This window comes from Pinus tabuliformis, chromosome X, assembly GCF_031772625.1.
Source record: "Pinus tabuliformis cultivar Carrire ecotype Pingquan chromosome X, CPIR1, whole genome shotgun sequence".
Taxonomy (NCBI): Eukaryota; Viridiplantae; Streptophyta; class Pinopsida; order Pinales; family Pinaceae; genus Pinus; species Pinus tabuliformis.
The window spans coordinates 3671219-3743307 of NC_142308.1; the positions used below are offsets into that span (position 1 = coordinate 3671219).

A 72089-nucleotide genomic window follows, 5' to 3' on the forward strand; every position below is an offset into this window, starting at 1 on the left:
TGTTGCATCACGTTCAACAGTACTTCTGGAGGGCACCCTTGCGAAGCTTGGGGGCTTGCACCAGCAAAGGCTGTTGTCTGGAGGTCAGCATAACTACCTCTGATACCTTCGCTAGTAGACCTGGGGCGTAATTACTGTCTAGTCAATTTAATGTCTTAAATTGCTCTACATAACTTATCAATCCGGGTATCGTAAACTGATGAAGTGTGGTGCACCATATGTGCTTAGTTAACCTTTTTCTTACTTCGTTGTTTCATAGTTTATATTGTTTTGGGGGTTTTGTTCTTGTTGGTTTCCTAAAGTGTCTAATGCAAATAAAAATCCTATTCTAAGGTCTTAAGAATACTTTTAAAGGACAAGTATGGATAGAGATTTCAAGACAAGGCCTAAGGCCTAAGTCCCTAATGGTAACTTCCAAAACTTTAGCACTTCAAAAGATCTCAAAACATGTTATTGGTGGAATTAGTACTTGAACAAAAGTGTAAATATGCAGCTACTTCAATCAAAATGGAATGCAACAACCAATCAATGAGCTAGTGACTATGAAACCCAGTATCCTTGCTGCTGTATGAAAAAGAAAGTAAAAACTGAACTTAAAGCAACTCAAAGACTGAAAGCAAAGCAACTAATTCATCACACTACTTCAACTCTTCTGATCCTTTACCCTTCAGCTCAATCTATCTTATGGGAAGCAATCATGAACAAGTTAAGCAATATGATATCTAAATTGCAAGAAATTAAATTGCATAAAGGAAACTAATCACACTACTTCAACTCTTCTGGTCCTTTACCCTTCAGCTCAATCTACCTTATGGGAAGCAATCATGAACAAGTTAAGCAATATGATATCTAAATTGCAAGAAATTAAACTACATAAAGGAAACTAATCACACTACTTCAACTCTTCTGATCCTTTACCCTTCAGCTCAATCTACCTTATGGGAAGCAATCATGAACAAGTTGAGTAATATGATATCTAAATTGCAGGAAAGTAAATGAGCAAAACAAAACTAATTGAAATAACAATGCTGGAATTAGAACTCAAAAAAAATAAATCAGCAGAAGGACAAGATGATTCCGTCATGTCATTAGTCATTAAAAAGCTATGTGCATTACTAACCTATAATCAACTGGTTGAACGCACTTGCATGAATTAAAATTGCATGAATGAAAAATATAATCTATCAAACTTGAAAGAAATCAAATGACATAATGAAATCAAAGCAAAATTTACAAAATGAAATCTACTCTACCTTACATTCTAATAAGCTCCATGACATCTACTTCACATCTCCTTCCATGTTGAGAACATCAAAGCTTTATTCAAATTCTTCAAGATTACAAAGTACAAAAAGCTCTCCAAAGCTTTCAAAAGCCATCAAGGAAGAACTACAAACTCCAAGCTAAAGAACTCACAAGCTAAAAGACTACTAAGCTAAGCTCCCAAATGAAGGAGAGAGATCTCCTATGTATACCAAAAAGATGAGAAACCATCTCATTAATGAGAATCCATGAATCTCTCCCTCTACCTCTAGAGTTCTAATTAAAATAGGAACTGATAAGACACATGTCTTCTTCGAGTTACAATACAATTAGGAAATGTGACACATATCCTCATGATCCCATGATTCTTTCCAACCAAATTCGAATTTGGCCTTAGAGTGCCACATAAGGGTCTTCTAGAAGTCTCCTTTCAACCTACACATGTCAACAACCTCAACCCATTTGTTAGGTATAAGCATATGCTCATTATTTTCTAATTTTTAACCACAAATTCACTTAAAAGGCTTAGAATTAATAAAGATTGGAAAAACATAAATGTGGCCCAATGGTAATGAAAGTGGGATGAATGTGGTGACATAGTAGTGAAATGGAGGTGATATAATGGAAATAATATTGAAAGTGTAATGGAAATGAATGACATTTTCAAGACTCAACATACCCCCCAACTGAAGCTATTGCATGTCCTCATGCAATATATATTACATTAACTCTTTTGATCCTTGAGCTTTGGCTTAACTTTGCATGATATCATTTGATAACTTCATATTTCTGCAAAGTGTTTCACTTGAATTGCAACATGGTTGGTTCTTGCATTACAACCATTTTTTTTTTGTTGCCTTCTATTTTGATCTTTGAACTTTGCATAATGATATTTTGATTATTGTTGCAAAGTATATATTTATTGGATTGCATGATGGTTGGTTCTTGTGTGACAACCATGATTTTGTTTGTATCCAATTTATCCTTTAAGCACTTTTTTTCAAAAGCCATTGTATGCTCATAATAACAATGTAATAATTAATATATGTTGGAAGTATGTGAGCTCCTGAGTATGATATGGACATGGCAAGATATGAATATGAATGTATCCGCCCCCCCAACTGATGGTATTGGCAATTTTATGAAATGAGGAAGAGAAATGTTTTTCCAACAATTATCATTCTAGCTTTTTATGGAATTCTATGGTCAAAAGTTAGAAAATGACGTACCTTCACTTACCCTTGGAATGGATGAGTTGTATGTGTAGTGGCTGAAAATTTCTGATCATATTCTTCGTCAAGTGGCTGAACAAGAGGAGTCATGGATAAAGAGATATGATGACTTTTTATTGCTTCTACTATAACTTGCTGAATCTGCTCCAAAATGCTGAAAATAATAGTCTTCATGTCTTCAAAACTCACTTGCACAATTCCTACTATGTGAAAAGATGTTTTGATGTCGAACAAAGTAGGAAATTGTTGGCTTAGTGGCCATTAATGGATGCCACTAGTCAACACGAGAACTCTCACCATTGATGACAATGAGAGTCAAGATGCCCAAACACATCTTGTTAGGTACGAATGAATTTGCTGAAGTCGAGTCACCTAGAAGATCTGACGAACAAGGGACATTAATGTATTCCCATTGTTTGTTAGCATGAGAACTTGCCATTAAGACATGCAAGCATCAAGGTGTTTTTACAAAGAACTTAGACTCAAAGGACTATGGACTCAATAATTTGCATTGAAGCAGGGCTTATTTGCGGAATGAGAATGACAGGAAATGGAAGATGAAAATGGAAGATGGCAATGGAGAACAGAAATGGCAATGGGCAATAAGCATGTGAATGAGCCTCTTGCTTTTATTTGTGGGTTATGAATGGACAAAAAGAGATGGAAAGTGTATGTGAATGTAAATGGAAAATATGGAGTGAAATGAGGTGAATGGTTTATTATGAAGTATGGATGTGATGGATGAATGTGATGGAGACAATAGTATCTGAAATTTTTTCAAGTGTTTGGATCTGATTTTGCATCAACATATTTCCTCTTTGTTGCTGATCATCATTTTATGAAACAAATTGGTCTCTTAGAGAGACACCATTCTCTTGTAGTCATTTGTCCTTCCTCCTGGAACCTGCAAAAAAAACTAATACCTCTTCTGCAATGGAATGTAAGATTATCAAAGGAGAGAGGTGATCAATCTCTCTAGTTATGATATTTACACACAAAACTAAGAATTTGTATTAATGAAACAAGTTCTCAAAGGAAAAATCAAAAGAATTTATACCTGCTTTGGAATTGGTGCCCCAAGTTGAATGTTGCTTCCTTTCAGCAATTTATTTCATTATTTTCCATTTCAAACTCTAATGATGGTTTTCTCATTGTGTAGATCTTGTTGAGATCTTTCCAACGATACTTAAATCATCAAAATATGATTTTGTATGAGAAAGATAGGCTGATTTGAACAATGAGGTTTTTCTGGCTGCGGAATTAGACTTTAGCTGCGGAATGTGCACGGTTCTATAGCTAAAAATCTTGGATACAGAATTAGCCATTCATTTTTCATCATCGATCCAAAATTAATCAATACCTTTAGAAAATAACTTATTCATTTCATTGATTCAAAATTATTATTTTTTTCTTGACATGCATCGACTCAGTGAAAACACTCAACTTGACTTCCCTTTGACCGGGGTCTTTTTCATCAAATTTGACCGAATGAATAGGACACCATCCATGTACTGACATTCCCCCAACTACCCATGTGGCTTGTTTTGCTTGATGACACCTGCAACCTAGAGTTTAACAAAACAACTGCGGAAAGTTAAGCCAGTTGCGGAAAGTTGAGCCAGCTGCGGAAAGTTAAGCCAGCTGCGGAAAGTTGAATCAGCTGCGGAAAGTGGCTTGTTTCCGCAGCTAATGAAAACAGAGTGTAGAAAGTACTGTGAAATGGAGTGGCTGTGTGCGTGGAAGAGAAAAAAAATGTGGAGGAGTGAAGGCTTATGTGAGCATGGTGGCAATGAAGTCGTAGTCAAATTAACCACGATCCATAATCACAAATAGAGTGTGAGAATATTTCCAACCTTGAGCTAAACGTGGAGGAAAGAGGATTCATGTATTCCACCCAAAGTGATGCATGCCTTCCACCCAAGTACAACACATGGAAAGTTGAATGCAATAACCACTCCGACTATGCCAAGAGGATTCCAAACCTCCATCATCATATGATTGGACCGTTCTGAAGGTATGATGGAGTCATTAGCATTCCAAAACTTGTGATGACTTTGCCTATTCTATAAATATCTACACCAAGAATTGCCAACATATGAGCCGATTGAGTGTATGGAAAGAACATTTTATTGATAGCAAAGTCGGTGCAATTTCCCACCACTCTAGGGACTTTCTTTATATTCTTTCCAACATTTATAAGGTCAACAATAATCTGCGGTGAAGCTTTCTCTGTTCGAACAATTTCAAGGAGTGGCATCACATGCGCAGGACTGAAAAATGTGCCCCTACTATACGGTCTTGAACATGTGTTTTTGCACTAATGAGATTGAGATCAATCGTAGACGTATTAGAGGCCAAGATGTTGTGAAGAGCGGATAGAAAAACAATGCAGAGTTTTTGGCTGAAAATATGATCAAACTGCCAAGCACGTCATAATAAAATTAAACACGTACACAAAACATGTTAATGAAGACAAGATCCATGAGTATTAGCACTGTGCCGATATTTTAGCAAGTAAAACGCCGAGTCATAGGAATAGCTGTTGGAGAAGTGCCGTATTTGATTATCTTACTGTTAAATGGGCAGACGGGTGGCGGAAGACGTGTTCAAACTATTTCCTATTCATTTAATAAAAATATTTTCCTCTCACACATTCAGTGACACGGTGGATGACCTGGCAGCCAAGGAAATCAGATCTGAGCGGATTTCTCAAAGAAATTGAAATATGGCTGCAACTGTTAAAAAAACACTGTTTTTTTCACACGCGGAAGGCAAAAAGAGGCTCCAAAGAACCAAGGATTTCTCCTAGAATGCCACGAATCTCTTCAAACGGTTTCTGGGTTATCTAACTAACTCAGCTGGCAAAAAAACCCATGTTTTATTTTCTTCAAATTCGCCTCCGTTTGGGAAAATCGAGCATTTGAAATTAGACATTTTTATGATGTTTACGTTTTTCTGAGTTAACTGTTCTGCATTCGGCCTGTAGAATTTTTGAATTAGTGGTAAGACAGTACGCCTTTGTTTAACAGTGGTAGTTTGCACACTATTGATCCTTATTGGAAATCTATGTGGGAGACTGTCTGATGAGTCAGAAGGAGAAGGCCAGGAGGAGCAGGAGCAGGCTTTATCTCCGCAACAGTCTCATAGGTCACCCAATCACTTGCCCTCACAATTGGTATATGAATAATGAAATCCTTCTGAGATGAACGTAGTTGCTGATTTGGAGGCATTCATTGAAGAGAGAGGGCAACTATAGAAATTTCCAATCCAACAACAAGAAAGGCACACTAATGAAGAATGCACTATTTGAAGAATCATGAAACCATTTCATAAAGAAAAGTGGGAGTGCAGTCATCTATAAGTTGAACCCAAAAAAATAATCATAAGACCATTTAGGGAGTAAATGTATGGTTTATGGAGTAAGGTCATGTAATGGTAGTGGAGCTATCGAAATAATCAATGCACATGGTGAGCTTTAATGGTTCAATAACTATGCAAAATTGTGCCTTTAATTGCTATTCGAAAGAAATTTTTGCCCATACCTTTAGAATCCTTGTCTTTGTTTGTCCATTAGCCCTTACTCAATTGCTCCTTATTGATGTCTGTAGATGCTCCATGTACATGTCTTCATAGCATATGCTTAGTCATACCTGCATTTTCATTTTATTGCACTAACATCTTGACCGTAAATTTGAAAAACAGAGTGGTGGCTACGGAAACTGCTTCTGGCTGCGGAAACTGCTTCCAACTGCGGAAACTTGGCACAGAAACCACTTAGCTAAATAGAGATAGTTATGCAATCTGAATGGAAATGATCATGGGGAAAAAATCTTTTATTGATGAAATGGATGGCATGGAGTGAAAATGGAAATGAAATGAAGTTTATTTTGTCTCTTCTTTTTTTTTTTCTTTTTTTTTGAATCAATTGAAATGATGAAGTTTATTTTGTCTCCTATTTTTTTTTTTAGTGATCTGAATTTGAAACTATTTGAAATTTGTTTGCAAGGTATTCAATTCAGAAATAAACATGTTTAAAAGACTTCCATGTCTTGCAGAAAGGAAACACATGAAATTTTCAGCTGTTTATGACCCATCTAAGCATAACAGAATTATTTCCTTTTACTGTTTAACACATTAAAACGAATTTGTTCTGCAAAATAAACCAACCACAGATGCAAAAGAAGTTGATAAAGCAGTTCACCCCTCCTGGGCTACGTCTGCTGAGTCCAAAGCCCCCAAATGGGCTTGTCCTTGTTTTTATAAAATGCTAAAATTGAAAATATAGCTGAATAGAAGCATCTACAGGAGAAATAGATGGTAGAAATGGATTCAGAACACTTGAATCCTTCAGGATTGACTATTGGATCACCTCCAATGGATACCTGCAACCCTGTACAGTCTTCCCAATACTGGCCCCTGGTGGCTCCTAGAACTTTCACGGCTTCAAAACGTATGCAAATGACCTCTGATGGCTGTAATACCTACACCAATGGCTTCAGAAGGTCGAAAATACCCAAAATCAAAAAAAAGTTCGTCCAAAACTGACTTTCCTAGCCAAAGTTATGGCCATTTACTCCTGACTGCCAGTTTGGCCTAACAAAACCCCAGTTACATTTAGTGACGGCCAGTTAAGCCCGCCAAATATGGCGGGACCGCCAAATATGGCGGGACCGCCAAATTTGGCGCTCCGCCAATTAATCCGCCAACTGAACTGCTGTTAAATTTAATGCCTGCCTCAGATTCCGTGCTGACCGTTGGCGGGCTGGCGGTTTGCATAAGCTCCTGGTTCCGGTGTCACGGTCACATGGTATGGGGGCTGGCCCCCTTTGTTTTCCCGCCTTAACCAATTTTAAACCTTATCAACAGTTTGTTCCGCCATTTCAACAACGAATTGGGCTGTGGGCTAACGGTAAGCCTTTGGAGTGTTAAGGGGGAGGTCGCGGGTTCAAACCCGGCCATCCCAAACAAATTTTTATAACGCGCCCACAATGCTCCGCTGACGTCATTTGGGGCCACGTGGCGCCCTCCGGACCTGCCACGTGGTGGCTTGTGATTGGTTGCCGAAAGGAAATATTCCCTGGAATATTCCAAGGAATATTCTGCGGAATATTCTTTTTTTTATTTTTTTATTTTTTAAATTCAAATTTTCTAATGTTTTGGGCAAAATATTCTTTTGGCCATATCTTCCTCGTACGGCGACCGTTTTTTGAACCGTTTACGGCGCCAGAATCGGGAGGATGAGCAATTTCCAGTCATTCAGCTTTGAACCAGTTATGAGCACTTTGAATTTTGAGCATTTTTACGACACTTAGGACATGAACACCTGATCACGCGTCCCCATTGGGAAGCTTTTGGACCCCAAAAGCCTTCAACTACCTGTTAAAGAGGTGAGGGTACAACTCCCTCACTCTGTCCACCTCCATCCACTTTGCCTTGTTCGGTTTGCTGCCTTTGAAACCAACCCGAACATAATCTACACTGCCCCTCCTTGAAGTGCGTGTCCTTCTGTCAAGGATTGTATCTTCTTTCAGCTCATCTAAGAATTCTGGCGAGAAATCTTCTATAGATGGCAGCTGAACAACACTTTCATGATCAACAATCAAAGGAGGTTCATACAAACGTAAGTTCTCCACATTGACAACAGAATACATTTTCATGTAGGAAGGCAAATCTAATTGAAAAGCATTATTTCCAACCTTCTTGAGGATTTTGAATGGACCATAACGAATAGGCTTAAGCTTTTTACCTTCTCCTTGCATCCTTTCCTTACTAATGTACAGCCATACCTCATCCCCTTCTTGAAACTTGTGATCGACTCTATGCTTGTCGTGTCTTTCCTTGTACTTGCCTTGACTCTTCTCAAGCTGTTCTTGAATTTGCTGATGTATTTGCTGAATTCTTTCAATGAATGAACGAGCTTTGTCAATATCACTATGTCCCTCAATGGCAACATCTTTCTCAAGAATGAAATCAAGAGGTGATTTTGGCAAGTAACCAAAACAAGCTTCAAACGATGAGGTGTTTGTGGAAGAGTGCTTGGCACAGTTGTAAGCATGTTGTATGTAGTGCAAATGTTCATCCCAAAGCTTGGGATGCTTGCTGCAATAACCTCTCAAGAGGTGCACAATGGTTCTGTTCACAACTTCGGTTTGTCCATCTGTTTGCGGATGGAATGCAGTGCTTTTCTTCAACTTGGTGTCCATCATCTCCCATAGGTTGGACCAAAAATTCCCCACAAATCTGGAATCCCTGTCACTAATAATGGAATTAGGCAAACCAAAGTGAATCCATACATGATGAAAAAATAATTCAGCAGTTTGTTCAGCAGTTATAGTTTTCTTACAAGGCATAAGTATACACATTTTGCTGAAACGATCAACTACTACATATAAATAATCATGTTGCTTTCTAGATTTTGGCAAACCTCCTACAAAATCCATAGAGATGCTCTCCCATGGTCTAGAAGGTACCGGCAAAGGAGTATACAAACCAAGCTTCCTATTGCTAGGCTTGCTTGTAGCACATAATGAACAACCTCTTATGAACCTTGAAACAGAATCTACCATGCGAGGCCAATAGCAATACCTCTGTAGATGTGCAACTGTTTTGCTCACACCAAAATGGCCAACAATAAGAGAAGAATGAGCTTCTCTTATGACATTTATCCTCTCCCCCTGTGGTATACACAACTTGCCCAAATGAAACAGCAAATTGTTATGCATGTGATAATCATTTTCCTCTACATGATTCCCTTTACTCAAGTTAGCATACACATCTTTAAAGTCATCATCAGATGCATATTGTTCTATGTAACTATCATGTACAATGGAATCATTCTTAAGTAAAGTAACAACACCAATAATAGGCCTTGAAAGCATATCAACAACCTTATTCAAAGTACCTTTCTTGTACGTTATTACCAAATGGAACTGTTGCAAGAAGCCCATCCATCTGAAGTGTCGTGACTGTTGTAACTTGCTTTGTGATTGCAAGTACTGTAAGGGCTGATGGTCGGTATGTATAACAGTTTCTTTGCCCATCAAATAGTGTTTCCACTTTTTGACGCTTTGTACCAACGCATACAACTCCTTATCATATGTAGGATAATTTACAACAACACCATTAAAAGTTTCAGAATGAAAAGCAATAGGCTTACCATGCTGTAGAAGAACTGCACCCATAGCATAATCACTAGCATCAGTTTGTATCTCAAATGGCTGTCTCAAATCCGGTAATGCAAGGACTGGAGCTGAACTAATCTTCTCTTTCAAAGATTCGAAAGCTTTTTGCTGCTTGCCTCCCCATTGGAAAGCATGCTTCACACTTGTCACTGCATGCATAGGAGCTGCTATAGAAGAGAAGTTAGAGATGAACTTCCTCCAATATTGAGCTGCACCCAAAAAACTTCTTACCTCTGTTATGGATTTGGGAGTAGGCCACTTCACAATAGCCTCAATCTTAGCAGGATCAATTCTCAAAGCACCTCCTCCTACTATGTGTCCCAAATAAACCAAAGAAGTCTTTCCAAATTCACACTTTGACATTTTAAGAAATAACTGATTCTTCTTCAAAACATCAAGTACTTTTCTAACATGCATGACATGATCTTCTCTAGACTTGCTGAAAATTAAGATGTCATCTAAGTAGACAATAACGAAATCATCAAGAAAAGGACGCAAGACATTATCCATTACCCGCATGAAAGTTGGAGGTGCATTGCACAAACCAAATGGCATCACAAGCCACTCAAAGAGTCCTTGTTTGGTTTTAAAGGTTGTCTTCCATATGTCACTTTCTTCAATTCTTACTTGATGATATCCACTACGCAAGTCTAACTTAGTGAAATATCGAGCATCTTTCAGCTGGTCTAGCAAATCATCTATCCTTGGGAGTGGGTAACGATTCTTTACCGTTATCTTGTTCAAGGCCCTGAAATCAACACACATACGCCAAGTGCCATCTTTCTTTGGAATCAATACAATCGGTGACCCACATGGCGAAGTACTTGGCCTTATGAAACCCTTGTCCAACAAGTCCTTGATTTGCTTCTTGATTTCAGCATTCTCCATAATAGACATGCGGTACATGCCTATGTTTGGAAGAGGACAATCTGGATGCAAATGGATTTCATGCTGAATCTCCCTCTTAGGAGGCAAACCTGTTGGCTCCTGAAACATCTCATGATATGTATCAACTACATCATATAGATCTGATTTAAGTTGTGGATCACAATTTTCAAATGACTCATGATTCACATCAACCTTGGGCTTAATCATAAGAAGAACAAAATTCTTACTTGAATTGACCAGCCTTTTTACCTGTCCTGCATTCACCATCGTTATATTTGTCTTCTTGCGATGAGCTCTAACAATGAACTCCTTGCCATCTTTGAAAATATGATATTTGTTTTCATGGCGATGAAAGATAGCTTTCCTGTCAAACAAGTAGGGACTTCCCAAAACAATTCCTGCTATATCAAAAGGTACCACATCAAGTTCAACTGTGTCAATAAAATGTGCAGTAATTGCAAAGCGCAATGTGCACTTTCTTGAAACTTGTAAATTTGCATCCTTGCAAATCCATCCAAGTGGATATGGCTTCGGATGTGGAACGGTCTCAAGTTTAAGCTGCTTGACCAAGTCCTCTGATATAAGGTTTGCTTGTGACCCACTATAAAAAAGTGTGTCAATCTTAGTATGTTTTGAAATCACCCTCACATGAAACAGTTCAATTCTTTCTTCCTCGTTAGGAGCTTGTACATGGCAGTTTGAGGTACTAGTGCTGGCTTGAGTTTCAATTTCTTTTCCCTTCAAGTTTTTCAAACCCATGGCTGCAATTTTGGTTTCATCACCTGAATCTTCCCCTAAATCTTGTGGTGTAGATGTAGCAGCAGCAGTTTTCTGTTTCCCTTTGGATTTGTTAGATTGAGGTCTTTTTTCAGGATGTAATTTCCAACAGTTCTTCTCCTCATGGCCTGGTTTAGAACAGTGTTTACATATCACTTTCTCACTCTCCTGTTTGACAGACGCATTCTTTTTTCCTTTTCCCTTGGAGGTTTTCTCTTTGCTTTTCCCCTTGGGGGGCTTGTTTCTACCTTCTTCAAATGTGTTTTTTCCCCTTGCCTCTAAATGGGTAGCTTGGACACAAACCTCGTCCAGGCTAGTAGGGTTAAACATCAAGATGGTGTGTCTAAGGTAGCTATGCAAGCCTCCAATATATTTCAGCAAGGTTTCTTGGGTTTGTAAATCTACCCCTAACAAGAGAGCTCTTCTCCTGAATTCTTGGGTGTAGTCTTGGACACTCTGACCCTTAAGTTGTCTGAAATTTTGCCAGTTCATAATGGCTTTCTGCATGTGAGCAAGAGGATAAAATTGTTTTTTAATGGCTAACAGAAATTCAGGCCATGTTAAGGTAACCTTACCAAATTTCTTGATCTCCTCTTTAGTCTTGGCCTCCCACCAGACCAAGGCTGCTCCATCCATTCTCAAAGAAGCCAATTGAATCTTTGTGGCATCATCATGCATATTCTGGATCCTCAAGTAAACTTCCAACTGCCTAATCCAGTTGTCAAGCTTTTCTGCATTCACTTCACCATTAAACATAGGTAATTCGAATTTTACATCAAGCTTCAAAAAAGGACTTTTTCCAGAGAATCTATGCTTATGAACAGAAGAAGTCGAGGATGAAGAGGAAGAAGGTCAAGATGGGGGTGGTGGATCACCATTACCTCCATGTCCTTTCTTGGAATGATCATCATCCTTCTTACCTCCTGAAGAGCCCTCTCCTTCATGTGGATGTTTGGACCCTTCTCCAGCCAATTTCTCATTTCTTTCTTGGTACAATATCCTCACCATTTCAGTGAGATCTAAGAAAGCCTTTCTGAAGACTTTTTCTTCTTCTCTTGGATCTGTCTCTATAGGAATTTCTCCTTCATGTTCAGACATCCTTGAAGCTTCTGTTGAGACTCTTGAGGGTGAAATTGAAGGTGGAGGTGATGGCTCTCTGGCCTTCCTTGACTGAGGATTCTCTCGTTCTCTAGTCAACTGTCCTTCCCCTCTTTTAAGTTTCAACCTGGTAAGCATCAATACTTGCAAGACAATTAGAAGATCTTTGCACAAAAACAATCAAAAGACAACTACACCAGAGATTGACTGAAAGAGCTTTTATGTACTTTGCAATTGTATAACAAGAGCATTTCGAAGGCTTCCTGGCTCATTTCAGGCTCTGTCTATAGCTTATTTGACTGATTTTGATACAAAGAAGCAACAACCTAGCTCTGATACCAACTTGATCTGAATTTGAAACTACTTGAAATTTGTTTGCAAGGTATTCAATTCAGAAATAAACATGTTTAAAAGACTTCCATGTCTTGCAGAAAGGAAACACATGAAATTTTCATCTGTTTATGACCCATCTAAGCATAACAGAATTATTTCCTTTTGCTGTTTAACACATTAAAATGAATTTGTTCTGCAAAATAAACCAACCAAAGATGCAAAAGAAGTTGATAAAGCAGTTCACCCCTCCTGGGCTACGTCTGCTGGGTCCAAAGCCCCCAAATGGGCTTGTCCTTGTTTTTATAAAATGCTCAAATTGAAAATACAGCTGAATAGAAGCATCTACAGGAGAAATAGATGGTAGAAATGGATTCAGAACACTTGAATCCTTCAGGATTGACTATTGGATCACCTCCAATGGATACCTGCAACCCTGTACAGTCTTCCCAATACTGGCCCCTGGTGGCTCCTAGAACTTTCACGGCTTCAAAATGTATGCAAATGACCTCTGATGGCTATAAGACCTGCACCAATGGCTTCAGAAGGTCGAAAATACCCAAAATCAAAAAAAAATTCGTCCAAAACCGACTTTCCTAGCCAAAGTTATGGCCATTTACTCCTGACTGCCAGTTTGGCCTAACAAAACCCCAGTTACATTTAGTGACGGCCAGTTAAGCCCGCCAAATATGGCGGGACCGCCAAATTTGGCGCTTCGCCAATTAATCCGCCAACTAAAATGCTGTTAAATTTAATGTCTGCCTCGGATTCCGTGCTGACCGTTGGCGGGCTGGCGGTTTGCATAAGCTCCTGGTTCCGGTGTCACGGTCACATGGTATGGGGGCTGGCCCTTAGGGGCTGGCCCCCTTTGTTTTCCTGCCTTAACCAATTTTAAACCTTATCAACAGTTTGTTCCGCCATTTCAACAACGAATTGGGCTGTGGGCTAATGGTAAGTGTTTGGAGTGTTAAGGGCGAGGTCACGAGTTCAAACCCGACCATCCCAAACAAATTTTTATAACGCGCCCACAATGCTCCGCTGATGTCATCTGGGGCCACGTGGCGCCCTCCAGGCCTGCCACGTGGCGGCCTGTGATTGGCTGCCGAAAGGGAATATTTCCTAGAATATTCCAAGGAATATTCTACGGAATATTCCTTTTTAATTTTTTTTAAAAAAATTCAAATTTTCTAATGTTTTGGGCAAAATATTCTTTTGGCCATATCTTCCTCATACGGCGACCGTTTTTCGAACCGTTTGCGGCGCCGGAATCGGGAGGACGAGCACTTTCCAGTCATTCAGCTTTGAACCAGTTATGAGCACTTTGAATTTTGAGCATTTTTACGACACTTAGGACATGAACACCTGATCATTTAGGCATAACAATCCTTTTTCTGATCCTCCAGATCACACAAAGTGCAGGAGGAGAGCATACTCAAGAATTATTAATTCTTTTTACTTAACAATCCTTTTTCTGATCCTCTAGATCACACGAAGTGCAGGAGGAGAGCATACTCAAGAATTATTAATTTTATTTATTTATTTATTTTTTTTCCAGATGTAAGAAATAAGGTCTCCTAATTACACTTCCCCGGAAACGGCGCCAAAATGTCTAGTCAATTTAATATCTTAAATTTCTCTACATAAATTATCAATCCGGGTATCGTAAACTGATGAAGTGTGGTGCACCATATGTGCTTAGTTAACCTTTTTCTTACTTCGTTGTTTCATAGTTTATATTGTTTTGGGGGTTTTGTTCTTGTTGGTTTCCTAAAGTGTCTAATGAAAATAAAAATCCTATTCTAAGGTCTTAAGAATACTTTTAAAAGACAAGTATGGATAGAGATTTCAAGACAAGGCCTAAGGCCTAAGTCCCTAATGGTAACTTCCAAAACTTTAGCACTTCAAAAGATCTCAAAACATGTTATTGGTGGAATTAGTACTTGAACAAAAGTGTAAATATGCAGCTACTTCAATCAAAATGGAATGCAACAACCAATCAATGAGCTAGTGACTATGAAACCCAATATCCTTGCTGCTGTATGAAAAAGAAAGTAAAAACTGAACTTAAAGCAACTCAAAGACTGAAAGCAAAGCAACTAATTCATCACACTACTTCAACTCTTCTGATCCTTTACCCTTCAGCTCAATCTACCTTATGGGAAGCAATCATGAACAAGTTAAGCAATATGATATCTAAATTGCAAGAAATTAAATTGCATAAATGAAACTAATCACACTACTTCAACTCTTCTGATCCTTTACCCTTCAACTCAATCTACCTTATGGGAAGCAATCATGAACAAGTTAAGCAATATGATATCTAAATTGCAAGAAATTAAACTGCATAAAGGAAACTAATCACACTACTTCAATTCTTCTGATCCTTTACCCTTCAGCTCAATCTACCTTATGGGAAGCAATCATGAACAAGTTGAGTAATATGATATCTAAATTGCAGGAAAGTAAATGAGCAAAACAAAACTAACTGAAATAACAATGCTGGAATTAGAACTCAAAAAAAATAAATCAGCAGAAGGACAAGATGATTCCGTCATGTCATTAGTCATTAAAAAGCTATGTGCATTACTAACCTATAATCAACCGGTTGAACACACTTGCATGAATTAAAATTGCATGAATGAAAAATCTAATCTATCAAACTTGAAAGCAATCAAATGACATAATGAAATCAAAGCAAAATTTACAAAATGAAATCTACTCTACCATACATTCTAATAAGCTCCATGACATCTACTTCACATCTCCTTCCATGTTGAGAACATCAAAGCTTTATTCAAATTCTTCAAAATTACAAAGTACAAAAAAGCTCTCCAAAGCTTTCAAAAGCCATCAAGGAAGAACTACAAACTCCAAGCTAAAGAACTCACAAGCTAAAAGACTACTAAGCTAAGCTCCCAAATGAAAGAGAGAGATCTCCTATTTATACCAAAAAGATGAGAAGCCTTCTCATTAATGAGAATCCATGAATCTCTCCCTCTACCTCTAGAGTTCTAATTAAAATAGGAACAGATAAGACACATGTCTTCTTAGAGTTACAATACAATTAGGAGATGTGACACATATCCTCATGATCCCATGATTCTTTCCAACCAAATTCGAATTTGGCCTTAGAGTGCCACATAAGGGTCTTCTAGAAGTCTCCTTTCAACCTACACATGTCAACAACCTCAACCCATTTGTTAGGTATAAGCATATGCACATTATTTTCTAATTTTTAACAACAAATTCACTTAAAAGGCTTAGAATTAATAAAGATTGGAGAAACATAAATGTGGCCCAATGATAATGAAAGTGGGATGTGTTAGCGCTTGGAATTCACCTAGGCTGAGATAGACAAACTCTCAAGGCTACATCAAACCATTTCACCTCGTAGCTAGCCCTACGAGGTATGAGAAGGCTCTCTCGGGTCAGATTTGATAGATCTTATAATATAATTAGGCTGACCAATTAGGATCAAAGATATTAGGCTAGTAAATTGATAGAGGGGGGGTTGATTTAAAGATTTTTGGGGTTTTTTAATGGAATGAAGGGGCTTTTCTGGGCTACATGGGCAAAATCACAGCTTCAAACAAAAAAATATAATGACTACACAGGTTATCAACTGAGGCAAGGTAGGCATGCAATTTAACACCAAATCTGGTTTCAAATGGGATGGCAAGACTGGTGAGGAGCTAAGGAGGGCAGATAATAACTCTGAATCCTCCTTAAACAGTAGAAAACATCGAATGCGAACAAACTTATAGGAGGAGCATATAATACTATGAATTCCTACCTAATCACTTCATTTGTTCAGCTTGAAAGGGTCATGAAATGAAATGGAACATAACTGATTACATATGAGACAAAGGGAAAAACTTATGCTAAATCAACATACCACATGAATCTCAGCAAACAGAGCTTTGAAATTCCATTAAATTCTCTGCAGAAAACTGTACAATACAAAGCTCTCTGCTTCTCCAGCAGCTCCCAGCGCTCAGAAAAACTCCCTCTTCTCTAACTCTCTCTCTCTCTTTTACAAATGAATTTTTAATACAATAAGTACCTCTGCTGCCCAAAACAGGGGCACCGTTTTTCTCACATTACCAAAAATGAAATAAAAACCAGCTGGGGGAAAACAGATCGACCCCAAGACCCGGCATTTATTTTATCATTATTAATAAAAATAAACTAAAAAAAAAACAAAAACAATAACCACTAAGCGCTGCTGAAGATGGAATCACATATCCTTTTCACAAGTGCGTTCACAAGTGTCGATCTGAAGATATGGGCAATCTAATGGTGTGCAACTGCTTCCCAAATCTGGAGATTCGCTCTGCTGTTTTACTAAAATACGTGTCAAACTGCCACATAACCAAAGGCGCGCATATCGCAATGACTGCCACCTAAGAAATGACCTCTGTATCGGTTGGAGTTGAGAGAACTCTGCGGCAATTTGTAATTGGCACTGAGGAGAGCAACGCAGAAAAGCATGTGCCAAGAGGTATCTGGCAATCTGTCCTGCACGCAGAAACAACTTAGTGAAGCCAACTTGATACATCTCAGCTGAGATATTAAATCGATGTAGAATTGCGATACAGACACTAAGTTTGTCTTGATCTGCAACACTTTGTAACAGAAGAAATCCATATCTTTTTGCAAACTGCTCATGTGACATTCGAGTTAGATAGCCAGATCTAGATATGCGCACAACTTCCGAGGTGTATGTAATACAGAACTGCGCAAGTCTCCATAGCTTTTCGCACTGCTATTTCCTCTCGAAGCTTTGCCAATTTTTCTCTCTTTGCAACCTGATCAGTAAGATTCATCCAAAATTGTGGCTTTTCATTGTAGTATTTGAAAGCACGTTCCAAAGCCCCATTTAAGGATCCTTCATCTATGTTTTGTGTATATGGTTACATAAATCTTCCACTGTACAACCACCTCTGTCCGTAGACAGGACAAAAGGTTCAGCAAAATCAGGTTGCTGCCCCTGAGGTTTGGTGTAGACTCTTACTAACCCCATTTCATCCCACATTCTTGCAAGTAACCGATCAAGATTGAGCTTCAAATTGCAACTAATGACAATAGAATTTGGCTGCCGGAATAGCTGGTCAACATCATCAATACCGACAACATCAATTTTATTATAAACATAAACACATTTGATATATTTCCGGTTCCCTTCAATGACATCGATGAGATCATCAACAGTGGCATCTTCCCTGAATAATACCTCAGCATTGTGGATCTTGTACTCATGTAATATTTGATAACAAAGTTTTTCGTCAACATGTGTTAATGCCATTGTGCTGTTGAAGGAAATGCCACCAGTCTTTTTCCTCTTGAAATATATCTGAGGAGGCCTCTTGTTTAAGCGCAAGCCCACTGCTTCCAATTCCCTTGTTAAAATTTGTCGATGACCCTCACTTTTAGATGCATCAAGAACCATTAACACTAGATCTGAAGACTTTGCAACCGCAATCACCTGTCGACCACGACCCTTGCCTTCAGAAGCACCTTCAATGATTCCAGGAAGATCAAGAAGTTGTATCTTAGCATCATTGTAGTGTATGACACCAGGAATACAAGTAAGTGTTGTGAACCCATATGATGCTGCTTCTGAGAGAGTTCCAGTGAGTAAAGTAAGAAGTGTTGATTTCCCCACACTCGGGAATCCTATCAGAGCAACACGACCATGACCATATTTTGTGACTTCGAAACCATCACCAGCACCACTAGAACCCTTCGGTGGCTCCAATAGCTGTGTCCTCAGCTTCGCTATCTTAGCTTTAAGTTGCCCGAGATGGTATTCTGTAGCTTTATTCTTTTGTGTCCGTGCCATCTCGAATTCTATCTCCTTTATCTTCTCTATGATACCCATTGTGCCTGATCTTTCCTGTTCAGACTAAGAAGCTGAAAATTCAGAGATCCCAGTGTACAATACGCATATCCTCTGTCTTTAACGCCAATATTGAGCCCATCTATGAATTGTCTCCACCATTTGGGGGAATAAGGCGCTGACACTCTCGTTGATAAGGGTCTGGAAGAACTGTATTGCATCCTCATCATCCAAATCCAAACAGAACTTTTCTTGAAGCTTAAGAATCCCTTTCTCCGGATCAGATGCAATAGCAGGAATGCTTGCTCCAGCCATTAAATGGAACAAATTCAGGATGAGGTTACTGGATTTTCTCAGGATGTTGTAGGCCTCGCAGCAATAAGATTTGAATCTCCCATAGTATTGGCTTTCTGCTCCACCCATTGCTTCTACCATTTCCTTGCATAGTTTCATTGGTGGTGGAAACGGTTTAGGATCTTTACCCAGAATGTAGCCAAAGTCAACATGAAAGAGTCTTCCATCATCCCTCAAAAGAAGATTATCAAGATGCCTTCAACCGCTGATACGAAATTAAACTATGATAAAGAACTCACATACCACCCTCAGAAATGAAACTATCCAATTAGCAACCAATCAATCCAATGTCCCAATTCAAAATCTTCAGTTCAGATCATGGCAGTGACTTGGAACAAATTGGATCACAGAAATTCTAATTTAGAGCCAATAGAACGTTGAATGCGATATGGACTATCCTTTAACACAGCTGGATGGGAGCAATCAATATGACATGATACAGCCATATTTGACCATTAACCCACCTACCAAAATCTAATGTGCACACCAATATAATAAATATCAGCATCCACAGCACAACCATACAATACCCACCACAGTCCCGTCAAAATAAATAGCCTTAGCTCCCCAGATCTCAACCCAACTTCGCCCAAATATTGCAGAACTTTGTAAATAGCTGCAGTCCTGTAAAATTAGCGCGCATTTGAATTCAATGTTGGCTTCGAGGTTTTATCCCACTAACTTGAACACATGCGCATGTCAGATTTGGAACCCAAGAAGCCGACCCAACAATATTACATGAAATGTTTACAGTTTCAATTTGGTCATCACCTTTGCTGTGGTTTCCAACAAACTCGGATATATTATGTTGACCATGGTATCTAAGATCTTGCTAGGATGAAGAACCACCAGAAACAATACTTTCGTTATTTCTCAGAGTAAAGTGTAAGCAAGGCGCTTCAAAACTAAGGCCTTTGCAGCACTGTGAGAAATTGAACTGGATTTAATGGAGGCCTTTCAAGAGAGGATAACAACAAGAAGGGCAGCATAATATACATAAATAAATTGCCAGACTTTGGTTGCTGATAATGTCAAATTGCGTTTGCAGAGATAGGAGTTTGAAGTTTGCTGCTGCCTTAAGAAGAGTTGAAGATAAATTACATAATCTGAAAAGCAACATTAATGATTTCTTCTTCAAAACCCGGTTTTGAAGAAGAATCAATCTCTGATATAAGACAGAGTCTAACATCGGCTCCATTTGGGATGGCAGCTGCAGCTTCCTGGAGGTGCCAAGAACCGCAGAACTTTGGGAGAGCAGACCAGTGCTTTATTCATTGGGCAATGGAGTCATCTTTCCAACAAATCAACACAGCTGAAGACTTATTTTCACACTGAAACTTAACTCAATCAAACTAAAAGCCAACTGAAACAAGACGCTGCCCTTATGGCTGCTTATTTATTTACACAACCTACTCTAATCTGCTGTACAAACAATAGATCAGGTAATGCTAAAATGCCATATTAACCATTCAATTAAACCTGACAATGAAGCCGCTTGAGAATGCTGCCACGAAGTCACAGATGCAATTGCTGGCAGCCCTTCATGCACATACTGAGCCCGGTCACGGAAAAGACAGCCTGATCTGTCCATCAGAGTGAAAAATATGTCCATATATGCCGCAATAGGATCACGGACACCGGCCTCTGTTGGCTGCCCCAACTCTGCAATACATACTTCCAGCTGCACATTGTCAATGTATACCTCTATAGGCAAATCTGTTATTTCTTGTTTCGATGGAGGAAGGATTTCCAAGAACTTTTTAGGGTCTTGGAAATCATAAGAGTGGATCTGCTCATCGAGATATTGAATCTCATTTTCAACTCTTTCAACCACTAACTCATAAAATCTAGTTTTGCCTTCAAAAAGAAGCTTCGGAGATTTCACACATTGAAGGAAAAAACTTAAAACTTCTTCATTAATTTCAATATCCACTAAGCTTTCTCTAAATTCGTTTAGAGCTTCACACAGTGCAGGGTTTGCCACATACCCTACCATTGCATGAACATATCAACAGGCACTGGAATGTCTGGATCGAGTTTGGAGTCGCCAGGTGAATGATTCAGCCTGCATAAGTGTCTGACTGCTGTCCACCATCAGCATCAGATCTGAATTTGATACATGTACTGGGGTAAAATACAATCGAAGTGCTATGTTCACAAATCCCACGGAGATAGACTGAAGCAGCGTTTATCTACTAACGCTGATGTAAAACAAGAGCGTTTTCGAAGGCTTCTGGCGTAACTTCAGGCTCCGTCTAAGACTTATGAAACAAACACATCAACCCACAAACAAGTTTGTTCTTCCCCAGTATGGTCGCCAATATGTTAGCGCTTGGAATTCACCTAGGCTGAGATAGACAAACTCTCAAGGCTACATCAAACCATTTCACCTCGTAGCTAGCCCTACGAGGTATGAGAAGGCTCTCTCGGGTCAGATTTGATAGATCTTATAATATAATTAGGCTGACCAATTAGGATCAAAGATATTAGGCTAGTAAATTGATAGAGGGGGGTTGATTTAAAGATTTTTGGGGTTTTTTAATGGAATGACGGGGCTTTTCTGGGCTACATGGGCAAAATCACAGCTTCAAACAGAAAAATATAATGACTACACAGGTTATCAACTGAGGCAAGGTAGGCATGCAATTTAACACCAAATCTGGTTTCAAATGGGATGGCAAGACTGGTGAGGAGCTAAGGAGGGCAGACAATAACTCTGAATCCTCCTTAAACAGTAGAAAACATTGAATGCGAACAAACTTATAGGAGGAGCATATAATACTATGAATTCCTACCTAATCACTTCATTTGTTCAGCTTGAAAGGGTCATGAAATGAAATGGAACATAACTGATTACATATGAGACAAAGGGAAAAACTTATGCTAAATCAACATACCACATGAATCTCAGCAAACAGAGCTTTGAAATTCCATTAAATTCTCTGCAGAAAACTGTACAATACAAAGCTCTCTGCTTCTCCAGCAGCTCCCAGCGCTCAGAAAAACTCCCTCTTCTCTAACTCTCTCTCTCTCTTTTACAAATGAATTTTTAATACAATAAGTACCTCTGCTACCCAAAACAGGGGCGCCGTTTTTCTCACATTACCAAAAATGAAATAAAAACCAGCTGGGGGAAAACAGATCGACCCCAAGACCCGGCATTTATTTTATCATTATTAATAAAAATAAACTAAAAAAAAAACAAAAACAATAACCACTAAGCGCTGCTGAAGATGGAATCACATATCCTTTTCACAAGTGCGTTCACAAGTGTCGATCTGAAGATATGGGCAATCTAATGGTGTGCAACTGCTTCCCAAATCTGGAGATTTCCTCTGCTGTTTTACTAAAATACGTGTCAAACTGCCACATAACCAAAGGCGTGCATATCGCAATGACTGCCACCTAAGAAATGACCTCTGTATCGGTTGGAGTTGAGAGAACTTTGCGGCAATTTGTAATTGGCACTGAGGAGAGCAACGCAGAAAAGCATGTGCCAAGAGGTATCTGGCAATCTGTCCTGCACGCAGAAACAACTTAGTGAAGCCAACTTGATACATCTCAGCTGAGATATTAAATCGATGTAGAATTGCGATACAGACACTAAGTTTGTCTTGATCTGCAACACTTTGTAACAGAAGAAATCCATATCTTTTTGCAAACTGCTCATGTGACATTCGAGTTGGATAGCCAGATCTAGATATGCGCACAACTTCCGAGGTGTATGTAATACAGAACTGCGCAAGTCTCCATAGCTTTTCGCACTGCTATTTCCTCTCGAAGCTTTGCCAATTTTTCTCTCTTTGCAACCTGATCAGTAAGATTCATCCAAAATTGTGGCTTTTCATTGTAGTATTTGAAAGCACGTTCCAAAGCCCCATTTAAGGATCCTTCATCTATGTTTTGTGTATATGGTTACATAAATCTTCCACTGTACAACCACCTCTGTCCGTAGACAGGACAAAAGGTTCAGCAAAATCAGGTTGCTGCCCCTGAGGTTTGGTGTAGACTCTTACTAACCCCATTTCATCCCACATTCTTGCAAGTAACCGATCAAGATTGAGCTTCAAATTGCAACTAATGACAATAGAATTTGGCTGCCGGAATAGCTGGTCAACATCATCAATACCGACAACATCAATTTTATTATAAACATAAACACATTTGATATATTTCCGGTTCCCTTCAATGACATTGATGAGATCATCAACAGTGGCATCTTCCCTGAATAATACCTCAGCATTGTGGATCTTGTACTCATGTAATATTTGATAACAAAGTTTTTCGTCAACATGTGTTAATGCCATTGTGCTGTTGAAGGAAATGCCACCAGTCTTTTTCCTCTTGAAATATATCTGAGGAGGCCTCTTGTTTAAGCGCAAGCCCACTGCTTCCAATTCCCTTGTTAAAATTTGTCGATGACCCTCACTTTTAGATGCATCAAGAACCATTAACACTAGATCTGAAGACTTTGCAACCGCAATCACCTGTCGACCACGACCCTTGCCTTCAGAAGCACCTTCAATGATTCCAGGAAGATCAAGAAGTTGTATCTTAGCATCATTGTAGTGTATGACACCAGGAATACAAGTAAGTGTTGTGAACCCATATGATGCTGCTTCTGAGAGAGTTCCAGTGAGTAAAGTAAGAAGTGTTGATTTCCCCACACTCGGGAATCCTATCAGAGCAACACGACCATGACCATATTTTGTGACTTCGAAACCATCACCAGCACCACTAGAACCCTTCGGTGGCTCCAATAGCTGTGTCCTCAGCTTCGCTATCTTAGCTTTAAGCTGCCCGAGATGGTATTCTGTAGCTTTATTCTTTTGTGTCCGTGCCATCTCGAATTCTATCTCCTTTATCTTCTCTATGATACCCATTGTGCCTGATCTTTCCTGTTCAGACTAAGAAGCTGAAAATTCAGAGATCCCAGTGTACAATACGCATATCCTCTGTCTTTAACGCCAATATTGAGCCCATCTATGAATTGTCTCCACCATTTGGGGGAATAAGGCGCTGACACTCTCGTTGATAAGGGTCTGGAAGAACTGTATTGCATCCTCATCATCCAAATCCAAACGGAACTTTTCTTGAAGCTTAAGAATCCCTTTCTCCGGATCAGATGCAATAGCAGGAATGCTTGCTCCAGCCATTAAATGGAACAAATTCAGGATGAGATTACTGGATTTTCTCAGGATGTTGTAGGCCTCGCAGCAATAAGATTTGAATCTCCCATAGTATTGGCTTTCTGCTCCACCCATTGCTTCTACCATTTCCTTGCACAGTTTCATTGGTGGTGGAAACGGTTTAGGATCTTTACCCAGAATGTAGCCAAAGTCAACATGAAAGAGTCTTCCATCATCCCTCAAAAGAAGATTATCAAGATGCCTTCAACCGCTGATACGAAATTAAACTATGATAAAGAACTCACATACCACCCTCAGAAATGAAACTATCCAATTAGCAACCAATCAATCCAATGTCCCAATTCAAAATCTTCAGTTCAGATCATGGCAGTGACTTGGAACAAATTGGATCACAGAAATTCTAATTTAGAGCCAGCAGAACGTTGAATGCGATATGGACTATCCTTTAACACAGCTGGATGGGAGCAATCAATATGACATGATACAGCCATATTTGACCATTAACCCACCTACCAAAATCTAATGTGCACACCAATATAATAAATATCAACATCCACAGCACAACCATACAATACCCACCATAGTCCCGTCAAAATAAATAGCCTTAGCTCCCCAGATCTCAACCCAACTTCGCCCAAATATTGCAGAACTTTGTAAATAGCTGCAGTCCTGTAAAATTAGCGCGCATTTGAATTCAATGTTGGCTTCGAGGTTTTATCCCACTAACTTGAACACATGCGCATGTCAGATTTGGAACCCAAGAAGCCGACCCAACAATATTACATGAAATGTTTACAGTTTCAATTCGGTCATCACCTTTGCTGTGGTTTCCAACAAACTCGGATATATTATGTTGACCATGGTATCTAAGATCTTGCTAGGATGAAGAACCACCAGAAACAATACTTTCGTTATTTCTCAGAGTAAAGTGTAAGCAAGGCGCTTCAAAACTAAGGCCTTTGCAGCACTGTGAGAAATTGAACTGGATTTAATGGAGGCCTTTCAAGAGAGGATAACAACAAGAAGGGCAGCATAATATACAGAAATAAATTGCCAGACTTTGGTTGCTGATAATGTCAAATTGCGTTTGCAGAGATAGGAGTTTGAAGTTTGCTGCTGCCTTAAGAAGAGCTGAAGATAAATTACATAATCTGAAAAGCAACATTAATGATTTCTTCTTCAAAACCCGGTTTTGAAGAAGAATCAATCTCTGATATAAGACAGAGTCTAACAGGATGAATGTGCTGACATAGTAGTGAAATGGAGGTGATATAATGGACATAATAGTGAAAGTGTAATGGAAATGAATGACATTTTCAAGACTCAACAATTACCCCAGTCTATTTTTGGAAGGCCCTTATTATTAACTTTCTTGTATTTTTATGTCCGGTCCTAATCACCCAGAGTGGAAATAATTGGAAGTTGTTTGATTGTTGATCTCTTTAGGGGCATTTTTAGTGAGTGTTCTGTGCTCCTAGTTGACCTAGCTTTCAATTTTCTTGAGTCTTTAAGTAGATCTTATAAAAATAATTCAAAGTGGCTGACTGACCATCTCGATGGTCCCGTAGACTTCGTGGGCTTTCACCTATGAGTCCAGAGCCTTCTCCTAGAAGGAGTAGGAGCGATTCTTCTAGTGGTTTTCAACCAGTGGCAGCAGGCACATCAGAGATTGATCCTCTGCTTGGGAGCATTAGTTCACAAGATAGACTTGGTACTACTATAGAGTTAGAGAGGAACATGCCAATTCTTTCTCGAGTACTCTTCAAGTCGGAAGATAGTATTGAAGTAGAAGAGCTTTCAAAGTCAGTTGCGGCTCCAAATTCTCCTCTCCCTCCAGACCATCCAGACGTATTGTTATACGTTGGAGCTTTGACTCATAGGCTTTCGAGCCCAGGTCCACACACATCTATCCCTTCGATGACCACTGCTAGAAGCATGATCTCCGCCATGAGTGTTGCAAGTATGCAGACTTCCATATCTTTGCAAGGGGGAGGAACTATTTCAATCCCTTCTAATACTCCCAACACATCCTTATTTGGGTCTACTTCCATTCCGTCAACGAGTGGAAGTTCCCAAGCTAATGCATCCAGTTTTGGATTTTTCCCTTTTGGAATGCCCTCTCAAGGTATTCCTTCAGTTCCATTGAATGTACCATCAACCGCCTCCACGTCCATGATGAGTGGATCGGCTTCTTTTCAGGGTTTCCCATTTGGAAGTGGTCATATACCACATTCCAATCTGACAGTAGGGTCTATGCCTTTTCCTTTCACAAGTCAAGGCAGTAACCCCTTTTAGAGTTGGAAAAACCCTGCGGTTAGTGGGATAGGAGCTGGGAATCCGTTTTTCAGCCAACAAGGGAATGTGCCATACTCCTCGGTCAATTCATTTCAAAGTTTTCCACCCTTAGCTAATGCTTGGAACCCTTACCAGGGGCTATCAACTCCTTACAATACTTCGTTAGGGGGAAACTTTACCGGTTACGGTGGATTTCCAGTTGGAGTTGGTCAAACTCTGAGTTTTGCTGGACCATAAGGGTCACCTTTTGGTCCAATAGGTTCTACCTGTTACTTCGGGCAACCTGGTGCCTTTCAAAACCTAGGTCATTCTTTTCAGACTTTTGGAAACTCCACCCCATTTGGGTGGAATCCCCAAGGTCCTTCACGACTTCCTTTTCTGGCCACACTTAATCTGCCAGACTTGACTAAGTTGACAAATGATCCAATTAGGTACAATCTAGCTTAGCCTCCAGTCCCAACCAAAGTTCCATCGGATATTCCAAAATTCGAAGGGAAGAATGGTGAAGACCCGGGTGACCATGTAACCATGTTCCATTTATGGTGCTCATCAAACTCCCTGATCGATGATTCGATCAAGTTGAGGTTATTTTAGCGCACCTTAACCGGGAATGTGGCTAAGTGGTATATAGAGTTTCCAGGGGGCACCTTTACTTCTTTCGTCGATTTGGCTAACATTTTCTTAAATCATTTTCAGTTGCCTGTCCATTATGAAGTCGGAACTAAGCTTCTAGCCAATTTTCATCAGGATACGACTACTCACATTTCGGATCATATCCAGGAATGGAGACATAGAAAAAGGCTCATCAAAGCTGAAATTCCACCTGAATTCCGTCTCGAATGGTTTTTAAAATCATTACAACCAGAGATATCCAAGGATGTTTCTATGTCCAGCGTTTATTCCAAAGAGAAGGCTATCTTTCGCGCCCAACAGTTATAACTGATATATTCTTAGTCTGGGACTCTTCAAAAAATCTTACCTGATGCTCCTAGATCCATGGTTGATGTAGCCAAACCGAAGCCAAGCCCTCACGCAGATGGTATAGTTGGATCGATTGATGCAAATACGGTGAACCTTTTGAACCAATTGCAACAGTTGTCTCTACAAATTACTTCTTCCAAATAGGCTGCACCATTTACTCCTTCACCTTCCCAACCTTCTTCCATAAATGTCGTCCAGGCCTCTAACCCTAAAGGAATCAACAAAGAAGAAGGGACGGGGTAAAAATAAGAATCAGGAAGGGAAGGGTAATGCAAACAAGCCCGACAATGGTGTCGATGAGGGTAGAAAAGAGTTTAAGAAGAAAGTTAAATTTCCATGCAAGTTATGTAGTGGAGATCATTTGACTCATCTCTGCCCAAAAATTCAAGATGCTCAGCGCTTGTTAGTGCAGCAAGGGTCTTATAGGTCCCAAGCTGTCTTAACTAACCCTTTCCCCCAAGGGCAGCAGTTGCTTGTTGGCGTGAACTCAAACCCTGGTACCTCTGTAGGGGGCAACCAGGAGGGGGACAATTCCTCAAATGTTTTCATGATGAGTTCTCATGTCAATGTGGCTACAAGGTCACGTGATTGTGGTGAAGCAGAAACATCTAAGGATAAATATGTTCCCGGAACTATAGACCCACTTCATATTGAGCAACCCTCTGTCGAGTCTATGCCTCGGATATCGAAAGGTTCTGCCAAGTGTGCGACTATTAACCCTAATTCTAGGGCAGCCTAGAACTACTCGATTGTAGAAGATCTGGCTCAAAGTCCTTGCATTATGTTTGCTTTAAAGGTACTCCATTCGTGTCCTACTCAACGAAGTGATTTACTTTCAACGATCAGGGCAGTTGATCCAAAAAAGTCTTTAGTGCTCACTTTTGATATGCTTAATGTCAAAAAGAGACTTCCTTATCACATGGCTTTTCAAATAAAGTCTACTTACCGGAAAACCAATATTTTTCGGATAATTATAGATGAGGGAGCTTCCAAATGCATAATGTCTATGTCATGTTGGAAGGCAATTGGATCACCTACAGCTGTTCCTTCACCCACTCTCTTGATAGAATTTGACGGATATTCTCATAGGCCACACGGGATTATCCCGGCCTTTCCTATATGTGTTGGAGGAAAGGTCGTTAATATCAAAGTAGAAATCATCGATGCCAACCTGGATTGTAATCTCCTCTTAGGAAGGAATTGGATTTATGAAATGGATGCCGTAGTGTCATCTTTATTCCGCATCCTCTGTCTTTCTCATGAGGGGAGAATTGTTAAAGTTGATCAATTGGATTATTCTCCAGGTGATCCTCGTGCAACTTCAGATTCTACCATCCCATTGGTGGATAATCCTTGTCAACCTATAGAGAATTTAGGAGTGGGGATGTATTCTTCCTTGATGGGTGTATTTGATCTTCCCCCTCCTATAGCTATAATTGATACAATTTCATCCTCCAAGGAGCCTTTACAGAAAGAGTTTGTTCAAACTCATTATTTTTCGGATCCTGGGATCTTACCTTCATCCGCGACCACATCAGATGAAGGGCAGGTGGGTGGAATAGAATCTCCTATGTCTGCAGAAGAACTTAGATATGAATATACTGATAACTCTATCGACGACCATCCCACTCCTTCTTCGGAGGAGTTGGATGGTGATGTGGCTCCTGCTTGGACCCTCGACTCCACTTCTGCTTTGGATTGCTTAGATACAGTTTTTCCATTTGACAAAGCAATTTTTGAAGTAATGATGATTGTAGATTGACCATTGGAAGATTTACATCATCATTCATATTTTCACCCTCCTTTGCATGAAATCAAGTCTAGGCCATCCAATCTACTTACTAGTGATGTTTGTACGGTTTCATATCCTTTGGCTCCAACACAGTTATCTACTGAAGGTAATATATTAATTGGCTCAAGAACTGTACCTATAAACATCTCTAGGAACAAGCTGGTGGAGCCCCCAGATGGGCTCTACCTTAAGAGGAATTTTGCTTAGGTTTCGGTCGAGCAATTACTTCTTTGTATATATTATATTTTTGTGCATATTTTGTTGGGAATTTTTGTGATGTCAATCATGCATGAAGTTAAAAATAAACATCAAAAATTTGGAACTGTATGTATCTATATATATATATATATATATATATATATATATATATATAGATATATATATATCATAAAAATTCCCGTGTGTACATAAAGTGTTCAAAAATAATATACAAAATCGGGACCAAATGCCCATAATCATGTCCAGTTTATCTATCGACCTGGCTCAGGATGAGCGACTAAGAAGGTGACTACTGCGTTGGCCACACGCTAAAGTATGTGAACCCAGTCTCGTGGTACTCCTACCACGCGGCACTGCATCTCCTCAGGTAGGTCTTCTACGGCCACCATCGGTACTTGGTGAGTCAATCTCACCAAGTTTCTTTGGATTGCATATAAGACCCTCTCTGTCTCAGCAGCTGCCTCTTCGTCACCTCTTTCGCGACGCTTGTGCCGCAGAAATCTGTCTGGTCTTACGAAACCCACATCTGGAACATGATCATTATGCTAGTATTTTAATCCCATAAAAAATATTTATAAGTTCATTTTCATATTTAAAAAACATAAAAAAAATTCTTAAAAATTGATAAAAACTTAAAAAAATGGTTACCTATCTCTCCCCATGCTGCGTTTGGTCGCAACACCAAGTCTGGATCTTCTCTGAAATCCATGCCAACATAGGGATAGTCATCCACAGTGATGATTTTTTGTTCCCACTAGGAGAAGAACTCATCATCAAAAGCAATCCTCTGCATGTCCCCGCCTCCAAGGCGTTTCATCAGGTCAGCGCACCTACCCATCCGAGGATCTCGAGGGTTACTGATGGAGACTGATACTATGGGACGTAGCCTAGGCACCTTCTAGAAGAAGAAGGAGCATAAAATGGTCCCATATCCGAAATTTTTGGTCTGCCCTTTCTGAATGGAGGACAACTGGCTCTTCATATATTGGTAAAAAGAGGTGTACACTAGTCAAAAATAGTGGTGAGGCACTCCACGGCCAAGCTCATGGATACTCATGAAGCTTGGTGCAATGACGCTGATCCGTTTATATTGGCTATGGTGAACAGTAGAATCCTCAGGGATAAGCTCTCCACATGTTTTATTGGAATTTGACTTGCAATTTTTTCTGGATGCCCAAGACAGTAAATGTGTACGTAGTTGTTACACAGCAATTTGTCACCATCCCTGTTACTCCTCTTGTCGTACCTTGGAGGACACATCCCGAGAGTTATAAGAAGTGACAAAGGCTAAAAACACTTGCATTATGTTCCCCTGAGTATGTACTCCATGTTCCCTAAAGACACCTTCTGCAGATCATCCCTAAAAAGTGCTCTTTTTCCATTGGCGCAAGTCCACAGTATCCTACCCGCGCCAATGATGGAGATCCTCAAAAGAGGGCGCGACCATTGGCGCTCTGTCTTAGAGCAACAGTCGCGCCAACCAAATTTAGTCGTGCTTTTTGCCTTAATGCACGTCCGACTGTTGTTTCCTTCATTACATGGAGCTTTTCTGAGGATAAAAAATCAGTCTTTTGTCGAGCTTTATCCATCTTTATGGCTTTTGCTAAATCCGCTAAAGGTGTCCCGGTTCATTGCATCCTCCTCCCTTCTCCATCTATATAAGCTTGTCATTATGCATTGGACAAGCTAGAGTGTTGGTGTTAGTATTATGCTAGTGATTTGGTGATTGAGTGATAGTAGTGATGATTATTGGTCATGGAGTGTTAGATGTTGAGTTCTTGGAGGAATGCTAGTGAGTGCTAGAGAGGTTATGCTGCCGGAGAGGAGATGCATGTCAAGACACATATAGTTACTCGCCCAGCCAGGAGAAGGGTCGACGTCAGAACAATGGTTGTAACTTTTCCTGTTTATTAATTGATGAGCGACTGTTATTATAGTTCCAATCTCATTATCTATCATGGTGATATGTTGATTTATTTCCTTTCTGACTGAAATATAGTTGTGCCTTGGTAGTTTTTATGTTGGTATCTGTCTCTTCCTTTGCATGTGCAGGTATTCGTTATGATCTGTTGGAGCAAGGGAGCGAGGATATCAACTCTGCTTCAATCATAGCGTTGGACTCCAGGTTAGTCTTCTTGATTCACCTTTGATGCATAACTAGGAACTTGCGTAGCAGCGTGGTTTGTTTGTGGCTAGTTCTGTGATAGGCTAGTGGGATCGCCTCTGTCCGCAGAGGGGATTTACCTTACCAAAAAATTGGCGACTCCGCTGGGGAGTAACTCTTTGATTTCTGTCTTGCATGTTAATTTTCTTCTGCTTGCTTGAGTGCATGAGCTTCCTGAGTCAGTTTTGAGTTGATTCTTTACTGTTTGACCCATCTGAGCACTGTCAACCCGACCTGAGGTCGTATCTTTTATCTTTTTAGTTGGCAAGCTTAATTGGCGCTGTTATTTCTCTGACAGTCGCGCCAGTTGGCGCACGTTGCTCAAAAGCAACTCGCGCCAATTCTGTGGTAGCGCAAGTTGCAGGCTGACAGTCGCGCCAGCTCTGTAAATTTTGCCTGTGTGTGGGTGGAAAGCTCATTCAGTCTCTTTATATATCTCTTTCAGCCTCTGGAACTGTGTTGAACCTCTGCTTGACTGGTCTTGGCCTGTATCCCTCAGCTGTTTGCTTATTTCCAGTGACTTTGCATGTCTAGCCTTCTGTGGGAAGTTTCGGTCTCTTGATCATCCAGTCAGCTTGTTGATCGTTCTACACTTATCCAGTGATTTGTTAAAGCTTGATCTTCTATACTATGAATACTTCACTTCTAGCTTCTTTGAAGTTCACTAGTCTTTGTGTTTTTCCTTGCTTGCATGGTTCATTTTAGTGTTTCAAAATTGGTTCTATTTCATTGACTGAACTTGGATTGTGCATATCTCTTAGAATTTGTTTACATGCATCATGCCATCTTAAAGGAAAGAAAAACAAAAAATCTCTTGCATCATAGTAGTTAGCATTTATTGTTATTTGTTGCTATTAAAAAGAAAAAGACAAAATTTCGTTTCTTGTTATTAGCTGCATTAGGATCTTTGTTGAAGTGATCATTTCGTTTGTGAAAAAGATCTCAACCCTCCTGTAGATAGAATTCATCGAATCAAATGATTTAATTTCGGCATATAATTTGCATGTAAGAAGTTTTCGAGATATCACATACGGTAGGACCAAAAAACTGAAACATAATCAAAGATAAACTTTAAAATGAACCAAATGAACATAACAACGCATTGGAACATAACGCAAACACTCTAGAGGTCTAGGTTAGAGATGTGTTCCGGCGTCGTTAAACCTGGTAGTTTATCGTCGAGTGGTTGGGTGATTCCTCCACGGTGAAACGGTAGCTGCCAATACGGACTGTGCTCCCACGTACCGTCGAGTATATATTGGGAGACCCCTATAGGAATAAAGCCTTTATCCATAGGAAACCGTGTCAGCCGCCCTACGATTCGCAATGCAGTGAACAAAGCATTCACGAAGATCGACCACCCGTACCCTAAAAAGTATTTTGTGGTTTTGCGAAAAGTTTGGCACACCCTCTACCTAGAATTCCAGAGCAGTCACTTTTGATCCTTTTCGGACTCCCTAAACGAAAAGGTGCCTATGAGCGTCTTGTCACTTCGTGCTCATTAAATATTCGAAGGAGACTAGAGTCATCTTTTACCCTTTTCTCGACTCTTAAAAAATGAAAAGGTTAAGTTCAGTGTCTTAAAATTTATTGGCCACGATAACATTACCCAATTAGATTTTGTTTGCGTTAGCTTGAGTAGGGTTATTTCTCGTTCAATGGCAGCCTTTCCGGTGCCTACCGGCCAAGGTGTTCCTCCTGATGGGTACCCTCGCCCATTTCCTTCTGTTGGAAATGTTGGTGTTCAGTATATCGCAACATTGTCTTTGCCTGGGTTGACCATTGGTTTACCCGTATGGTTGTTTTCAAACTCGGTGGTTTCAAGTGTGATGACTCCTGTCCCACCACCACCTCCTCCACCCGAACAACACCATGTTGATTCTAAGGTGGACCCCTTCCCTTCTTCGCCTATTGCTGCGTCCTCATCTTCTACTTCGCCTGGTGAAACCTTGGATTTCACTAACCAGGTGGCTAAGAAGAAGAAGAAGAAGACCAAAAAGAAGAAGTCTCCTAAGGGAAAGGTCGTATCTACCATGAAACTATCAGAAATGGAACCACCTTCTGCTCCTCCGCGGAAGCTTCGGTCTCCTTGTCGATTATGCAAAGGGGACCGTTTTCTTTCTGATTGTCCTGGCATTCCCAGGATCCTAGATATATGGTCCCGTGACCCGACTCGCCCCTTGCTGTCGCAAATTGACGATACCTTACTAGCTGGTAACAGAAAAGGGAAGGTTCGTTTCCCTTGTCAACTTTGTAAAGGTAATAATCTCCTTCGCCTTTGTCCACTTATGGATGAAGCTTCCCGTCTTTTGGCAAGTTTGTCGGATTCCTTACCCCAACTACCCGCTGGATATCAACGTCTTTTTACACCTGCAGAGCGTCTCTCCACTAACCAAGTGATCAAACATGATTCCTCTTTGGTCCAGCTTTCTCTTCCTGAACCTACCTGTGCTCCGCCTGCTCCAGACCAGTCCCTGGTCGGAACAGGTAATTTACATTCATCATCTACGCACCACTTGATCATCAAAGATGAACCCCCTGAGTCCAAACCAACCGAAAGTCCACAGTTCCAGCTTACAAGTAACCCGGTCTTTCAAAAGGTCCAGCTTACAAGTGACCCGGTTTTGCCTACAGAAGTTCCATCTTTAACTGCTCTTACTTCTGAATCTAAACCAGACGAAAGTCAAAAGGTCCGGCTTACAAGTGACCCGGTTTTGTTTTCAGAACTTCCACCCCTAGATGATCCTACATCTGAATCCAAACCAGACAACAGTCAACCGGTCCGGATTACAAGTGACCCGGTTTCGCCTTCAGAAGTTACCTCCTCAGATGATGTTATCACTGCCAAGAATGACGAACCCACTGTCCAAATTCTATTCATTGACATAGACGTTAATGATCAAGTGAGCATCCCTCTCATTTCTTCACAACAGGAAGAAAGTCCATTAGAGGCATATCCGGCTGTCTATCCAGTCCCACCTCCGAGTAACCTAGTTATTTCCTTTAATTGGGATCAACTAGTCAATCCTCGGTTACCAGCCTCCATACAATTTCGAATTATAGTTCAAGTCTATCGCATGGTTATGGCTGGTACAATTATTGATGAAGGATCTCCTGTGAGTATCCTTTCTTCAACGGCTTGGGAAGCACTTGGTTCCCCACTGCTTCTGCCTGAGATGAGAAGCCTTGTAGGTTTCCACCGAGAAATCACTCGACCTTTAGGAATTCTTCCCAATGTACCTATCACGTTAGAAGGGAAGACTATCCAAATGGGTCTCATGGTAGTCCAAGGTCCGTTAGATTACAATTTACTCCTTGGACGAGACTATATTTATCGCATACATGCTATTGTGTCCTCACTCTTCAGAGTGATGTGTTTTCCGCATGAAGGAAGAACGATCAAAGTCGTAGACCAACTTTCATTCCCCGGTTCACACTTCACATATAGCCATTTGCCATTCCTAAATGGTCTTATTTCCACAGGAAATGCCCCAGGACCCACCCCGTCATTCTGATGACGGCAGCTCACCCGGGCGCGTGACTGAAGCCCGGGGGCATCCTCCAATCGAGTCTTTCCAAGGAAACCTTCATTCCATCCACTCCGTGAATGCCATGAAGCTTGGGGGGCATGTACCTCGATTGGTATAATCATGCTGGGGGCATGCAACAAATTTCTTTTTTAACAAGCAAAGTTCTCCATGGTTCAAGCTTGTGTAAAAATGAACCCATTTACATCCCGTGATTGCCTTTTATCCGCTAAAACTCTGCTAGATGAGCCTTGGTTGTTTCATTCCATCGCCACCATCTCTTTGGCCGATCATATGCTTTCACCTGGTTGTTTATCCTTTCCTGAGGAACTGCAACGATGAGTGGTTTTATTAGCCAGCCTCTTAACCTTTACGTGTTTCAAGTAAAGTTCCACCATTACCGGAACCAGTTGCTATCCCTTATACCACTCGTTCCTTCAGGATGAGTCGCCTTTACGCTCTTTTCTGACTCGTAAAATATGAAAAGATTGCTGAGTATTTTTCCCTTTTTGACTCGTTAAAGAAAACAAAAATGGAGGTCCGCTTTCAGCTCTTTTCTGACCATTTAAAGAGGAAAAGATTGCCGAGTCACTCCTCTTGACTCGTTAAATGGTGATAAGGGGCGGTCGTTTTAAGTTCTTTTTGTCGACCGTTAAAACATAAAAAGATTACCGGGTTTTTGTCGTTTCAAACTCGTTAGTGGTTACGAAACGACGTGGTTTTGACCGCTTTTTTACTTTTTCAGGTCGAAGTCACTAATCATGAAAAGTACTCCTCGATCGTAATGATCGAGCGGTTCTTTCGGGTATTATTTTATACTTTTTCGGGCCCGAGAGACACAACTTTACGAAAAAGGACATCCCTGGAGTTTCCTTTTCTGCTGTCTTTTCAAACTCTCTAAACATGAAAAGACCCCGAGTTCTTCCTTTGTCAGACTCGTTAAAACTTAATGACATCGGATTTTGTCACAATACAAGCATATGCTATCCCCATCAAGCTTGTTAAAAATAACTGGGGTACTCGCCAGAAATGGTGGGGGAAAAATAATTTTTTTTTGAACCATAATTATTACCGTAAAGGCAGTATGTCGCTCTTGAACATGGCACTTTTTGTTTTCGTGTCCGGGGTGGGGATATTTCATCTCATATCTTTCACTTGCTTCCATGGACTTGGGTACCCTATTTGACCTCTCATTCACTCATTTCCTCGTCATAATGACCTTTGATACATTGATGTCAAATACTGCCAATTCCGTTAATGTGCCGCCGATATGTTCAAGAGAAGTTGACCTCTGAAAAACAACCTCCCTCTGATAGTTCGCACAATCTTGATTCACGACATTATCTCTCTGTCTCGTGTCGATGATGTGGGAAACATTATGGCCCACCTTCGATCAAGGTCACTCCCTGTCGACTTCAGCTCATTATCCAGGAAGTTGACCTAGAGACTCCCTTCCGGTGCCTTGGAGCCTGCATGCCTCAATGGCAGGTTCTTCGTGTTCGACGTGAGGTTTTCATCATTGGCCTCCGATCGAATGATTCTACGGGTGTTCGACTTCAGCTCATTGATTCACACGTCGTAGATTGTACCTATAGTACCTTGAGGGCCATTGTCATCATTGGTGGTGTTAGTGTCGGTCTTGAGCCCTCCATCAGTGATCAATAGCTCTTTGCATATGCATAGTTAGGTGTCTCATCAATGTCAATTTTGCATCCCACTAGGCATGCCATAAAATTGAATGGAGGGCTAGTCTTTGTTCCCTTCTTGGCTTTGCTGGATCAGGTCATACCACAATGAAATTGAGTCATGTTTGTTTTTATTTTTGTCTTGAGGTCCCAGGTCTTAGGTCTAGGATTCTGAGTCAAAATCACTGTAAGGTCATGAGTTCAAGGTCAGTGAGTGTCCAGCAAGCCAGAAGGAGGTATGTACATATGTTTCATTATTATTTTTATCATCTACAGTTCATTTTATGCCTTGGATTTAAAAATCCTGTTTTTAAGTCCAAGGTCATGAGAAATTTGTGAAAATAAAGAAATTTTCAAAAGTTTGCAAAAGTGCCGGCAACAACCCTGGTTCCTTCGTCACAGTCCATCAGATGGTCAACCTGCAAAAAGAATGAAGTCAAACGCCTCAAAGAGCTAATTTTAGGACAAAATGACTCCAAAACAGTGTTAAAAAAAAATGTCAAAGTGGAAACATTATAAAGTGGGTTTTTGAGTTAAATTTTTTCAAATGAAAGCATATAGAGGTAAATTCCCTCTTTGAAGACCCTCATTGTGCATTTGGGAGCAAGAAATTACAAGGAGAGAAGCAAGAGAGCGATTTGGGCAATTTGCAGCAAATTTCGAGCTTTTGGAGGGTGCGCGACCACTCCATCAGGGTGCGCGACCACCTGGGAGGTGCGCGACCACTTCAGCGCAAAAATCCTTTGTTATTTTGGTCAGGCGCGACCACTCGAAGGGTGCGCGACCACTCGAAGGAAGTGCGCGACCACTCGTCCAGCAAGCCCAGAAATTCATCAAAACTTCAAATTTCTTCTAAATTGCTTGCGGTTTCTTCAAGGTAGGCCTCCCAAACAACTTTTATGATTGTGTCATGGATGAATAAGGAGGGTTATGGTCATAAATATCATGCAAGAAATTAATGAAAAATAGGTTAAGTGATTGATGTTTTTGCAAGCTTATGCTTTGATGGTTTGTTTGTTTTTCAAGGTAATTTTTCCTTATTTCCCTCCAATTATTTTCCCATTATAAATTCACATGTGTTAGAGTGTCATTTTCATTAATCTCATTTGCAAGTAATGCTAAAACCCCAGCCCAAATCCATAAAACCCTAACCCCTCCTAAACCCTATTCAAACCCTAAATGCTACCATGTTTCTTACCCAAACCCTACACTATGACACACAGCAAAATCATATGTAAAATACACAGCATAATGAAAAAGAAAACATAGTGAAAAGAAAGGAAAATGATGACAAAGGCATGCACATGAAATATCATAAAAAAAAAAAAGAATAAAAATATAACTTGCATAGCCTTATAAAAAACAAAAGAAAAATGTCATCTTGCTGTAAATATCAAAGGTTAGAAGCTGTGTGAAAATCATGACAAAGTTTATCAAATGTACCAGCTGCTAGCTATCAAAAAGGAGCAGTTTTGCTGTGCTGGGGTTTGTGCATTAATATGGTATCATCTCCCTTTCCCTAGACTCTGTTTTCCTACCTATTCCCCTCATGAAAAACCTAATTCAATTGCTCATTAATCCCTTCCTAAAAATCCCTATGCAATTGATATCCCTTCCCTTCTGTCAAAACATGTAAATGAAACCTTATTTCACCTATGACAAAAAGCATTCATGAAGCTGCCAGCATTGTTAAAAGAACTGCTGTTATGAAATTGGTTGGCAGACTTTGTTAATAGGTTTCATTACTCCCTAACCCTAATTCCCTATATCCCCTCATTCCCCTAATTCCCTTGATACAATCCCTCTCCCTTCCATTGCAAAATAATCACAGCAACCCTTCTCTTCCCCTTGTAATCAAATACCCAAAACCCCTGTTTTCCATTAGCATCAAATGGCCACTTTTACATGTGAAAAAACAGAGTATGCTCATGAATGACATTAAAAGCAAAATAAAAGGAGCAGCCTGTAAAATTGATTGTGGTTGATGCTACCCCATACCCTGATACTGATGCCCTCATTCCCTCCATCATGTAAATTTTTATTGTCCTTTCCCTTGGTGCTCAAAATACAAATTTTCCCTAATAAAGTATTAATTTGCAAATGATGAGAGATAGAATGACATGTTTAACATTGTGTGATTGTTTCCTTCGAAATTCCCTGTTGTTTATATATATATTTTCCCTTTCCTTATGTAATTTCCCTCCCCTAACATTTCCCTCATGATTTTTCCCCTTGAAAACAACATACTTTACAGCATTTTGCAGGCAAGGCAGCAGTCATCTTGACTTATTTATTCCATCTTTCTCAATCACACCATGTCAACCACTGAGACTAATGAGCAAGGTGATGACCGATCTTCATCCACGGAGGTTGAGACATAGCGGAGGCCTCGTAAGGGTGGCAAGAGTGGTCATCACAAGAGGGAAGAGCCCACATCATTGGCAGAGTTGCAGGCTTGCCCATTGGCAGTGACTTGCTTTCAGTACATGTCATGCTATCAGTTTTGCGAGAGGCTTGCACAGATTCAGCATCATAGAGAGCTGGCCCGGCTATTTGTTTTACACCTTCATGACGGGCAGGTCACTCTTGCAGGAGTGAATTTTGTGTTTTCTCCAGAGGCCATCTCACAGGCTACCGGGATACCCAATGTGGGTGAGGTGTGGCCAAAGCGCAAGTGGCTGGATTTGGTATACTTTGAGCCATATGTCAGGCCAGCATACATACACAACTTGTCAGGGAACTTTCCTATCAGGTTCCTCCGAGAGGAATATGCATCTATCATGAGGCTTATTATGCACTATTTCACATGCGAGGGGAGGTTCTCACGAGTATTTGCTTGTCACATCCGCATGCTGATGCACTTCACCAGGGTGAGAATGATGAACATCCCGGCTTATCTCTTTCATGACATTCAGAGGATGGTCTCTATCTTCCAGAAGCAGACCCCAGCTCAGCAGTTCAGGAGTTTGTGTCATCATGGTCTCATCCAGCTGGTTGTTTCCCATCAGCTGAGCCAGCAGGGTATTCCTTGGGCAGATTTTATCTCCCGTGAGTTCTTTACACAGCCACAGCCACAGCCAGAGGCAGTTCACGAGGAGGGAGGGCCATCACATCAGCCCGAGGCTAGTATTCCGAGACATATGGCTTCTTCTCCTCGGGTCACTTATCAGAAAGGTCATAGGACCTTATTTGCAGCAGCTCGACGAGTACTTTCTCCACAGCAGGTGGAAGGGGTCTCGTCATCTTCTTCAGATCAGCGAGTGTTATCTCCACACCAGGTGGAAGGGGCCTCGCATCCTTCAGTAGCAGAGGCAGTACGAGAGGGCAAGCAGCCCATGGTTGAGGATGAGGCAGTTGGCGAGGCACATCCTGATTTCACTGATCTTGATGCTCACTCTCCTTCCTCTTCAGATTTCTATGAGCTCATTAGGCAGAGAGAGGAGGAGAACCTTGTGTTGCAGCGGAAGCTTGAGATGGCTCAGTGGACTATCACTTATTTAGAGCAGCGGAACAAACAGTTAGAGACGGAGAAAGAGCTGGATGAATTATGGAGAATCCGCGGTAACAGAGGCTTGAACCGCAGGAGGCCCGGGGACCCATTGCCCGCTGATAGGGAGTCATTGCTCATCCAAGCAAATTTTCGCTTGGAGAGATTGTTGGAGAAGGCAAATCATGACAAAGAGCTGCTACGCAACATGAAAACACATTATTGGGCCAGATTGCATGTTTGCAAGGCCAAAATGAAAATTCTCCAAAGGAAGCTGTCTGAGGCCCGGAAGAGGAAGAAAAGGACAAACCCACTCCGTATCTTGGCTAAGGCTTCCCTCACTCACCATGGTACTCATCAGCCTTGATCCAACATTAAAATCTAAAAATTTTGAGAATTTTGGAGCATTTTGGCAATTTTTTGTAAATTTACAGGTTTTTGCCTGTGGAGTGGTCGCGCACCCCGCGCGACCACTCGTGGGGACAGCTCAGAATGAGGAAAGGTTTACATTTTTGGAAAGGGCATGCAGAGACTAAAATTACCTATACTTGGGAGAAGCTTGATTTTGAGATTTGGGCCTCCAAAAGCTCAAAATACATCAAAAAAATGACTTTCTGCCCACTTTTTGAGTTGCAGAAAGTGACCTTGGGAGAATTGACTTTTGAGGGGTCAAATCAACTCCAAATCCAGAAATTCCACTTGGGATGGAAAGTAGACAGACCAAGCTTTCCAATGAGCCATCTTGCACCTGATTTGGACCAGTGGAACCCACTCAAAAGTTGCTGCAAAGGGGCGCGACCACTCGAGCAGGGGGCGCGACCACTCGAGCTGAATTTGGCAGTTTTGACTTTTTAGGCCAGAAAACACTGTTTTCACCTTGGTTGATGATTTTTACTTGTAGATGATGGATGAATGTATAATTTTCATGGCACATTGATAGATTTTATCTCTCTTTACCCTTCTAGAAGCTTCCTTGATGTAAAAAGTGAATAATTAATGCATGGATGAGTTAGCTAAGTAATAGAGGCAAGTTGTTGGACTACCTATTATCTAGTGCTTAGTTTAGAATTAGTTCAAACTGCTCCTAGGAAGCTAAGCTCGACCCCTAGAGGTGGGGAAAGGAGTTAGATGGTCTATATTATGCTCTCTCTTTCTCATTTTCATGGTTGGACTCTTGTGGAAGAAAGCTTTCATTGTATATTGTACATCTATCTCTGCAATTTAAGGAAAAGGAAGGCCAGGGTTTTGCAGACATCATTGTGGATTCTTGTGGATTGTTGTGTTGATGGTGTGTTCTCTACATGTTCTTGTAAGTTTTGTTTATGTATTCCACATCTGTCTTTTGCTTCTAATTGGACAGATGAAGTGGTAAAGTTTGAATTCATGCTTTGACATGCTCAGCTTTTTAGTTTGTTCAATATTTATGTTTTCTACTGTCTAGAGAGGATTCAAATTGGTTGTTTGCCCTCTTTAGCTCCTCCTCTATCATTCCTGATCATCCACCTCAGATTAAGGCATCAGCACTCACTCCTACCTTGCCCCTAAGATCACCCTGCAAAAACTGTGCTCATTCCCCGCACCCTGAATTGCACTTCCACCAATTGCCACCAAAAACCCCAAAAATCATTAAATCAACCCCCCTTATCAATTTACTAGCCTGAAATCTTTATTCCTAATTGGTCAGCTTATCATATTGAAAGATCTATCGAATCTGACCCGAGAGAGCCTTCTCATACCTCGTAGGGCTAGCTACGAGGTGAAATGGTTTGATGTAGCCTTGAGAGTTTGTCTATCTCAGCCTAGGTGAATTCCAAGTGCTAACAGGTGGTACCTCTCGCGTCTGTTAACAGTTTCCATTATTGACTGGTAATCAGGCGATGTTCATGCATGTTCGACTTCAGCTCATATATTCACATGCTTGGACTTGTACTCTTGTTCGGGTCGAGATGGAGCGCAAGACCCTGGATTGTGTCTGTTGTAATCCAGGCGTGATTCTTGATACTTGACTCATTCACTGGATGGCTGCGACCATACCTGAGTCAAATCATTGATCCTAACTAGATGGCTGCGTCCATACTATGGATCTAGATTATTTATGTACTCTCTTATGGATGGCTGCGACCATACCACGTACATCTTGTAATTGAACTATCAGTCATGTCTCTTAATATGACTCCTTGGCGGCAGTAACTATATGTGCTCCTATATGTGCTCTTATGTGTGTTCTTGTAAAGCATTTCACCCCTCTCCACCTCTCGGACTTCATGCTTTAGGGGGCATCTGTTACACAGTAATTTGTCACCATCCCTGTTACTCCTCTTGTCGTACCTTGGAGGATACATCCCGGGAGTTATAAGAAGTGACAAAGGCTAAAAACACTTGCATTATGTTCCCCTGAGTATGTACTCCATGTTCCCTAAAGACACCTTCTGCAGATCATCCCTAAAAAGTGCTCTTTTTCCATTGGCGCAAGTCCACAGTATCCTACCCGCGCCAATGATGGAGATCCTCAAAAGAGGGCGCGACCATTGGCGCTCTGTCTTAGAGAAACAGTCGCGCCAACCAAATTTAGTCGTGCTTTTTGCCTTAATGCACGTCCGACTGTTGTTTCCTTCATTACATGGAGCTTTTCTGAGGATAAAAAATCAGTCTTTTGTCGAGCTTTATCCATCTTTATGGATTTTGCTAAATCCGCTAAATGTGTCCCAGTTCATTGCATCCTCCTCCCTTCTCCATCTATATAAGCTTGTCATTATGCATTGGACAAGCTAGAGTGTTGGTGTTAGTATTATGCTAGTGATTTGGTGATTGAGTGATAGTAGTGATGATTATTGGTCATGGAGTGTTAGATGTTGAGTTCTTGGAGGAATGCTAGTGAGTGCTAGAGAGGTTATGCTGCCGGAGAGGAGATGCATGTCAAGACACATATAGTTACTCGCCCAGCCAAGAGAAGGGTCGACGTCAGAACAATGGTTGTAACTTTTCCTGTTTATTAATTGATGAGCGACTGCTATTATAGTTCCAATCTCATTATCTATCATGGTGATATGTTGATTTATTTCCTTTCTGACTGAAATATAGTTGTGCTTTGGTAGTTTTTATGTTGGTATCTGTCTCTTCTTTTGCATGTGCAGGTATTCGTTATGATCTGTTGGAGCAAGGGAGCGAGGATATCAACTCTGCTTCAATCATAGCATTGGACTCCAGGTTAGTCTTCTTGATTCACCTTTGATGCATAACTAGGAACTTGCGTAGCAGCGTGGTTTGTTTGTGGCTAGTTCTGTGATAGGCTAGTGGGATCGCCTCTGTCCGCAGAGGGGATTTACCTTACCAACAATAGTCTTCCATTGAAAGACTACCTCGTGTCCAGCCAGTCGAATGTACAACTTCTCCTCTCCGAGAGAGACCAATGATAAAGTAAATATCCTCCACCTCTATCCTCAAAGGCATTTGATCAATCATAAACACATCATCTTCGACACTCCAATAGTGGATTAGAATTTCAAGTAGATGAGTGTTGGCCTTCATGTTGTGCAATTTGAAAAATTTCAACAAGCCACATCCCCTAAATGCATCTAATGCCTACTGATCATTCATAACTTCATTAACAATGGTGGTATGTTCCCTCTATCTCCATGTGATTGTCATCCTGAAAAAAATTGAGTTTCAACCGTTAGATTTTGTATTTAAATTTCAAACCGCGTATACACGGGTCCCTTTCACACACACTCGCATGTAGGGCCTTCGTATACGTGGGCCGATAACATCCAAACCGCGTATACACGGGTCCCTTTCACACACACTCGCATGTAGGGCCTTCGTATACGTGGGCCGATAACATCCAAGCCGCGTATACGCCGTGTTGAAATTTTTAACATAAATTCCTACGATCAAACCTTAATAAAAATTTCTAAAAACAATCACAAAGTAATGTAAGCTTGAATTGGGGGTTACCTGATGATTTTGATCCAATTTGAATGGTCCAATTATTTCGGGGGCAAGTTTGATTTTTTTTCTCAACAACTTTTGCTCTCAACCCAAATGGCACAAATGGTGAGTCAAAAGGTCATTTTATAGTTTTGAAAATGTCAAATTTTTTCAAAACTTGATTTTTTTTTTGTCTCATGAATCTTTTAACTTGTGAGCTTGGATTGTCGGGAATAAGTTGTTTTGTAAGGGTATTATGGACACTTCTTCGAGATTTTATATCGGTTCCATGACCGTTGACCCATCATGGCAGGTATCGTTTACTCACTGGCATATAGGTTAGGGAAACCATTTTTTTCATTGCATCTTGCATACTAGCCTCCATTTGTCAACACACTAGCCATAGGGTTGATCCCATCGTGTTATGGTTAGTAAACCATTCTCACTCGCCGATTTTTAAATCATGACACGATGGTAGAGCCATCCTTTACATGGGAATCGTAGTTAGCACTTCACTGACATTTGTTGCCCATGCTATTATATTGAGTAGGCTTGGGAGTCCTCTTTAGTCCCACCATGACTTGTGCGTTGAAGACTCATTTCTCTTTGCTTCTTCGCTTCGTTTTGGCCTTATACCTTAGAGGCTCCTTTGTGTTGAGTTTTACTACTGCATTGCATTTTGAATATTTGCACCTTTTGGCCTTGAGCCGGCTTCACTTGGACTCATGTTTAAGCCACTTATTTGACCAAGTATTCTGCAAACTCAAACCTGCAATCACTTAGCTTTTGCAACTTGACACACCCTTTGATCCGTGGAAGGAACTACCCTTTGAGTGTCTTTGACTAGTTTCGCCTCCCTGCATTGAGCATAGGATTGTTCCCATCCCAAGAAATAGATCATCTGTTTCACTGACACTCGTTCCACTGTACTATAGCATTCTTTTATTATTTTTCCAGCTTAAAGAAAAAGACAAAAAAATTATATATTCCAAAAAAGAGTGGGAACGAGACAACATTTCCATATATTGTTGGCAACTAGAGTCAGTTGTGTCGCCCTTGAACAAAGCACTCAAAAGAAAGTCTCTCCTCCATTTTGGGCGGGATTTAGTTTGACTTAGGTACGCCTTAACCTTGTTATTGAGTCAGTTCTCCTCCGATTGGTTATCTCTTCCAATCATATGGAGAGTTCACTCGTGCCTCCTGCATGACGAACTTATACAGAGTTATCATATGTTGCCACATAGTCATCATTGAGTCGTGCTTTTGTTCAAGGGAAGTAAGCCTGAGTCAGCCTCTCTGCGGTGTCTCTTGACCTATTTTTTAGTCGGCCATCCCTGGTTGTCAGTGTCTTGTTTGTCATCACATCAGTTATATTGGTCCTTTGCTCATGCCAGTTTGAGAAGGTCTCCATTGACTTCTTGCTGGCGGGTCTTGTCCTTATCGACGACGACATATTGCTCTGAGGGCAGACCTAGAGCCACACCCTGGCCCTATTTTCATTATTGATAGGTCACCTTGTGCTCAGCATCGATCAATATCATGGGTCTTTGACTGAGTGGTTTCCCTTGTGTTCGACATCATCTTTCATTATCACACATTGGGATTCATGTAGTGCCTTGGTTTCCATTTGACCCTATTGGTGGATTCCTCGCCTTTGTGTCAGCTTTCATTATTGGTTGGTTCATAGGGTTTCTATCGTGCGCTAGCTACATCTTGTGTACGCTAGACACGTGATTTTGTTGGTTTACTACATCTTTTTTGTCCGATTCCTACCACATTATTGGCCTACGGGTTACACTCGCGCTAGATTGATGAAGGATGCCTTAATGCCTTCCTTCTAGCGGATCTTTTCCTATCAAGTACGACTCATTGCTCTGGGGCAAAGATCTAGAGTCCATTTGGTAGTACCTTGGGATTTGCTGTCATTAGTGGCAGATCCTTCGCTATCAGCAGTGGGAAACCATCATTATCCCCTGATTGATAGATTCTTCTAGGTGTTCGACCTCAGCTCATTCATTCGCACTTGTTAGATTGTACTAGGTACCTTGAATCTCATTATCATTATTGGTGAGTAGTCTCGTGTTTGTTAACGATATACATCAATGACTGGTAATCAAACGATTTCTCACATGGTCGACTTTAGATCATTTATTCCCATTGTGTAGAAATGTACCACAGTGGTCGGTGAAGACCTCGGGTTGCATCAGCATTCTTTGGTTCACTTGTCAGTTGCTCCTGTTGCTGCTAGTTGACACCATCCACATTATATGTTGCAGTCCTTCACAACGACATCTTATATGCTGGCATCCGAGTTGCGATGTAGTATCATCTTATTCCATCATGTTCATTTGGTACTATTGGGATCAATTTTTGACATCAGTGATCAGCTTCATTGATCATCTTCTTATATATGTGATGTTCAGACATGTACTTGTTCAATCACGATCAGATGATCCATTATGTACTTTCAATCTTTTATACTTGTATACATAGTGGATCCGCTTGTACTTGATATGTGAACATGCTTTAATTTCTCTGAGCATGGGTATGCTCGCCTCAGACAACTGTTTCTTTCTGATCTTCTTTTTGATGGCTTGGAAGGTTGAAATATGGTGAAGTCCTTCTCAGTTTTCGACAGCTTTCCTTTCCATATACTTAATACATTTCGGCCATCATGTACCCCTTTTGACCTCATATATTAGGGGGCATCTGTTATAGCTCCAAATATCACCCTTGGTATTTGTGATGCTTGGTTTATGGCCTAGGGCAACCCCTCCTTCAAGACTTGGTCCAAATATTTTAAAAATAGTGTTTTACTCCCTGTACACTACTTTTCCCTGTGATAAAAGCATGTACATGCGTGTTAGTCAATACCCAACCCGCGTATATGTGTTAAAACACTTAAAAAAATTAAATTTCCTTAACTATGGGCGGAGTTCACGGGTTTTACCTGTTGATTACATCCTAGTTCCAGTGGCCCAACTATTTCCCAACTGTTTCCCAAATAAAAAACTAATTGGGAGAAGTATAAAAAGACTTCTATGGGAAGGCCTTAAGGAGGAGAGAAGAGATAGAATTACTATACTAATATTATCCCCTGATCAAGTCTGAAGTATCCCTGTGCTTCAAGCACTTCCCCAAGTTCAGGAAACCCTTGTTTCCTTGAGTGTGGATATTCTCCCACTTGCTTGAGATATCATGGTATTGGTTATGGAAGGAGGACGTTGAAGATTGGGACTGGACAGACCTGGAGGATGGTTCCGCTTGGAGCCAGAAGAAGGAGACTCAGTTGAACTCTTTCCATGTTTATTATAGTTTTCTACAATAAAAAGAAATGCTGTCTTGTTCTTGAGATCGACCTTGTTTATGCATCATATGTTGTTGTAACTCATGTATGAATGTCATTTGGATGTATAACTAATCATCTTACTTATATGATATAAAGTTGATTTCATTAAAATGGTTTATCTATACACTGCTATGTATGCTCGGATTGTTTGATTTGCAGATTCGAAGATCATCAGGAGTTGCAGAGGGTCTGAACCTTGCTGGAACTACCCAAACGAAGGACATCTGGGTATGTTCATCTATACATAATTTTTTATTTAGGCATGTTGCCTGAGTTGTATGCGTGTTTCTTGCTATAGATTACTCTTGCTCTGTTGTGGTTCTGACCCAAAGACCTAGGGGACTTATTCCCGTAACAAGAACTAAAAGTCATTCCATGTGTTTCCGCTATGTGTCTTCCCTTTTTTCTTGTTGAACCAATTGTCATCTTTGGCATGTTGATTGTTATGTCATGCTTGTGATCCGGTTCTGGTGATTTTGAATGTTTGTCTTTGTGTGTTTGGGTTGTCTTAGCTATCTAAACACCCATCACACTCACACACAAAGTTCTAATCGTTGTCACGCAAGTGTTGTCACAGTCATCCTAAGGTCTATCCCAAGTGTCGCACTTTTCGCTCTCACCTATAAACAGTCTCATAGATGATTTGCTACATTTTCCTAGTGGTTAGTGTCGTCATTTTTTCGAAATATGTTAAGTGTGTGATCACAATGTCATGTATGCACAAGTTCACTTGCCCCCACACTTAGCCTATTTTTCCTGAAAATATGTCGACAGGACAACCCTCCTTCAACCAGATCTCGACTGAGCTAAAATGCGTAGTAGAAGCTCTCAATGACCCTGCTTTGCTGCATAGAACTTGAGTTTTTCCTCTGGGGCAACCTACACTGCGCAATCTTGGAAGTAAGCAAGATGACTATTTCCCAGAATTGCACAGAAGTTGTCCCCAAGATCAATCCAGTCTGCGCTTCCCACAAGATCACTCATCAATCCTCCCTCTTGTCAACCGGAAAAACTGAAATGCACTATGACCCGGGGCTGCACTGCTCCCCAAGACTGCGCAGAAGTTGCCCAACTGCTTGCCCTACACTGCCTGAAGAAAATGCACAAACATATGAAACATGCCTCTTCTGCCTGTCACTGCACTGTCCCAGGAAATTGCGCAGATCTGGTTGGCAGGCCCCCTACTGGCTTGCTTTACTCTCCCTCTAAAAATTTCATAGTTTTGACTGACACTCTCCCTGCTTCCCCATTCTGCACTCATCCCGAAATTGCGCAATCATGTTGGGAAAGCCCCTACTACCTATCCCAGACCGTTTCTCAGAATTGTGTAGTTGTGACCAGAATCTCCTTGCAGCCTGATCCAACCTTGCTCTGGAAAACCGCGCAAATATTTTTTCCAGTGCTTCCTATTGCCCGCTCTATATTCCCTAGAGAAACTGTGCAGATTCCCAGTTGGACCCTGGATGACCTGCCCAACCCTCATCCTGAAAATTGCGCAGAATTGTCCAGTAGTTCACTAGGACACCCTGTCTTGTCTTCCTACTAGGAACTGCGCAATCCTGCCCAACTGGGTTCCACCTTGCAGCTGTCACTACTGTCCTGGATTGCACAAATTTGCCTCCCAGTGACATTTGCGTATTTTTTCCGGACAATGGTCTAGAGGTCATCATCTCGGCCTGAGCTCTACTCTGCGCAGTTTCAGTCTCTTGTCCTCCCTACTGGTCACCTCAACCTGAAACACGAGAACAATGCATCATGATAAGCTAGGGATTTTGGATTTGATGGCATCCCGTCATGAGTAAATTGCAGGAACATGTACATTGATGTGTTGAAAAATGGCAACAAGAAATGCTAAAATCAGAAGTGTTAAAAATAGTGTTAGTGTCAGTCTTTCCAGCCTTCTTCCAGTGATCAAATATGCTCTTACAAAGTGGTCTCAGAGTTGTCAAGGTCAAATTTTGTCATTTCAGTGAGTCTTCAAGCAAAATTTGGTCACTAGGCATTAGGTCTAGGGTTTGTTTTCACTCCTTTCAAAGTTGCCCAAATGTCAGTCCATGTCATCATTCAGCTGAGTGTATCATCATTCAGAGGGTTTTCATCATCATATTAGGTTCCATTGGGTCATGTTACACCTTGTTCATGCTTCAGTTGCGCCTAGGCAAGGTCATTTCCCTCTCCTAGGGTTTTGAAAGCCAATTTCTCTTGAACGGTCAAATCATTGGCAAAACTTGTATCCAAATGTTCATACACCTTCCCCTATCCTTAAAATACCCTATCAAATGCTTCCCATCCCTTAGATCCCCCAAATTCCTCATTTTTGCACAAACCCTAGTTTCTAGCTACAACCTGGCAATTTTCTAGGTTTGGCCTGTGTTTTGCCTTTTTGGACCCCTTCCCTTCACTCAATCCCTGAGATTCCACTTTCCCCTGCTTCCTAACATCCCTCCCTACTTCCAAAAATTTCCCCAAGAATTTAGAAGCCCCTTATCCCCTTCATTTCGCTTCATTTCGACAAAATTCCTTGTTTCACACATCGGGATAAGTTTCACTAAAAAGCTGTTTCAGAGAAATCAAAGATGAATTTTGGAAAAATGAGAGAGGTTTTTGTTTAAAACATGCCAAGGAAGAAAAACCTCCTTCAAGTTTTACACAGGTATCATGGTTTGAGAGAAATGTCAAGAATACCGTTGCTTCAAAAGAATCAAAGACACCTCTGAAGTGACCTTGGGAAAATCAAGTTTTCTCCTAGCTTGGTTGGCCAAATGATTTTCTTGATGGGTAAAATGATAACTAGACATAAATATCTTTCCAATGAGCTATCATGAGCTCAATTTGGGATTGAGTAAGGCATTCAAAAGTTGACTGCAACAGCACTCTTCCTTGAGGTAGCCTCATTTGGCACTTTTTGACCAGTCTTGGGAGATTTGATTTTTGACAGGTCAAATCAACTCAAAATTGAAAAATTATAGTTGGGTTGGAAAGTAGACTCAAATACCTTTCCAAAGAGCTATCTTGCACCCGATTTTGACACTGGGAAGGCCTCCAAAAGCCCCCTGCAAAAGCGCGCGACCCATCAGGACACATTTGCCAGTGCAAAAATTACACTGGCGCGACCCGTTGAGGGCGCGCGACTCGTTGGGGATTTCTCCACAGAAATTTTCCAGTGAGCCACAAATAAACTTCTTTCTCCTAAATTTCTTCAGGTAGGCCTCTAAATCATGGTGATTTTTCTTGGTAAAGAAAAAATGAGCATGGAAGATGTGTCAAATGCCATCAAGATGAAATGGGAAATTCATGTGTATTGTGCTTAAAAAGGTCAAAGTGCAAGTAAAGCTAGGGTTTTGTTTTGCTGTGCTCAAGGTCATCCTTTTCATCCCCACTTTTTCCCCACATCCCATTACCACCTCCCTTATCATTTTTACCCAATCTCCCTACCAAAAATACTAAAAGCCCTAAAAGCCTACCCCTACCCCTAAAAATCAATAACATAACCCTAAACCCTACTTCCCATAAAACCCTTGCATATTATGATTATGTGATGTTGTATATGTCATAATTTCTTCCCTAAATTCCCTCTTACATATATTTTCCCTAAGTCCCCTCAAAATTCCCCCTCCCTAACTTCTCCCTTGTGTTATTTGTCCCCTTGAAACAACATCTCAAACAGTCAAAACAGCAGGGCATCCCATGGGAGGAGTTTATCTCTCGTGAGTTTTTCACAGCGCCATCATCACCCCCTGAGGTTGTTCACGAGGAGGGAGGACCATCACAGCAGCATGACATCCCCGTCACTAGACATGTCAGCTCCTCACCTTTGGTTACTTATCAGAGAGGCCAGAGGGCCTTATTTGCAGCAGCTCGGCGAGTACTTTCTCCACAGCATGTGGAAGGGGTCTCGCCTTCATCATCAGTTCAGCGAGTGTTATCTCCACATCAGGTGGAAGGGGCCTCGCTTTCTTCAGCAGCACAGAGGGGCAAGCAGCCCAAGATTGATGAGGGGCCATCAGGAGTTCCAGATATAGAGCTTGTTGATCTTGAGGTCAGTTCTCATAGCCAAGAGTCAAAGGAGATCATTCAGCACCTTAGAGCTGAAAATGATGCATTACAGAAGAGACTAGAAGGGGCACAATGGACAATCTCATATCTGGAGCAGCGCAACAAACAATTGGAGGATGAGAAAACTCTTGATGAGTTGTGGAGGATTCGTAGTGACCGCATCTTGAAACGAAAGAGGCCCGGTGATTTAGTGCCAGCTGAGCGAGAGTCCATGCTTATCTAGCTCAATGCTCACTTGGAGAGGCTGTTGGCTAAGGCCAACCAAGATAAGAAATTGTTGAGGAACATGAAGAACCATTATTGGGCAAGAATGCACGTGTGCAAGGCAAAGATGAAAATGTTCCAAAGGCGGTTGGCCAAGGCACAAAAAAGGAGAAAGAGGCCCGATCCCCTCCATATCTTGGCCGAGGCTTCACTGAAGGACCAAGGCACTAAATAGCCTAGCCACAGCACAAATCCCAAGAAATTTTGAAAATTTTGGGTCAATTTTGATTTTTCAGGCAATTTACAGGTTTTTGTCCATTAACGGGTCTCACCCCCCGCGCGACCCTTCATCCCGGCAACTTCATTTTGCAAAAACTCAGCATTTCCAGACTTTTCATGAGAAGTTACATATGCTCATCAATGGAATTGAGATTTTATGAAGTTTTGGGCCTCCAGAAAGTCAAAAAACAGGCAAAAATTGACTTTCTGCCACATTTTTGAGTTGCAGAAAGCAGTCTTGGGAGATTGCAATTTTGGAGGGGCAAATGACCACCAAATTCAGAAATTCCAGTTGGGTTGGAAATTAAACTCACAGACCTTTCCAACAAGCCTACTCTTGCTCAATTTGGCCATCGGGAAGTGCCCAAAATGTGGTCCCAAAGGCGCGCGACCCGTCAGGCAGAGGCGCGCGACCCGTCAGGCAAACTTCTCCAGATTTCAGTGTACAGCTCAGAAAAACGCAGTTTGACCCTGTTTGACTTTTTGGGGTGGATTATTATCCTATTTGATGTAATTAATGTACTTTATTGACACTTTTACTCTTATGTACCTCTTCTAGAAGATTCATTCATGAAAAAGGTGAAAATTAAATGAATGAATTGGTTTCCTAGCTTATAGAGGCAAGTTGTTTTGACTGCCTAGTTTGTAGTGCTTAGTTTAGAAGTGGTTGAAACAACTCCTAGGATAGTGAGCTCGACACCTAGAGGCAGGGAAAGAGGTTAGATGATCTATATTATGTACTTTCTTGCTCATTTTCATGGTTGGACTCTTGAGGGAGAAGCTATCATTGTATTATTCACTGTATCTCTGCAATTTTGGCTAAGGAAGACCAGGGTTTTGCAGTCCTTTTTGGGATTCTTGTGGTTACATGTATTGATGGTGTGTTTCTCTATGTACTTGTAAGTGTGTTATGTGAAATCATTTCCTTTCTTTTCCTTCTGCACATTAAACAAATGAAGTGTTAAAGTAGAATTCATGACTGTCATGCTCTGCTTTTAAGTTTGTTTAATTTCAATGTTTTCTACTGTTTAAGGAGAATTCAAAGTTATTTTTTTCTCTCCTTAGCTCCTCACCTGTCTTTCTCATCCATTCACCTCAATCTAAGGCATCAATACTGTATCCTATCTCGCCCCAAAGAACCCCCTGCAGAAACTGTGTCCTATCCCCGCACCCAAAATTGCCATCCCCTCAATTTGCCCACCAAAAACCCTAAAAACCCCAAATCAACCCATTTGATCAGTTTACTAGCCTAAAATCAGTGTTACCCTATTGGTCATCTCACCCATTGAAAATCTTTACCGAGGTAGACCGGAGAGAGCCCTCTCCTGCCCCGTAGGGCTAGCTACGAGGCTAAGTGGTTTGATGTTGCCTTGAGGTTTACCTTTCTCAGCCTGAGGTGAAATTTCAAGCGCTAACAAATAGCATTGCTAAAAATAGCAGTTTGGGTACTATTGCTAGATTGGGAAACATGTAATGAAAAAGGAAGTGATAAAAATAACATTCTATTTTTAGCAGTTTAGGATGGATTCCTATTTTAGTCAGTCCCTGGAATAAAAATAGGAAGTAAAATTCGAATGTTAACTTAACAGTTGTTTGAAAATGAATTAATTAATTCCCCATGAGTTAATTAGTTGTGAAAAATCAAACATGAAGTCTATGAGAGGACATGCAACAGTTTCTCCATTAATTGAGGAATTTATCCATCAGTTAAAGAGATAAGGATGAGTTTTAATTTGAGTTGTAATTAGTTGGCTCAGTTAACTGAGTCAAGTCCAGTTAGATTGATTTCAACAGTTTGTTTAAATTCAATGTGAGTTCAGTTAGTTAAAGCATGCTTGCATATAACTGCTGCACTTCAAATAACTGAAGGTTCTCTCATGAATAACTCATGCACGTCAGTTCAGACAGAGACCCAGTTGAGATTAGAGAAGGGACAATGTACTATCAGTTGGATGAACATTTTTCCTATAAAGGAAGCTCATCCATGATGAAGATTTATCTCCTTTAGGACTACGTAGTTGGATCAGAGGTTAGTGAGTGTGTGAAGAGGCCAATTCACACAAGTCGCTGCACTAGACCCCAATCAGAATTGTGCAAAGAAATAGGAGGCTTGGAGGGCAGATCAGAGGTTAGATAGAGGCCTTTGACTGTCTATGAGCAACAGAGGTATTGCAGAGAGCAGGATAGCTTTTGAGCTGATTCTTTTTGTAATACTGGCTATATTTCCACTTGTATGATAATACAGAGTTGGGGTTTTAGGCTGAGGCTTTCCCTGGGTAAATTCTTCTGTGTTATGTGTGATTGATTCCTTCATATCAGTTATATGTGTTCTTATTGATGTTTCTCATGTTCGATTAAGCTTCTGCTAAATTGGTTGTAGAAGTAGATCAAGTATTTTGCTTTAGTTATTTCATTATCAGGTGATCTACAGGTGGGAATTTCTACATGGTATCAAAGCTAGATGATTTGTAGAAAAATTCTACATGGTATTAGAGCTATCTGATTTGTAGAAAAATTCTACATGGTATCGGAGCAAAGGTGATCAAAGGAGAGAATAGTATAATGAGAGGAGATTTCCAAGTTTTGAGTTTTGGGCCGAGAGTTTGCCGAGCATATATGAAAATTTCTGTACAAAATTTTCAGAAACAAATAGCATATTTGGATTCCTTGCAGAAAAATACCCAAATTCAAAAAAAATTTGGCTGAGTTCAGATGAATGAGATATTGGTGATTTAAAATTAGCTCTTTTTCCAGAAAATTTCGTGACAGTGGGAAATATGAAACAGATTGGTGTGCTAGCCAAGAACCTGTATGCACTTGAGGTTCAAGATGCATGAAAAGCCTTGAGGAGCAAGGTAAAGGTTAGATACTTGGTGGTTGAGAGGGAGAGTAAATTACCTCTCAACATGCAGTGCCAGTAGAAGTCTCAAACAATTGTGGAGGAGCCACAATTGGTGAAGCAGCTTCAGGAGGTTGTGGAGTAGCCACAACTAGAGAAGCTGAGAGGAGACCGAGTGGCGACATCACTCATGCAGAGACCTCCAGTAATGGGAAATTTCCAGCCAAGTGGGCAGAGGGATCACATGCAACCATACCTCCAGGTGGGATGTGGGGCGATGTGACGTGATAGTCCCAAGAAGGTTGAAATAGTGGTAGGATCCTCGAGGTACCCAGCCTCTTGGATTAGACCTTACTACAGGAGCCCTGATGAGGAGTAGCAGGATTGGCTGATTGGGTAGAGACAGATGCGGATGGAGCGGCAGAGAGAGCTACAGTGCAGGAGTCCCAAGACTCTGTAGAGCTAGCAGGCTGCAACAATGCGAGAGGCATAGGAGGGTTTCACCATTGCAGGATGGCACAGAGAGGTGTGCAATGGTGCGAGATGCATGGAGTGTTGCAACAGCTCATAGGTCAGAGAGGGAGCACTTGTCAGCAACAGGTAGAGCTTCAGCATTAGAGTATGTTTCTAGTTCTGAGAGTTGCTGGAGCAACCACACTTGGTAGATGTGTTGCATGCAGAACATTCTAGAGGTACAGGATCAGGTTCGTGTTGAAGCCTTTCTTGTTGAGAGGGAGTGTTGAAAAGTGGCAACAAGAAATGCTAAAATCAGAAGTGTTAAAAATAGCACTGCTAAAAATAGCAGTTTGGGTACCAGTGCTGGATTGGGCAACAGGGAATGAAAAATGAAAGTGCTAAAAATAACATTCTATTTTTAGCAGTTTAGGATGGATTCCTATTTTAGTCAGTCCCTGGACTAAAAATAGGAAGTAAAATTCGAATTTGAACTTAAAAGATGTTTCAAAATAAATTAATTAATTCTCCATGAGTTAATTAGTTGTGAAAAATCAAACATGAAGTCTATGTGAGGACATGCAACAGTTTCTCCATTAATTGAGGAATTTATCCATCAGTTAAAGAGATAAGGATGAGTTCTAATTTGAGTTGTAATTAGTTGGCTCAGTTAACTGAGTCAAGTCCAGTTAGATTGATTTAAACAGTTTGTTTAAATTAATGTGAGTTCAGTTAGTTAACGCATGCTTGCATATAACCGCTGCACTTCAGATAACTGAAGATTCTCTCATGAATAACTCATGCATGTCAGTTTAGATAGAGACCCAGTTGAGATCAGAGAAGGGACAGTGTACTATTAGTTGGATGAATATTTTTCCTATAAAGGAAGCTCATCCATGATGAGGATTTATCTCCTTTAGGACTGCGTAGTTGGATCAGAGGTTAGTGAGTGTTTGAAGAGGCCAATTCACACAAGTGGCTGCACTGGACCCCAATCAGAATTGCGCAAATAAATAGGAGGCTTGGAGGGCAGAATAGAGGTGAGATAGAGGCCTTTGATTGTATATGATCAGTAGAGGTATTGCAGAGAGAGCAGGATAGCTTTTGAGCTGATTCTTTCTGTAATATTGGCTATATTTCCACTTGTATGATAATACAGAGTTGGGGTTTTAGGCTGAGGGTTTCCTTGGGTAGATTCTTCTGTGTTATGTGTGATTGATTCCTTCATATCAGTTATATGTGTTCTTATTGATGTTGCTCATGTTCAATTAAGCTTCTGCTAAATTGGTTGTAGAAGTAGATCACATATTTTGCTTTAGTCTATTGCATTATCAAGTGATCTACAGGTGGGAATTTCTACATGGTATCAAAGCTAGCTGATTTGTAGAAAAATTCTACATGATGGATCATGGCGCGACAATGACCGGGATGAAGAAGGAGCACATGTTAGAAGGCTTTCTCACAGTTGAATGTACACATGAAGCTCATCAAACAACAGTTAAAGAAACACATGCATTGAACCATCTTGCGAAGACCAAGACCATTGAAGACCTTGCAAAACCAAGCTTGGCGAATATGAAGAAAAAGTACATCCAAAGACAAATCCATCACTTAACAACACAACAGCTTGATACAAACACCACAATCAGCCAGTACATGTCAATAGTGTCATGTCGAGTTATGTTATGATTTGTATCGACCACCTCACTATTGTGAGCCACAACTATTGTATTCAAATGTAATGTAAATTGAAATTCCAAGTGTCATTATTGGAATGCAAATAATCATATGTAATGTAAAGATTTATATGTAATGTTGTCACTCACTGTATTGTGGGTTTCAGTTGGTTAAGGTTGCCCAAGAGCAATGAATTTTTGAGCCACTTTCCTAAGAAACAAAATATCTCAGATCTTAATTATACCCTCTCCATTTCCTAGTGTTCGGAAAGAGGTTTCTAACGGTATATAGAAGTCCAAGAATGGACTTCTGGATCAAAATTTAGAGCATGTTGAAGATCACACTTGGAAAGCCTTGAAAACCAAGAAAATGACTAAGTATGAGGGAAAATATCACATATCGGGGACCCCGGGCACAATAAACCCCACACATCGAAATCCCGCATATCGATAACCTTGCAGTCCTGCAAAATAGGATTATCGACGGTCGGTGAGGGGAAATCCCACATTCTCGCATCCCGCATCTCGACGACCCCACAGTCCTGCAGTCACAACAATCTCGTATGGTCCCCGCAATAGCTAATGGTCCATCCTTAAGGAATTGTGGGGGGAGAATTATCAATATGGTGTGACATCATCCGGGAGGGCCAAAATTCATTTACAAAGGAAAAGCATGTTAAAACCAAGGCAGGGCCACCCCCTTCTCTCTCCTCCATGTGGCACTATGGCATATCGGTGATGGGCAATCTCGCAATCCCAAAATCCCACATTATCGACGATCGGCGGGGTCACCACTCTAAACCATGAAAAAACATCAATCTTGCGATTTAATACAAAGTTTTCAGGGAGGGTCGAAATTCATTAACAAAGGAAATGCATGCGAAAACAGGGTCGGGCAGGCCTTTTTCTCTCTCTTCCCGGGGACCACGTGGCACAATATGATTGGTCCTAATGGTTGACATGGAAGTTGATGTGATCAATGATGTGGCAGTACGAAGGACATGTGTCAAACCATTTCAACATTTTCGGGGGTCCTATAGGCGCATTTCTAGGTGACACGTGTCACCACTCACAGTGTGACACATGGTAACGATGACATCATCTTGCATATCAGTGATCGCAGCTGCCTAGGGGAGAAACTTAAGGAAAATTGCATTCAGCATTAGGATGCGAGATTCTGAGTAACAAAGAAAAGGGCCCCAGATGCGATGTTTCATAGATTCTATTTGATAAATATTTTGCGTCTGGATTTCAGACAATGTGGTAAAAAGGCATCATTGAGGGTGATTAAACTTATAAAAGGAGAAGGTCCCCACACATCTGTTGATAGCCTTATCACCCAAAGGATTAAGCCCCTAGTTCCAACCCCTGTTGATATGAGGAAAGTCAAACACAGGGCTATAATAAAGGGGGGTTAAGGGGGAAATAAAAAAGTTCTTGTTTCACCTGTGTTAGAGGTAAAAAACGTGCGACTGAGAGACTTTGTTGTTACACTACATCAAGGCACCGATAGTGAAGGAAAAAGGTTTAAAGGGTGTGATGGGTTGGAAGCTATGGTTTTAAAATTACAGATGGTGCATTCAAAGCATGGGATGGGATGATCTAGAAGAAGCCTACTATGACACGGATCTGGAAGTTGACGCTGAATGAAATAAAGGCAGAAATGACAGAGGTTGGTGAAGCAGTGCAGGAAGCCATACCACAAGTAGAACAACCCCTGTAGTAGAGATGATCACAGGATGGGAAAGGAGAGTTTTTGTGTATTTTTATCTGAGTATTTCTTATTTACTATACTATAACGTGCCTCCTTTCATGAGGCATTTAATTCTATAATATTTTTGGGCCACAAATCCATTTATGACTGAGACAGCTAGTCGACCTGACAACTGAGTCTAGACTAGAGATATTTTGTTGTAATGAATGTTCTTGCTCCCCTCTCCAGATAAATAGGGGAAAGAAAGACTTAACAAAGGTTCAAAAATTCTAAAGAAACACTACATGTTATTTTCAAACTGTATGGCTTTACAATATAGATTTTTCAGAATTCATGTGATTAATGTTGTTAGAAATATTTCAGGACTTCCTCACAGATTCAATGGTATCAATATGTTATGCATGTACCTGTAAGTTCCTCACAGATTCATTTGTATCAACATTGTTAATGCTAGTGCCTACATGGATTATTGAAATTATATCTTTAATAGTTGCTCTTCATGAATCATAGCACAAAACCTCTCTTCGTCCCATTATATTTGCTTCTAACTCAGATAATTATAGGAATTCTTAAAGCTGCAAGCTCTATGTGTTATGCATAGAATTCTTGATGTTGTAAGCTCCATATGATGAGTTACTCCTCCTCCTCATCCTCTATCATTTCTCTACAAAAGTCTATTAAACTGCAAGTCCTTGGACTACTTGGCCTCCCCTGTTTTATACATATTTCTTATATTTTTATATGGGAATAAGTACCAAGAAATTCATGTCTTACTCCTTTAGGTGAATGAACCAGCCCATTATATATACATATATACTATACGTGATGTCTATATCTCTGGAAAATAATGTGAGATACACAAAATCTAGATGTGCCTAGGCATTGGTCTTGTAAGCAATTTGAGGCTATCTTTGGGAGCTACAACATCTTTTGGCACCGTTGTTAGGGAGCTTATTGAAGGATTTTTCCCCCGGGATACGACAAATTGAGCACCCTTCGTGTAGGTGAGCGAAGTCTGTTCTGATTTCATTCATATCACCTTGGCGACTCCACACCCCCCTCATTATCATTCAAAACCCTGGATTTTGAAATGCCTCATACTCACTCAGATACATCCCAGCAGAAAGCCCCATTTGTATCTGACCATGACAAAATAATTTCCAAGAAAATCTGGAAAGAGAAAACTCCCCCTAACTGTGCTGCCATCTCACTAGCCTTTGAAGTTCCCTCATCTAGTTCTCAGCTTACTGCTGCTCATTATTCAAGACTTATTCCTAAGGCACTGAAATACCCTCTTTCCCCTCCAAACATTGTGGTCTTGACCCTAGTTCCTCAAGCAAATTTTAATCCCCCTCCACTAATCTAGATGGCTCTTCCATTATTTTTGCTAAATAAGTATGCACCTCTTGATCTACCTCAACCCTTAAGTGTCATGCCCCAAGATTACCTTAAACTTCTGCCTAGATTCAATGGGGAAAATGACAACACAACACAGAGACACATAGAAACCTTCTCTGCCTTGCTGAGAACCTGAATGTGGAACAACTGTATGTGTTCATAAGACTTTTTGTACAAAGTCTTGATGGAGAAGCTAGAAAGTGGTTCAAAGGCCTACCAAATTCCTCCATCACTACCTGGGAGGAGCTAGAAAATGAGTTCACCCAGAAATGGGGAAAAAAGAGGAATCATGAGTACCTCCTGACTGAGTTTAACACCATAAGAAAGATATTGAAGGAGCCTTACTTCATAATTTATCAAAAGATTCAATAAGCAGTACAATAACCTTATAGCGAACATAAAGCCTCCTCCAGCTACAGCTCGTGTGGTTTTCTTGGGAGCCTTTGAGTCCGACATTGGTTTTACCTTGAGAGAAAGGAAGTCTCTCACTCTGGACCAACTTCAGATTCATTCTCTCAAAGTAGAAGCAAATCTAGCCTCAGTAGTAAAGTCAAGGGTAAAGAAAGAACCTACTGAACCCAAAAGAGGGAAAGAAAAGGCATCCCCTCTGGTCAAGATAGAGAATCATCAGACCTGAAGTGGGACGATCTGGACAAACTCATCAGGAGTTTATCACAAAAGGTTGGAAAGATTGAAATTGAGAATAATAACCTCTCCAAACAGAATGCTCAAGTCAACAACTGAGGCTATAACCTGTAATATAGAAGGTCTCCACTACAAATAATTCCAACGGAAAGAAAGGAACAACTTGATCAAACACCTCATCCCTTTGTTGGACATTGGATCCCCCCATAGCGGGTTTTTGGGGCTTGAAGCCTGAATTTTGGTCAAGTGTTATGTAAAGACCCCGCGAAATGCGGCGGCGGAGCGCAAGAGTCTAGGGTTGTCTGTCCTAAGATAATGTAATTTAATGTAAAGTGTGTCAGCCTACCCATGGTCCGTGGACCATGGGATTGTATAAATAGAGCGAGGCTCTAAGTGAAAAGTGATGATTAGTTTTGGATGATGAATTAGCTCTGAGTTTGTAAGTCTAGGTCTTGGGTTGTAGTAGTAGGAATAGGCTCTGCAGCTGAGTGTGCAGAGGCCTGGTAGATTCCGCAGCTATGTGCGCGGACCCTTGCAGTTGAGTGCGCAGGGCGGAGTTGGGATTGTATTTGGACAAAGAATTAATAAAAGATAAGTTGATTTTGGAGTATTCTGTGTCTATGCTTCTGTTATATTTATGCATCTCTTTACAATTTTATGATTGCGCACACTTGTTATGAATGTTGAATGATTAATGAGAATATTGGGCCCACACAATTAAGTTAAGATCTATAAGAATAACATAGTAAGGAATAAGGATCTAGACAACACCTCTTCGTGCTCTTTACAGAGCTGCGCGGAAACAGTTGTACAAGTTGCGAAGGACAGACGGTTGCGCGGAGCAGTGCAAGCGCAGGTTCGGTTTGCAAACTTCCTAGATTTCATCAAGACATCCCTAGGGTGCGGAAGCCTGGTTACAACACCCTCCCATACTACCTTGGGTGAGACCTCAGTCCGCACATCGCAGATTGTTGCTGAAAGGGTCGATAGTTTTGGGATTTGTTTGGCTAAATCACTTCTGAACCTGGGTCAGGCCCCAACAAGCCAACAAATAGTTCCGTTGCCGAGACCGGGATCTGCCTAAGGGATGTATGATGTCATGCCATTGGAACCAAATAAATAAGGAAATTGAAGAGTGGTTGGATAAGAAGATTCACGAGTTCGTGACACAGGAAAATAGAAATCCGCAGGTATCCAAGAAAAGGTGGTTGGATCGCTACGTATATAATCGGAAATCCACGAGATCTTCTTCACGTCCTTTCCTTATGAACTGTATGAGTGGACCGCAAGGTAAGTACATTAAATATTTGAATACCTGGATTAAGACGCTATTAAGTGAAAAGTGGGTTATGCAAATACATTAATGTTTGGAACGACACGGAGTGGAAAAATATACAAAGGTAGCAGGGAAGTAGGAAACAATCCCTTAATTTCACCTTCATGAGAGAGTGAAGAAGAGCTCGCTCGGGTCTCTCCAAGAAGTGCGGTCAGTTTGATCAGACATTGTGTTCCGAAGTTACCACCTCCACCCACGCCATCACCCCCTTCACCTCCATCTCCACCCACTCCACCTCCAAACCCACAGTTCAACATGGCGAGCGCGATCAAGCTACTCGTATTCAGAGTAGGGAATGAGGATCTAGACTAGTTCTGGTTCGTGGTAAGAGTAGTGTGGGAACAGCAGGGGGTCATGGATGACAACATTAAGAAGGCTACATTGGTGAGCACGCTTCAGGATCGCGTGTTGACATGGTATATCAAGCACTTTAGTGATTACCCAAATGCATGAATAATAAAGATCCAGAATGCGTTGAACAAAGAATTTAGCCGACCGAAATCAGAGACACAGTCAATCATCGGATTTAAAGAGATCGCAATGCTTCCAGGCGAGACACCTTGGGATCTGGATCAACAACTGAAGAGTACGATCCACAAGGCTAATATGACGCTAACGGATGTGCAACACTGCACATGGTTTGTGGTGTCTTTGAAACCACACATGAGGACGACGCTATCACAACAGAAGCTTTCAACCCAGGCTAAAGCGTTGGAAATGATGATGAGGTTGCATGAAACGCCGATACAAGATCCGGGGTTGGGAGTTCAACAAATCCACGTGCAACTACAGAATCTCTGCCTGGAAATGTAGAGCTTGAAGCAGGATAGGGCACCACAGCCAGAGGCGCGCGAGGAAGTGTGGTGCATAAAATGCAAAGGCCAAGGCCATGACAAGGATCACTGTACAATATTCGTGACTACTTAGCAGGAGGAGGGCCAATTCCGTTGAGACCAGAGGCACAAGCAGGGCCGAGTGCGACACCTGCGCTATGGTGCATGATCTGTCTGATAGGAGGAAAACACATGACGGATAATTGTCATTTGTTGAAGAAGTATACACCGACACCCGAGCAACTGTTTTGTAATTTCTGTAGGTCGGTGGGCAACGACGAGTGTACTTGTCGCAGCTACGAGTTAATGATGGATCAGACCGCAACCTATAGAATATAGATAGAAACGCGAGGCCTCGACCCAGCTGCGGGGATGGTGCACGCTAGATTTCATGGGAGAGGTTGAGGACGAGGAGGAATGGATCCAGGATGGGGCCGCAGACAGTTAATTTGTTACAATTGCGGAGGACCAGGGCACTATGCCCGTGATTGTACCAACCCGACGAGAATATCCTATTCATACTGTGCTCAGTTTGATAACGAAATGATAGATTGTCCTACATTTATCGCATAGATGCGCGAGGGAAGGGTACTCCAGTCTCCTCCGACTCAGAATATCCAAATGATGAGGTCTGAAATGCGCAAAGAAGACCCAATTGTGAACATGATTCTCAGAAGCGGTGCGACCACAGGGGAGGATAAGGGGAAGCAGCCCGAGGAAGATACATGGGTTCACAAGGCTCCTATGCTTACTACCTTTTTGGAGACATCCATGAAACTGCTGCGCGACAATAAGGTAGTTAAGGGACTACAGGAGTTGATCACAAGGTGCGTGGGGTTAGGGGAACCGCACGTAGTCTGGAAATTGGGGAAGCATACTTTGCACACTGGGAGGGAAATGAGGTTGACGACGCAGATTGGCGAGTATGAAATGGATCAGGTAATCCTAGACCTGGGTTCAGACGCGAATTTATTATCGAAGCAAACATGGAAACGTATGGGTAGGCCTGCGTTACAGTGGTCCCCTATTCAATTACGAATGGCAAACCAACAGAAGATTTTTCCCATGGGGAGGTTGCAAGGGGTAACAGTTGATATCGAAGGTGCAAGCACATGGACGAACCTTAAAGTAATAAAGATTATCGATGACAACAATCCTTATCCTACATTGCTATGAATAGACTGGGCCACTCATATGAATGGAGTCATTAACCTGAAGAAGCGGAAGATGATATTCGAGAAAAAGTCCCTACGCGTAGTAGTTCCACTACACCCAGCTGAGGGAGTGCGTTACACTAAACCAGTGCGCAACGATGAGCTAGATTGTATTTACCAGATAACAGTGCGAGGTCAGGATCGGGTGAACCCGACTGCGGATGGGAGAATCTCGTGGGAGCGTGAGAACTCCTGTACTTCGGATTCAAATGAAGAAGTAGAATGTTGGCAGAACTAGTTGCAGGAAGTGACATCGCTAAATTGCAACATGATGATTAGATCACTGCGTTGCGTGACGATAGAGGCAAGGGAACTGCCAACATATTCCTGGACAAATTTGAAAGTAGAGTACCAGAACAACAGCAGTACGGTGCGCTGGAATGGGCGTTGTGCACAACACCCGCATGATGGTGGAATACATATCAGAAGACCATGGTAAACTGGCACGAATGTAGAAGACAAATGCGCTTGTGGTTTGGAAGCCCCCAACGTCGAATGAGAACCGGGCAGCCAGGACGAAGCAGCTTGCGTGCCCACCTGTGTCGATGGGTGCAGACGTGGGTTGTGCAAGCAGATCCCAGACTAAGGATAAAAAATCAGAACCTGACGCAACAGTAGGAAAAGTGACGCGACCCACAGAGGTTCCACGTAGAAGCATTCCAGAAGATATGCAGAATCCTGAATAGGGTTTACCAGGAAGGATGGACTGATTGGGACTTGTGCGTACCGACGACTCGATGGGCCTATAGGGCCATAAGCAAAAACTGGAGCGCATAAGTGATCCCAACACCGATGAGAAGAGATGAAACCATAAGAGCAGAGAAGAACAACAACTCCCATAGTTGGAACAGTACACGAGGACCCAGGTAAAGGAATTATGCAGTTACAGGAAGCCATTTGGCGAGGGAACTTGAAACTTCACAAACTCGAAGATGAATGGCTACGACTGAGAAAGAAAGGCATGATATTGGACGAAGAAATCAACAAACTGGAAACCGAAGTCGCGCAAGCATGCTACGCCGAGAAACTAAGCCCAATGGGACAAGGAATAGTCAGCCATACTATTGCAGTAGAAGAAGTTATGACTCTGCTACCCTGGCTGTGACCGCACCTTATCAGACAAAGTAAACAGGGGAGTGCACCATTTAAGGAAGAACACGAGGCACTGACTAATGCGAGGATAATTAAGGAGGGCATGTAGATCGGATTGGAAGGTGACTTGAAGCCTCGCACCGGTGGTGCGACCACCTGACTATCTGTAGGAAGCACAGTCTCAGTGCTCCAAGCAGTTGAAAGAGAGCATGGGAATTTAAAAGAGTTTGTATGAGAGCTGCGTGATAAGGAGGTTGCGCATAGGATCGGTATGTCACAAGGGTCATGACCGAGCATAGGGGGTTGCGCACTGCTACGTGGGTAGGATGGGAGGTGACCGTTGGTGTCGTTGTTCATGACAAGAGGTCCAATTTAATGCAAAAAGGAGTGGGCGGCGAGAAATTAAGACACGAATTAAGAATGAGATTTGGGATGATCTGCCGCCAAGAAGGCATTAATGATGCATAAGTGGGGGGAAGGGTCGAGTTCAAATTCAAAGGACGCTATAAAACCCCTAGGGCCAGCTCCAAGCCAACACTTGGTTGTTTGAGAATTGAGCAAGTATAGAGCAATAAGCGCCGCATATTTTTACCATCCTCAAGTGTATACACAATGACAACTTCTAGAACAAGAGTAAGATTCGTCGAAGTTACCGTGGAGCCCCGTATGGCTCATGAGGAGCCTGGAGAGGCAGCAACTGTGCCATAAGTTACAAAATCACCGTGCATGCCATGGCCACAAAAAGATAAGCAACCAACGGGGCTAGTCCGCGTGTCCCCAAGAAACCCACGGTTTGGCAAATTGTTAATGGCGGAGAAGGGAAAAGCTGTCACCATTGAAATAGCGGAGGAGGAGGAAGACTTACAGGCCCTGATAGCCCAAATTGAGGCGCAAGACGATGATGCAGAGGATGTCTCCCAAAAGCATTTCGCCACACAGTTACCTCCCTACATCCCCCCGTGGAAGGGGAAATCTAAGGTACCGAAGGACCTAGAGGCCACGAAGAGTGCGCTCCAAATCCCGCTCCTCCCCGATGATATAACGTTTGAAGGTCCACTGTTGGGACGAATACCTACAATGAAGTTTGAATATTGGGACCTCACAAACAGTGAGAAGTTCCCACAGTTGGCCGCGGAGAAGTTAATAAAGCAGAAATGGTTGCGCGGTGTGGAGAAGGCTGGGTTACTCCATCTGCGATGGATACCCCACTACCACCGCGCGCCCATCACCATTTTTGTCATCAGGCAACTGCTATGCCTGGTGCATGATGGGTATCTCTGGCTGGAGGAGCTGATTCCCATCACGGCCAATCCGATTCATCGAATTTCTCGACTACCAGTTAAAGGAAATGACCCTGTGGCCATAATAGGAAAAAGCAGCGACTTGGCTCTCGCAGAAGCTATGAAGGCCAAGTATAAACTAGAAAAGAGAAAGCGGGGGTACTCAATAGAAAGTATTAAAGACCAAGGGGTGCACATAGCCACCCAGCTGCTAGCTGACAAGTTAATGAGGAAATTCTGCACCGACGAAGTACCAGCATCTCTGATCGCTTTGGCAAAGCAATGTGCAGAGGGGGTCCAGTTCAACTAGGCGCAGTTCCTATGTGACGAATTCTTGACAAATTGTAGGGAGGCCCAAGAGCAGGGTAAGACATTCCACTATGCATGGTTGCTCTTATCCATTCTGTTGGTTGCAGGGGAGCTACCGGCGGACAACCAGTTTCCCACTAATGAGGGTGACCTTCCTAAAGCCATGATGTACACCTCGCTCTGGGCTACAAGAGACGTAAATATGATTCGCAATATAAAGGTGTTTTGGGTGTTTGTGGAGGCAAGCATCCGAACATGGATTAACCACAGGTTGCGCTTGTCCCCTACAGTTCATAACAGCTTGCAAAGTGTGATAGAATTCAAGGTGGATATACATAACTTGTATATCCAGATGTGCAAGAATCCAGAACGAAAATGGGTGAAGCTTCCATTCATTGCAAAAGATGATGTAATCTTCGCAGTGATGGAGTCATGGCCTTTGGAGTGGCGCACCCTAGACTTGGCGGAAATGGAAAAGGTCGCAGCTCGGCAATAAAAGAAGGACACCAAGCTACGCCTCGTGTAGCTAGCTGAGAGGAAGCACCAAGAACAAGAAGCAACCACATGGCAGAAGGCAGCCGATGCAGCAGTAGCAACGCAGATGGCAGATACCACAACTGCGCCAACCAAAGAGGCTGAGGAAGGCCAGGAGATGTCCTCGGGGCAGCAGACCGGGGAAGTGGACAGGGAGGAGGACTGCGCGGGCACTAGTACAACATTAACACAACTCAAGCGGCCACGTGACCTGGAGAAAACCCTCCCCAGGAAGAAAGGGAAAGCTACAGAGACATCCGATAACCTGATCATGCTCATAGAAGGTAATCTATTGGATATCAGCAAAACGATTCGTGAAGTCATAGAGGGTGCGCTCCAAGGATTATGAATGGAGCAAAACACTATGTTGGGGGTGCTGAGCGCATAGCTACGAGGTTTACAGGTACAAAACCCCCAAACAGGCATAATGGCCCTGTATGTCGCAGTAGGAACTGCTGAGGCCGAATAGCCATTGCGCGCCCGTATGGGTAACACCTTCATATTTCCCGAAGGCGCGTTAGCAGCAGCAAACGAGGATGACTGGGTTGTGTTGAGTAGCATGAAAGGCGTTGGCTTGAACTTGGCTGCCCTACTGCACGAAGTACTATACTAGCAGCAAGATGGGGTCATCGCCAAACTTTGCGCCCAGGAAGGCCGAGCGATCCAGGTCTTGCATGAGCAGAAAATCAACATGGACCAGCTCAACATCCAGAGGGATGTATTGGTTACGCAGGCTAGCGGTTTGGAGCAGGCCGTAGAGGATGCATGCAGGAGTGTTCCAGAGTTGGCCGTGTCAGCCGAACTACCAGCAGCAGAATGGGTCCATAGATTAGCGGCCGGAGTCCGCGAGGCCCGGGAGGAAATGGCAAAGGTTTAGTTGGAGCTGAAACTGCAAATCGTCGAGCTACGATTGAAGGTGCAGCGCTCCACATCCCCAGATGTTAGAGAGCAGCGTGCCTACGCTATCCAGATGGGGTTGGAACAAATTGGCCAGGCGACATAGGGGTGCACCGAGATGTTAGAGCAAGCACTCACCATACTTACACATCTGCAGGAAGACCCGAACCTACAACACCTAGAGACAGAGGCGCGCAAGTTGCAGCAGGAGTACGACAGTGTCCAGGGCATCGTACAGATGATTTCCCTTACTCAACGACTCGCCAGACTATAGTAGGCAACGACATTGAAGGACCGATTAGACGTCGCACACCAAAAGGAAGCCCTGCTGAAAGCACACATCCAGCCATGGATCGATGAAGCGTTTACAATCACAGCTACCATTGAAGGGAAGCTGGCACAGATGCAGGAACTTTACATGATTGGACAGGAATGTGACCCTGCTCATGAAAATTCTGAGATACGTGTGCAACAAGTACAACAGGCGGCGGAACAGTGCGTTGTGGATACCCAAGCTGCGCAAGACCTGCTACATGGACTTTGCGCAAAGATAGCTGCACTAGCAGGGTGACTCAGGGCGAGTCATGATGATTGTGTTGGGGGCCTGTTGGGTAGCGGATCCCCCCATAGTGGGTTTTTGGGGCTTGAAGCCCTAATTCTAGTCAAGTGTCATGTAAAGACCCCGCGAAATGCGGGCATAGAGCGCAAGAGTCTAGGGTTTTCCACCCTAAGATAATGTAATTTAATGTAAAGTGTGTCGGCCTACCCATGGTCCATGGACCATGGGATTGTATAAATAGAGTGAGGCTCTAAGTGGAAGTGATGATTAGTTTTGGATGATGAATTAGCTCTGAGTCTGTAAGTCCAAGTCTTGGGTTGTAGTAGTAGGAAGAGGCTCTGCAGCTGAGTGCACAGAGGCCTGGTAGAGTTCGCAGCTGTGTGTGTGGACCCCTATAGCTGAGTGCGTAGGGCGGAGTTGGGATTGTACTTGGACAAATAATTAATAAAAGATAAGTTGATTCTGGAATATTCTGTGTCTATGCTTCTATTATATTTATGCATCTCTTTACGGTTTTATGATTGTGCGCACTTGTTATGAATGTTGAATGATTAATGAGAATATTGGGCCCACACAATTAAGTCAAGATCTATAAGAATAGCACAGTAAGGAATAAGGATCTAGACAACACCTCTTCGCGCTCTTTACAGAGCTGCGCCGAAACAGTTGCATAAGTTGCGAAGGACAGATGGCTGCGTGGAGCAGCACAAGCACGCAGGTTCGGTTCGCGAACTTCCTATATTTCATCAAGACATCCCTAGGGTGCAGAAACCTGGTTCCAACACCCTCCCATACTACCTCAGGTGAGACCTCAGTCTGCGCACCGTGGACTATTGCCGAAAGGGCCGGTAGTTTCGGGATTTGTTTGGCTAAATCACTTCTGAACCTGGGTCAGGCCCCAACAAGCCAACACCCTTATACTTGGAAGATGGTCCCAATGAACAATCGTCGAATACACAGGAGATGCCGGGAAATATATATTCTACTTTTTCCAAAGAAGAACATGAGAATATGGCTCACCAGGAGGCCATTCATGATATAGAAGCAACAAAAGATGAGGAAGATATGGATTATTATTACAAATAGTTTGCAGAGTTCATGCAAACACAAACCCAATGTAAGTATAATCTACGATATTCAAAGAAGAGGTCAAGAGAACCAGAGAAACAAGAAGGAAATGCTCCCTAAGTTGCTGCTATAGCACCAGACAAAGGGAAAGGTAAGCTCCATCCTGACCCAACCAAGACAGGAGTCTCTGCAGATAAGGAAAGCAATGGTCCTAAGGGGTACATAGAAAATGAGGCACCTTTTTGCCTAAAACTACCTGCGGGAAGGGAGAAAGAACAGAGCCAGAAGATACAAAAAAGGCCCAACCCACATTCAATCTCCAGAAGGAGCTTGAAAAGATAAAAATTCACGTTCCTCTGACTGAGCTTCTAAAGAAGCCTAATTACAAAGCCCAAGTCTCTCAATTCATGCATCCAGTCACCTCAGCACCAACCAAGGATAGTTTGAACCTCCAAGAGAAGAGGCCAATGGTTGTTTTTGGGCAGCATGTAGAAGAACCTGATCCTTCGATTGCACCTTTCTATGTGACTTTGGTGATCCATGATATTTTATTACACCACTGCATGTTGGAATCCGGAGCTTCACACAACCTCATGCCACTATAAGTAATGGAACAACTGGGCTTGGAGATCACCAGACCATACAAGGACCTGTACTCCTTCGACTCCAAGAGAGTCAAGTGCTTAGGGATGATAAAGGACCTAGTTGTGAACCTAGCTCAGATCTCGGTGAAGAGTGTGGTGATGGACATAGTGGTGGCCAATATACCTCCTCATTTTGGAATGCTCTTATCCAGATGTTGGGGTTCCAAGGTGGGTGGCTCTATCAAGCTAGATCTGACTTATGCCACCATTCCCATTTTGGAGGTAAGCAAAGGAGGTTGTACAAAGAATCTAGGTTTGTGAAAACCGTGACCCCAAATAAAGGCTCAGAAAACTCCCCAGCTCATGGAAACAAAAGTGACCTCTCCTGTCTATTCCTAGAAGAAGATGAGGTCATATTAGAGAAATAATAAATACACCTAACAAGGTAGTTAGACCACCAACATATAGATGAAAATAAAGTGTGTAAATTATACTTTGACAGATCATCCAAGCCAGAGCTTGAGGAAACCAACAACGTGGCAGAACATGAAGCAGTGCTCCTTGGGCTACAGACAACAAGGAATGTGAATGTTGAATGCTCGGCTGTGCTTGGAGGCTCCGAGCTGATTATTAAGAAGATCAGACGATTTATAGAAGAAGGTAAGGAGCTCAGTAACTCGATTAGAAGGTTCATGGAGGAGATCAAAAGAGTTGAGCATCAATTACCAAGTTGGGAACACATATTAAAGTTTTTGTCCAAAGATTTTATGAGGTACATGTTGGTTTTAATTGTTTAATTTCTAGAGAACAATGGAATGAGGTCCAATGCCCTAATGTGGAGATAGTATCATTGGAAGGTTTTTTTTCAGAATCAGTGGAATCTTGAGTTGCCATTTCATTTCTTCTTTTGCCTTCTCATAAGAGATATGAGCAGAACTCAGTCAAGTAGCTAGTTGCTTAACTGGTTGCATTGCAGAGAAGAGATAATAATTATATTTTCAGTAGGTATGGACAACTGTCATTCAAGTTTGAAGCCCGAGGAGAAGGCCTTAAGACTTTGGTGATGTGCTGTCTAAAATTTTTATTTTTCTTAAAAGTTTTCTGCTATGTAAGCCAATCAGTTAGTGAATCTTACAATCATTTAGTCAGTTTGCAGTCGTTCAGTTAATTTTCTAGTTTTTAGAAATGATTCCATGCCCAATGGAAGGAAAGCTACTAGTCTGCAAGTTCTCAGCACCTTTCCAGCAAGGCACTGTCCCCAGTTGGAGCCAATGTTGTCACTCAATGCATTGTGGGTTTCAGTTGGTTAAGGTTGCCCAAGAGCAGTGAAGTTTGGAGCCACTTTCCTAGGCCACAGAAGATCCTAGAGCTTTAATCATACCTTCTCCATTTCCTAGTGCTCGAAAAGAGCTTTCCAATAGTATATAGAAGTCCAAGAATGAACTTTTGGATTAGAAGTTAGAGCATGTTGAAGATCACACTTGGAAAGCCTTGAAAACCAAGAAAATGACTAAGTATGAGGGAAAATATCACATATCGGGGGCCCCATGCACAATGAGCCCCACACATTGCAATCCTACA

The 72089-nt window shown here is 41.6% G+C and overlaps 1 protein-coding gene and 1 pseudogene across 1 annotated transcript; both read right to left on the bottom strand.

Moving 5' to 3' along the window:
* Nucleotides 1-17660: 17660 nt before the first annotated feature.
* LOC149137989 (developmentally-regulated G protein 1) lies at nucleotides 17661-18705 on the bottom strand. The gene has a single exon (XM_089446790.1). It carries the CDS (start codon nucleotides 18648-18650, stop codon nucleotides 17664-17666), a length of 987 nt encoding a protein of 328 aa, XP_089302916.1. The 5' UTR covers nucleotides 18651-18705; the 3' UTR covers nucleotides 17661-17663.
* A 4150-nt stretch (nucleotides 18706-22855) lies between these two features.
* On the bottom strand, nucleotides 22856-23919 carry LOC149137990 (developmentally-regulated G protein 1 pseudogene; annotated as a pseudogene).
* Nucleotides 23920-72089: the final 48170 nt, after the last annotated feature.

Coding starts and splice junctions, on each gene's coding strand:
- LOC149137989 (XM_089446790.1), bottom strand. CDS start 18,650: ATGGGTATCATAGAGAAGATAAAGGAGATAGAATTCGAGATGGCACGG.